Source organism: Anomaloglossus baeobatrachus, chromosome 2 (genome assembly GCF_048569485.1).
Source record: "Anomaloglossus baeobatrachus isolate aAnoBae1 chromosome 2, aAnoBae1.hap1, whole genome shotgun sequence".
Lineage (NCBI taxonomy): Eukaryota > Metazoa > Chordata > Amphibia > Anura > Aromobatidae > Anomaloglossus > Anomaloglossus baeobatrachus.
In genome coordinates this window covers 225,413,144-225,485,232 of record NC_134354.1, presented here as the reverse complement: position 1 = coordinate 225,485,232, position 72,089 = coordinate 225,413,144, and the positions used below count along the sequence as shown (strand labels likewise).

Sequence of the window (72,089 nt, the reverse complement as noted above, 5' to 3'; positions counted from 1 at the left end):
TACATACACTATCTACTATCTATCTATCTATCTATCTATCTATCTATCTATCTATCTATGTATCTAAAGCGGGCTTTACACGAGACGACTGATTGTGCGATGCATCGTCGGGGTCACAATTTTCGTGACGCACATCCGGCATCGTACACGACGTCGTCTCGTGTAACACCTCCTAGCGACGCAGTATCACTCACAAATCGTGAGTCGTGTACTCGTTGCTAGGTTTCATAAAATTGTTTAATTAAAATAGCGGCGGTTGTTCATCGTTTCCGTGGCATCCCACGTTGCTCCGTGTGACACCACGGGAACGATGAACAGCAGCTTTACCTGCCTTCCGCGGCACCCGACGGCTTAATGGAAGGAAGGAGGTGAGCGGGATGTTTATATCCTGCTCATCTCCGCCCCTCCGCTTCTATTGGCCGGCTGCCGTGTGACGACGCTGTGACGCCGAACGTCCCTCCCACTCCAGGAAGTGGACGTTCGTCGCCCACAGCGAGGTCGTCCGGAAGGTAAGTACGTGTGACGGGGGTTAAACGAGTTTGTGCACCACGGGCAACTAATTGCCCGTGATGCAAAAACGACGGGGGCGGGTACGATCGATCGTGCTATCGCACAATCGGTCGTCGCATGTAAAGCAGGCATAACTATCTATCCATTATCTATCTGACAAAGTTTTGATTCTAACAGAACCTTTTCCAAGCCATTCTGTTTGGACCAAAAAGCTGTCAGTTACATCATGGGCCAATAAAGGTTTGGTTTTTGCTAATTTTGGATTGCTGCCTTCCTTATCTTTTATATTTAAACAATTTTATTGATTTTAACAACAACCAAGTTCAGCACAATCATAAAGAATAATTCTTAGAACACAGCATTATATCTCAAGTGCCACAACATGAGTAGAAGTGATATAAAGTCCAATCAATAAAAAAATTCTCTTGCAGCCCATTGTAGCAATTGTCAAGTATAACCAACATAAGAAAGAAAAATATCAAGAATCTTAAGAGAAAGAAGAAAACAGAAATTGAGAAAAGAAAAAGGGAATCAGAGAAAGGAAGCCATGGTAACCACAGAAAAGTGATCAAGTCCATAGGAGAGCAGAGATACAATGAAGGTAGTCCACGGAGCAGACCTCCCCAAGTGGTGAGGGTCATGCCATAGAGTTATAATGGGGCCAGCCAAGAAAGATTCCCAGTAAAACCATTTCATAGCCGTGGCTGATACATCATCACTAGATTGGGTCAGAATCCTCTCCATCCGATAGATCACGTCTACCTCGCCAATCCACTCCTCCAAGGTTGGAGTAATCGGCGATTTCCAATGGCGAGGGATAGTGCTCTTGGCGCCTGAAGTAGGTGTCTCGGCAGAGATTTTTTTATACGCTTTTTTGGGCAACAGGAACATGTAAAACAAGACAGCCTCGGGTTGTCTAGGTACTACAATCCCCGAGACCTCTTGGACAGCCCCCAAAACCCCATCGCAGAAGGCCGCCAGGGCCGCACACGACCACCACACATGTGTCATTGTTCTCCCTGTCTTCCACATCGCCAACATACATCCGGGACCCCCGGGTACAATCTGTGAAGAGAGGAGGGGACCCTGTACCACCTCGAGACTATTTTATAACTAGTCTTCTGAGATTTAGTGGCAGTTGCCAACTTATGGGACAGGTGGAAGCAGCGCTCCCACTGTTCCTTGGGGAATGCCTGGTTGAGTTAAGAGTACAAAGGTCTACAAAAGGAAGGAAGAGTGTCCAAGCCTCTGGAGGTCAGTAGTTTATGTATAGCTGAGATGGTGTGTTTGGGGACCAAACTAGAGGTGCACAAGGTTTTGAAAGGGGACACAGGATATGAGAGCTCGTTCGCCTGACTGAGACATGAAATGAAGTGTTGGAAATGTGCATATTAAAAATTGTGGCGCATTTTTGGCGGGCTCTCCCCTAAGATCATAGAAAGTGGGAGGATAGTTCCCTGGGGAGCCACATGCAGCATTTTTGCTCTTTTATAGCCATCCAGGAAGATGGTGGCAGAGGTTCCCGGAGGAAACTTCAGATTATCAGTCACTGGCAATATCGGACCCCATGTTTGAATCAGGTCACTTCTCCCCCCAGGAGCGCGTATTGTTCGCAGGGTCTGACTAAAGGCCCCGATGCACTAAATTTTCATCGCTAACGAGGCATCGCTGGGGTCACGGAATTCGTGACGCACATCCGGTGTTGTTAGCGACGTCGTTGCGTGTGACACCTATGAGCGACCGCTAACGATCCCAAAAACGGCAAAAATCGTTGATTGCTGACACATCGTTCCTTTCCCAAATATCGTTGCTCTTTTTGGATGCAGGTTGTTTGTCATTCCTGAGGCAGCACACATCGCTACGTGTGACACCCCGGGAACAACGAACAACAGCGTTCATGCGTCCTCTGGCAACGAGGTGGGAGTGACGTTAATGCGGCTGCTCTCTGCCCCTTCGCTTCTATTGGTGGCTGTGTGACGTCGCTGTAACGCCGCACGAACCTCCCCCTTAAAAAAGAATTTGTTCGCCGGCCACAGCGTCGTCGTTAGGAAGGTATTTGCGTGTGACGCGTACTAGCGATATTGTTAGCTACGGGCAGCGATTTGCCCGCAACACACGCACGACGGGGATGGGTGCGATCACTAGCGACATTGCTAGCGATGTCGCAGTGTGTAACGTAGCCTTAACACTATAGCCTACCGCAAGCTTACGATGGTTGAGTAGGGGCCAGGTCCAGGGAAGGATTGATACTGACAAGAAACAAACGTCATGGGTAATACGCAGCCAAAATTTAGACCTCCCGCCATGCACCAGGTCAAGAACCCGTGCGTGGGCCGCTGCTAAGGGATACCTCCGGCAGTCAGCAACCCCGAACCGCCCACGTCGTTCGGTCGAGCCAAAACTTTGCCCCGCACCCTTGGACCAAGCAAATGTAAACAAGTAAACAATTGATGGATTTTGCGCCAGTATGACGCGGGGTTGTGGATGGGCACTGTCTGCAGGTGGTATGGTAGTCTGGGTAGAGCTAACATCTTGAGGGCGCCAACCCTTCCAAACCAGGTTATGACCCCTTGGTGTCATGTGGCTAGATCCATCTCCAGTTTAGTAAGAAATTGTTGGAAGTTGAGGAGAAATTATCTGGACAGCTCAGATGGTATAGTAATGCCTAGGTAGCCAATTCTATTGTTTTAGGACCATTTAAAGGGGAAGTTAGGTTGTAATGAGGATATCAGGCTTTGAGGTAGGGAAATGTTCAGAGCCTTGGACTTACCAAGGTTCATCCTGAAGTTGGACCACCTACCAAAGCGGTCTAACTCGGACATCAGAGACGGGAGGGCAACAAGTTGCTTTGTGAGGTAGATTAAAAAGTCGTCAGCAAGGCCGAACATTTATATTCCTGATTTGCTATCCTAATCCCTTGGATGTCCGAGGTGGTCCACAGAGCAGCCATGAGGTGCTCCATTACCAAAATGTAGAGCAAGGAGGACAGGGGGAAACCCTGTCTTGTCCCATTATGCATGGTGAAGGGGCAGATAGAGTTCCATTGATCTTTATGCGAGCCGACGGGGAGTGATACAGGGCAAGTATTTTAGCAGTCAGGTTGGGATCCAATTCAAGGTGGCTTAGTGTTTGTGAGAGAGATTCTCAGGATATCCTGTAAAAGGCCTTTTAGACATCCAATGAAAGGATCAAGAGAGGGACCCCCGGATATGGGCATAGTGAATGATGTCCAGTGTTTTTAGGGTGTTGTCCCTGGCCTCTCTTCCAGGGACGATCTCAACCTGATCCGGGTGAATCAGGTCTTATAGGAGAGGATTTAATCTATTGGCGATGAGTTTAGCATAGCATTTAATATCAACACTAAGCAGGGAAATCGGCCTATAGCTACCACAAGTGCGTGGGTCCTTTCCCGCTTTTGGCATGGCGGTAATGTGCGCAGCTGTAGAGTCAGCCAGGAAAGAGGTGGTCTCTGAGATTGAATTGAAGGACTCAAGCATCAAGGGAGCAAGGAGTTCCGAAAAGGATTTATAAAATTTTGCTGTTTGACCGTCCGGGCTGAGGCTCTTATTTCCGGGCGTGTTCTGGATGACCTGCAAAAGTTCTTCCAGTGTCAATGGGGCCTCCAATACCTCAATTATGGCTTTATTCAGTTTTCTGAATGAGGAGGAGGGGAAATTAATTGCATTGTTAGGGGGTGCCGGAGGGGAAGGTAGGTTGTACAGTTTAGAATAATATAAATGAAAGGCATCTGAAATTTCGGGGGTAGTATGCACCAATTTATCTAATTAATTTTTGATGCAGGGGACAAGGGCTGTTGCCCTTTTGACTCGTAGTGCATTAGCTAGCATTCTGTCCAGGTTGTCACCAAACTCGTAGAACCTGCTCCTGCTTAATTGGATAATGTGCCTATATAAGGAATCCAATAATTTTTTAACCTCCAGCCTAGCCCTCAGGAGTGACCCAAGTATTGAGCCTGCCAATGCATGCTTATGAAGAAGCTCCAGGGTTGTGACCTTCTGCAGGGCTTCTCTGATGGCCTGAGCCCTGTATTCTTTGATCCGTGAGCCATGTTTGATGAGTGTCCCTCAGAGGACACACTTAAGGGCTTCCTATTTGAATACAGGCACCATGGCATCTGATGCGTGGTCCTCACCAAAGTTTGAAATAGAGACGCAAATGTCTGAGACACAATTCTGATCTAAGAGCAAAGACTTGTTAAGCTGCCAGGATTCCACTGTCTTCATCATTTATAGTACATGGATGGAGCAGAACACCGGGGAGTGGTCCGAACAAATGATATTGCCAATCCCCATGTAGGTGAGCCAACAAAAAGCACTATGCTGTACCTGGATATCATATCCAGGTGGCTTGTATACGCCACGTGTTGTATAGCTGGAGTTGTAGTAGTGATTTTTTAATTTGTTTAATTAGTGTATAGGAAAGACTTGACTGGTCCTTGGAATTATCCAGAGCTGGGTCCAGTGTCACGTTCAAATCCCCACATAAGATCACTGAACCTTTTACCAAAGGGAGGGCGGTATCCACGAGTCTAGTGACAAAGCGGTCTTGATTTTGATTGGGTGCATACGCATTGATGATTGTGAAATCGTGGTTACCCATAATGTAGAGAGCTTCTTCATCTATTTTGAGGGCTAGTATTTCGTGAGGGAGTGATCTGTCTAAAGAGATCACCACACCCCTCAAGCGTGACTCTGGGTTGTGGCAAAAAAACACGTGCAATAGTATTTGTTTTTAATCTTCGGGGAGTGGTTTGTTTTAAAATGTATCTCCTGGAGACAGATCAGGTGTACCTTGTGTTTATGGAGATGATAAAGGATCTGTGCCCGTTTTTATGGAGTGCTGAAGCCCTTCACATTGAAGGAAGTGATGTTCAAGTCCGCCATCCATTATGTAACCGGCATTCTGCAGTGTAGGGTAGACTGGACTGTGCTTTCAGTGCGTTGTCCCTATGGTGAAGCCGGGAATGGAGATAGGGGACAGGAAAAGAGTAAAAAAACAGAGATATCAAACAAAAGCAGAGGGATCGCCTCCGCACGTGACATCAAGTGCTCCAATTCGCGCAAAGGGAGCATGCCCACCTCAGACCAGCAGGTCAGGGGTTCCCAACCTATGTGGGGGAAGAAGTGGTTAGGCATAACTGAAGGACAGCTCCTAATCAAATGAGCAATAATAAAAAAAAATGAATAATGTTATACGAAAACACCTGCATCCTAGTATGCAATTAACAGCTAACATTAGAGATGGGTATGACAGGGACTTTGGGCAGGCTCCAGGAGACAGACAGCGTCCTCAGGTGGAGTCAATACCTCAAGACCTAGGACCTCAAGAGCAGAGCATAGTGTTAGGCCAGTGGGGGAGAGACACAGTCGGCAAGTCCAATCCCGACAGAAATAATGGTAGGTCTTCAGGAGATAAGAGGACGTAGTATATCGAACCCTGGTGGACCGATAGGACAAGGGGAATCCCCAGCAGAACTGGATGCCTCTATCCTTTAAGGAGTCAAGCAGAGGTTTAAGTTGTGCTCTTTGGGCCAAGGTATGCTGGGATAGGTTTGGCAGGATCCGGATAGGGGCTCCATTATAGGAAAGGTTGGATTTCCTCTTTGCAGCCTGCAGGACCACTTCCTGAATAGCATAGAAATGGATGCGGCAGATAATGTCCCTTTGATGAGGGTCCTCTGCGTCAAGAGGGCGGAGCGCTCTATGGGCTCTATCAAGTTCAATTACAGTCCCTGGTGGCTGTTTGAGGAGCTTGTTAAAGATGGAGATCAGCACTGAAGGGATATCCACTGAAGCAATAGATTCAGGCAGTCCCCTGTTATGGAGGTTGTTCTTACTGTTGTGGCTCTCCGAGTCATCCATATTTTTTTGTAGGGAGAACAGTTGCTTGACGTGTTCTCGTACTGTGGCTTGCAAGGCATGATTGGAGGCAGTACAGGTTTCTTGAACCGTGGAGATACCATCCACTCTGGAGGTGAGGGAGGAGAGATCTGATCTGAATGGGGCGAATTCTTGATTGCACTCTTGCACTCTACTAGAGCCGCTATGTCACTTTTGGTAGGTATCATCTGGAAAAGGGTGCAAAAATCCGCCAGGGAGGCTGGTCTATCCTCCCAATAAGCAATATTTGGTCTATCCTCCCCCCTGAAACAGCAGGGAGAGGCAGGGAGGTTGCATGGTAAGTTGACTACGATCTATAAGGCATGAGCACCCCCTCTCCTAAGGAGACGACCGCATTCGGCATGGGAGGGATCAACTGAATGTCAGACCCCGGCTGATGAAAAGGCTGCAGCATCCCTGTTGAGGCAGGGAGTCTAAGGGATGGGCTGTCTGCCCAAGAGGAACCTGTGGACTATCTGGAAGGGGGGCTTTGTGTTGGGGCCCCCCTGGGTACCACCCAAGATGCTGCCTCCTCATCTTCATGGGGGAGAGGTCCCACATCCCTTCCTACTACTAGTGGGGGCTGGATATACGCCCCATTCTGCATTGCGGGACCTTTCAGGCCACAAGACTGGCCAGATGCAGGAGTTGGGGAAGGCCAAGGGAGTCCCCAGTCATCCTCCCTCTGCGGCTCCAGTGTCAGTCCCGGGGATAGTTGTGTCTGCTGCTCTCCAGGCAGGCCTCCACCCACCCTGTGTGGAGCCACCCCAGTGCTAGGGAGCAGCAGGGGTGAGACCTTGATCGGGCTACACCGCGGCCTCTCAGCATCCTCACAGGTCCCTGCCGGCGACATGTTCAGGTGGCCATCTTGGAATAGTGCCGCCACCACGCTAGTCTTTTCCATACCCGGGCCTAGACTGCTCAGTGCGTCGAGCATGCACTCACCCCTCTGAGCCCGCAGCAGCATGACACCTGCTCCATTCGACGGATGATCACCTCCTTCCATCCCTGCCATGCCCTCTGTCTCCTGTGCAGGGTGCATGGAGGCCTTGGGTGGCATCTTCCGAGGGCCGGAGAGGTAAGCATCTAGGCTTTTCTGTGGGGATGCAGGACGGGTGGATCAGTGGGCCCTAGTCTTTTTGGCAGTGCTCCGACCCATTTTGAAGCAAGGATGCCGGTGGATTCTTCGGTGGTGCTGCGGTGCTCAGGAGCTGTGCGTCCTCACCCGCCCATGTCCAGACATGCCCCCCCACCTTCCTTATTTTTTTTCTATTTAATGGGCATTTGAAAGACTGCCTGGTAGGCTCTAGACCCATATGTAATTTTGTATGTGCTGCTCTTGTCTCTTGTCTCTGTGTCTCTTTTCTCTGTCTATCTATCATCTCTCCACATCTTTAGCTCATAAAAATCAGTAATTTCTTGAATACATTTTATTCTGGTATGTGACACATGGATGACACATGAACAGCACACATGCACACGGATGGTCAAAATGGACTTTGCCAAACGTGTTGAGGGAGTCTTCTACTGTGTATGTAGTCTAATGCAACACTACCTATTATTGTCTTAATTTTGTCCAGTAAGTTGCCCTGTGTTGAGGTTCAATTGTTTGTCACAGAATTCCAAAAAAAAAGCCACTTCTTTTCTCCACCTGCTTTGTAGTATCTGACTCTACCCTGTTGTGGTGAAAAAGTCTTTAAAACATAGAGTTTCCGATCCATCAAACACTAAACATCAGTTACCTGTCATAAAACTACATGAAATGTTTCATCTTTTGAAAATCGTGTTGTGCTTCATGGGACTGGGGTCTGTTTGAGCACAGACAGCAAATTCATCATAATTTACCACACAAAAGTAATGTAAATTATGACAGAAATGTGCAATAGCTGAATAAAAAGACATGGCCGCACATCCAAAATTATCAGTTGATCTAGTGCCGCTAGGCAAAAATTTATATAACTGACATTGAGGTTCTTAGTTTAACATTCTGATCAGACTGTATGAAGGACATCTCTGTGTTTTTTGCACATGGTCCTTGACAAAAACACAGACATGTGAATATCACCATAGATTATAATGGGTATATGTTGAATCTGTGAAAAAAAAAACAGATACAACATATATGTGCCACACGGATGTGTGTTTGAGACCTAAGACAGAATTCTGGTAAATGTCGTTTAGTAAAATGGTCTCAGTGCATGTGTCTTTGTAAAAATTTGAATGTTGTTCCTATGGCCCATAGCTCAGATTTTGAGCAAATTAGTTGCTATATCTTCCAGTGGCTCCATAGTTAGCTGAATCGGAATATTGAATTATAAGTTGTTTCCTGACACTGTCTTGTATTATTTTTTGCCATGAAAACATGTGCTAGGGCTTATATTTGGGGAAGCACTGATTGAGGTTAAGTTTACCCCCCTATATTTACCTTTCATTTTTTACAACACATGGGGTGAATACTTAAGCATATAGTATTTTTAATTTTTTTAATTTATTTTTAGATAAATAAATATGATTTATTTAAAAAAACAACCCTGCTTTTTAGAGAGTTAGATACTTGCATTGCCATGTATGTTGTTGTGCAGTTTAACTATTTCTGCAATGTATGGTGGATATATAATTGTAAACAACTTGCTTTGTCCAATTATGAATGAGTTTCTAAAACTTGTAATCTGCAGTAAATTAAATTAAATGTTGTCCCATCTGTCAACATCAGCCAGTGCCATTGCCTAGAAAATAGATATCAGCAACATGAGTTTAGATTTATAAGGATTAGACTTTATTAGAATCTGGGTATTTAGACATAGGTGGATCTGTCTGCAGACTACAGGCTGCTGACTTTAGTAGTATACAGTCTATAGGCTACTTTGATAAAAAAGAAGAGTGAAGTCAACAGGGAAGCTAAAGTAATCATGATTACCTGTAACACATAATAATAAATGCTCTGAATTGTAGAATGGGACAGCTTCTAGTAATACTATATTAGTATTATAATTCTGAAAACGATTATTTTTTCCAAGTTCCATCATTTTCCTTTGTCAGTCATCAGATGCTAATCTACTTTATTCATCTTCCAAACTTAACTTCACCTCTGCGAGAGCTGTAATCCAATAGCAGTGGATTTCTCTTGATCGGATTTCTTAACTGCCCAAATTAGAATCCCAAAGCGGAAGCAGCAGCGTAAAAGGGCAAAGCCAGTAACAAAGTTCAGGCAAAACTTCATACATTTTGCTTAATCTTGGCATAGGAACTAAAAGATAAATCTCATAAGTGGCTGGAATGAGTGGACTGTTTAACTAGACAAAATGATGCCCCAAATGGAAAGAAATTGATGCTTGGGTGGCAGCAAATCAGGGGTCTGAAAATGTGTCGTTATATGCAGAAGGTATGGGCAATATAATTTGAGATTGAAAATTAGGAACAGGTATGTTAACTCTTTGGTGACAAGTGCTATACATTTAAAGCGCTAGAAAATATGTCTTGAGCAATAAGCTTTGTAAATGTAAGGGTTGGAGTTGGACATGTCTGAGAAACTATCCACACTGTGTGGCATCAAAGATAGCTTCAAAACTAGCGGGGTGACTTAAGGGAGCCTCCAGGTCTGATATCTGTGTGTAAACCTATTAGGATCTGCTAAAGGTTTTACATTGACACGTATATTAAAGTGCAGTAGCGTTGTAGTTCAATATCATACCACTCGAGCCATCTCAAGCGCAAGTTGCTTGGATGTGTTCATAGTGGAGCTAAAAAATTGAGTTAAATAAAATCCTCTGAATACAGCTGCTTTGACAGAACAGTTGTGCTTTAAGGTTGCAGTGATGGAAAAAAAATGCTGTATGATGAATACCTATAACATTTATATTGGGTAAAAGCAGGAGAGAACAGCTTACACCCTCAGACTATGTATCAGTAATAATCGGATGTTATATGGTTGATCGATATGAGATCCATAGATTAAAATAGGTGTGTCTTCTCCAAAATACAGAAAGGACTAATATAAGCTGTGATTTTTATTCACGTGGACATTCAGGCCATGTGAATAAAGTATCTGTACGGTCTAATACAATTATATAGTCCTAGTGAGGTCAGTGTTTTTCATGGAGAGCACTTGGCCAAATATATGCCGTGTGGACAGATCCTCATGGCTATGACATTGAACCTGCAAAATACACTGACTGACTTGTGAGGTAAGATATGACCCACAATTAATGACCACTCTGCTTTACAAGCTTCAAATATAGTTTTCAGCATAATAAAATCTGTATATTGACCATATAAATGGCCTTTTTTAAACTATGGAATTAAAGTACCATTTCATCACATGCACTAACGTGTCTTATTATGACCATTGATGTTGTTATATAATTGTTACCTTTTTTAAAAGATTATTTCTGCCCATAAATTTGTTCCTTTTCATTCTGTTGGGTTATGTAACTCTGTGGTGATCCCTTATATTTAAAGGAAATCTGTCAACATGAATCAGCACTCTAAATTATTTATATGTACATTTAGGTCTTTCAAAGACAAATCCAGCAATACATTTACATGACCAGTTCTTTGCTTAATTACTAGAAATCAGTGTTTAAATTGATATGCAACTGAAACGGAAGAGCTATTGTAGAGCTGAAGCCTATGTCACTCCAGCTCTATTAACCACCTAGAGCTACCACTTCCTGCTTCACTCAGGATATTGAAGCTGTGGAGAAGTAGTGCAATAGGGTCTTACCAGATAACACCAAAAAAATCTAATTAAGATAAACTCACCTATAGGGGTTGTGTCAGTCACAACTCCTATAATCGCATATTATCAAGGTGAAGCAGCTACAGCCCCGAACAGTTCAAGCAGATATATATATGGGAAACCGGGTGTCACACCGCACTTATCACCATCCAGACTGAATAGGGTATAAATTATTCCATGTCTTTATTGAACTTGCCAAGTACAGGTCTACGCATTTCAGAGGTTACAGCCCCCTTCCTCAGGACATACAGCAATAACAAGGATAACTTCCTGCTTCACTGACCGCTCCTTTGTTTGAAGCCACACAGAAAGAGGCTGTCCAGCGGCACTGGGCGGAGAATAGAGATGGAGTGACAGAGACTTCAGAGCTACAATAGCCCTTCAGCTTCATTTGCATATCAATTCAAACATCGAATTCTCACGAATGGAGGATATGTAAAGGTAAAGCTGGACTTGTCTTTGAAAGAGACACATGCACATATACGTATATAGTTTGGGAGTGAAACCCTGCTGACAGATTCCCCTCAGTGGGGTTTCTGTATCAGCCGATGACCGACTTCCAGAAGCATACAAACATGCATCCGCCATACCTCCTTATCTGTGCTGATAACCGTAGAAGGTGTAGTTTTATCAGGATAACTTGGAAGGAAACCCATCCGGTATACAGAAGCTGTTGACCAAGAAGGTTCAAACATGTCTGGAGCTGGTTGTATTCATGAATAAGGACTGCACCAATGATTGAAAAAATACAGTTGCTTAAAATAATTAATCTACCAGTGTTGGAATTATAAAACTATAACACAAAAAAAATGTGTTTGCGTAAAGGTCCTTCTACTTTGAGAAGACGCCTTTTATGGCCATATGACAGGCCTGTAATCAGAAGGCAAAAATCTGGCTTACCTGTTTCAGTGAGTTTAGTAGTTTATAAGAATAAAAGCATAGAAACTTGTTTTTCCTACATCAGAAGACTATATACAAGCTCTACACAAACATTAATCCAGCAAGGAAAGCTGGGAGATTTCAGCTCCGAAGACTGAAGAATTATGAATGAATTTAATAATGGGATACAGACTGTAAACTTGCCTAACTGCTAAACTCTCTATGTAGATTATCTTGATGTCATTTAGTTTAAGGGTTATTGATAGATCATATCTTTGGTGCTACGATTAGAGCTACGATTGCGTTACAATGAAAAGGAGCAATTTTTTAATTATTTGCCATCTAAACAATATATATATATATATATATATATATATATATATATATATATATATATATATATATATATGTATATATATATATATATATACACACACACACAAATACTAAATGACACTGATCACCAGTCTCACTTATATTATTCTTCTTGTTTATTTTCAATCTTTAGTCAATGTTAATCATTACCCATTGTTGTAATGATGACGTTTTATTAGTTTTATTATAGGGGTGAAGAGACTTTTTATATATGACGGTAATCATTAAGTTAAAGAATCAAGAAAAGGAAACTGAAACATATGAGACAATGGTAGTTTTATTGTTTGTATATGACAAGAGCAGACAATACAACCCAACTGTCGGCAATACACAACATGAAATGGTCAGTCACAAAACTGTGAAATGCTGGTAACTAGACACATGAACCTATATTCTTGCTGTGAATATCCACAGGTACAGGGCATCTGTAATGTGTATATTCATACCGAGGCTTTTTTGTTAAATAGGGGTTTCATAGGTTTTTAATAACACTTTTAAGTATACTAAAATAAAATAAAAGAAAGCTACTAAATAAAAAGTTAAAAAAGTTGCAAAATAACTAAATACATAAATTTAGTAGAAAACAACTAGTATAGGCCTTAGATGTTATCACTGTCCTACTAGAAGAGCTCTAACCATCACATATTTTTATGAAATTACAATTCCACAGCATCTTTTCTTACAAATTTTAATGAATGGCTCCTCTGATATTCCTAGACTTTTATAAACACATTGACAACTGGGTATAACCTGGTATGGAGTAAATCTTTACACTGTAAAATCTCCCTTTGACTAGGGGGAATGGTAACACCCAGCTGGCAATTTACTCTGAAATATTTAGGTGAAATAACAGAGGAAAGGCACAACACAAAGTTATGAGAGAAGATGGTCCAGAATTGTTAATTAGTGGGGAATTCCATTATATATTAAGAGATGTATCGGAAAAACATTCAAGTTCTCTTAAAGGAATTGTCCAATTACAACAAGTTATCACCTATCCATAGGAGTGGTCTTAAGTAGTGATAACTGAGCCCTACCATGCTCGGATACTCGTTACTTGTTACAAGAAGTTGGATGCACGGAAGGGCGCAACAACACCCCTCGAGTATAATGGAAGGCAATGGAAGACTTGAGCATTTGTCCTGAAGATATCCTGAAAATGCTGAAGTCCCCTATTGACTTTTATTATACTTGGGTGCTCGAGTCACGCTTATTCAAGCATCAAACTGCACTCAACGAGCACAGAGCATCGGACATGGTAGTGCTCGCTCATCACTAGTCTTAAGTGGTGGGGGACCTGATCACTAGAGATGAGCGGTTCCGTCGAGGGTGGCAGCAAACGAGCCTAGCCCCACAGGCTCAAGCTTGACCTGAACCTCTGATCAAGTCATTGATTGGCAATTTGAGTCTCCGTCCACATACAGCCAGCCATAAACTGAACACTTCCGGGGGAGGGTGTTCTTTTTCAAACTTTTTTTGTTGCATACTGCATCTGATCACGCTGTTGTTACCTCAGTGTGCACTGTTCAAACCCTGAAAGCGACTCGCACAGGGCTGAACACTAAGCATACTGGAGCACAATGTTGCTTTCTTGAGTTTTGCTTGTACATACAGCATCCAATCCACAAGCCCGAACCTTGATTTTCAAGTTAGGTGTTTGGTTCAAAAACTGAATCTCAGGTTCGTTAATTTCTACTTACCACTAGCACTCACACCGATTGGCAGAATGGTACACTTTTATCCATGTTCAAATGGGGTGACAATTGACCTGTGCTCATTCATTCCCTATGGGGCTCCACTGCACTTAGCTTTTTCTAAAAACCTCATAGGGAACTGAATAGAGATGTGCTTGGGCGTCCAACCTTCTCCATTATCTTGTAATAGGGATAAAAGTTCCCTGATATGCACATTGGCGCAGGTTTTAGCAGTGGGGCACCCGCCAATCAGCAAGTCATCACTTATCCTGTGGACAGGTGAAGATTTGTTCTAACTGGGAAAAACCCTTTACGACTCTCATCTTTTCATCTGAGGCTGAATGAGAGCCATTGCTCAAAATATGTTCATTGACCCCATCCAATTCCATATTCTCAAATATATAAAGCATTCTAGTAAATGAAAACCCCTCCAAGGTGCACAGACAACAGAAAAAAATGAAGAAAGATGAATATAATACTACATTTGAGTAGACTAGGAGTAGTGAGATCGCTTAACAACATAGTTCCCAGTCTTATCCGACATGACACTGACATATCGCTTACATCAGTGCATGTATTTTACATTGCACTTACCGATACCTACAAGGTATATAGCATACTATGTTGTTCCATCCACTCTAGTTTCATCAACAAGTCCTTTCAGCCAATCTGCCCTAACCGCCCTGAGAAAGACACTAAACCCATTTTTTTACACCAGTATGTATCAGATGGGCAGAAGCACACAACACCATATCCAGGTTGCATACAGTCATGTATAATACAATATGTTAACCCCTTAATGTTCAGGCCTGAAATGCTCTTAATGACCAGTCTTTTTTGTTGTTGTTGCTTTTGTCTTTCTGCTTTTTGAGCAGCCACATCTTTTTTATTTTTTTTCACTAACATGGCTGTTTGAGGCTTTTTTTTTTTAGCATGAGACAAATTGTGTTATTTAAATCTCTATTATTGAGTGCATACAAATTTTTGGTTTAGTTTCTTTTGTTTAGATTTTTTACTGTTCACATTTCACTCCAAATAACCTGGTGAATGAAATATTCAGGTTATTATGCTTGTTTTAATATGTAATATGTGGGTATTTTTGGTCTATGTTATAAAATAGGTTTTATATGAAAATAATATTTTTTTGTATTTTTTTGTAATGGGGACTTTTTATTACTTTTTTTTGTATTTTTTGCATATGTTTTATATTAATATATTGCATAATTTGAAAATTTGTTCTAGGGAGGATATTTTTTTCTTCTAATATTGTTCATTTTTTTACACTATATCTGGAACATCCATAGGAGCACCAGTTACAGGGGAAATCGGCCGACTACAGTGCCAGAAGTCACTGGCAGAGCTGATCTCGATTTGCTAGGACTCAGCAGCTCTGCTGTGCTGGAACAGACACTGTAATCATGTGATTTCCAGGTCCTACAGAAGCATCGACCATGCTGATATTTCTATTTAGTGCATAGTGCTTGTTGAGCACTTTATAGCTGGCAAAAGAGAAGACAGAAGTTGTGATAAACCGCTTCTGTCCAAACCCTAATGTCCTCGGCTGTAATTCCCAGCCAGAGACCAGACCTGTTCCTGCTAGAATTGCAAGAGAAGGAGCTTTAACCTTGCACTGTAAACCTATAATGGCTCAGGATTTAAGCTCAGGTCCAAACGCGTGCACATTTACGGCAGTGCATTATTATCAGGCTAAAGCAGTTACCCAGGATCTCGTTTTTTTCTTTCTAAAAGGCAACAATTATTACTCATTCCCACCGAACTCTCTAGCTCTGTTGCTCCAGTGGGCCCTCTATTGGTGATGACTGGAATTACCAGTCTGTATTTTGTATAAAGATAAACCTTTCAATGCTTCTAACCTGTCTGATTTAGTAAATGCATGCATTCCCCATGAAATAAACAATTTAGAGCATCTATTCTAATGATTCTGCATTATTCCTCATAAATTATATAAATATATTGACAACTTGGTCTCATTTATTTATATACTATTCTTTTTGTCCCCTCATCAGCACTGATTGTCCATAATCAGAATATGTGTGGACTCCCAACTGCTGCAACCCAATGGAGATTTTTCTCGTAGAGTTTCAATAAAAGATGCTCCAGAATTCTTTTTCCATAGGGAATATAAATATTTCATGAAAATGACAATTTAGGAGTGGTGATAGGTCCACTTTAGATGAATTCTAAACTCTCTAGAAACGTTGTGAAGGTGGTCACCCATTCCTTGGTGCCAGGCCATTTAATAATGGCACTTGTGCCCTGCTGTAGGTCGTTATAAATCAGTCCTGGGCATGTCATAGGCAAAGTCCGCAGGAAAAAGGGATGAAAAGTGATGGAAACACAGACATTACTTCTTCCAACTCGCGTAATCTAGTCTACTGTTGTGATTTCTTTACGAGGTCGTTCTGGCATGTCCATCCGTTTACCATCATTCTGAATCATGTAGACAATGTGTTTCAGGTCCAAACTGCGGGTCAGCACGTCCATGAGCATCTCGTCCTTCTGTACACCTCCTATGAATTCCTCCAGTGATAATTCACCTAAAAACAATATAGACACAGATGAAATATAATATTTTGGCCTCCATTTTATCTGCTTTCCATAGGTTTTTTTTCCTAAACTTTGCCTGCCACAATAAGACGGTAAATTACTTTTATTGAGTCTTGCAAAAAAGACAAACAGTGGCGAAAAGTAGTCCAAATGCAGTCCTAATTTTAATCTCTTGGATTTACTGCATTAAAGTGAATGGATATGATTAACAATTTGGGTATTCAGCTGTAATCCCCAGGGGGGATGCCTAGCATAGCGCAGTAATAATATTTATTCACTTATATAGTGCTATTGATTCCACAGCACTTACATTGGCAACATTGTCCCAATTGGGGCTCACAAACTAAATTCCCTATCAGTATGTCTATGGAGTATGGGTGGAAAGCCGAGAACCCGAAGGAAACCCACACAAACATGGGGAGAACTTATAAAGTCCTTGAAGATGTTGGTCCTTGGTGGGATTTGAACCCAGGACCCCAGCGCTGCAAGACTGCAGTGGTAATCACTGAGCCATCGTGTCACCCATAGTAACATGCGTTAATGCTTCTATGTACAGTGCCTACAAGTAGTATTCAACCCCCTGCAGATTTAGCAGGTTTACACATTCGGAATTAACTTGCCATTGTGACATTTGGACTGTAGATCAGCCTGGAAGTGTGAAATGCACTGCAGCAAAAAAGAATGTTATTTCTTTTTTTATTTTTTTTTTTAAATTGTGAAAAGTTTATTCAGAGGGTCATTTATTATTCAACCCCTCAAACCACAAGAATTCTGTTTGGTTCCCCTAAAGTATTAAGAAGTATTTCAGGCACAAAGAACAATGAGCTTCACATGTTTGGATTAATTATCTCTTTTTCCAGCCTTTTCTGACTAATTAAGACCCTCCCCAAACTTGTGAACAGCACTCATACTTGGTCAACATGGGAAAGACAAAGGAGCATTCCAAGGCCATCAGAGACAAGATCGTGGAGGGTCACAAGGCTGGCAAAGGGTACAAAACCCTTTCCAAGAAGTTGGGCCTACCTGTCTCCACTGTTGGGAGCATCATCCGGAAGTGGAAGGCTTATGGAACTACTGTTAGCCTTCCACGGCCTGGACAGCCTTTGAAAGTTTCCACCCGTGCCGAGGCCAGGCTTGTCCGAAGTGTCAAGGCTAACCCAAGGACAACAAGGGAGGAGCTCCGGGAAGATCTCATGGCAGTGGGGACATTGGTTTCAGTTAATACCATAAGTAACGTACTCCACCGCAATGGTCTCCTTTCCAGACGAGCCCGTAAGGTACCTTTACTTTCAAAGCGTCATGTCAAGGCTCGTCTACAGTTTGCTCATGATCACTTGGAGGACTCTGAGACAGACTGGTTCAAGGTTCTCTGGTCTGATGAGACCAAGATCGAGATCTTTGGTGCCAACCACATGTGACGTTTGGAGACTGGATGGCACTGCATACGACCCCAAGAATACCATCCCTACAGTCAAGCATGGTGGTGGCAGCATCATGCTGTGGGGCTGTTTCTCAGCCAAGGGGCCTGGCCATCTGGTCCGCATCCATGGGAAGATGGATAGAACGGCCTACCTGGAGATTTTGGCCAAGAACCTCCGCTCCTCCATCAAGGATCTTAAGATGGGTCGTCATTTCATCTTCCAACAAGACAATGACCCAAAGCACACAGCCAAGAAAACCAAGGCCTGGTTCAAGAGGGAAAAAATCAAGGTGTTGCAGTGGCCTAGTTAGTCTCCTGACCGTAACCCAATTGAAAACTTGTGGAAGGAGCTCAAGATTAAAGTCCACATGAGACACCCAAATAACCTAGATAACTTGGAGAAGATCTGCATGGAGGAGTGGGCCAAGATAACTCCAGAGACCTGTGCCGGCTTGATCAGGTCTTATAAAAGACAATTATTAGCTGTAATTGCAAACAAGGGTTATTCCACAAAATATTAAACCTAGGGGTTGAATAATAATTGACCCACACTTTTATGTTGAAAATTTATTAAAATTTAACTGAGCAACATAACTTGTTGGTTTGTAAGATTTATGCATCTGTTAATAAATCCTGCTCTTGTTTGAAGTTTGCAGGCTCTAACTTATTTGCATCTTATCAAACCTGCTAAATCTGCAGGGGGTTGAAGTCTACTTGTAGGCACTGTATTTTTTGGAGGGATTATAAGTATTATCTGCAAGATTTATTCTTTTTTTTTCAGAATTTTTGCTTCTCGATACATTTTTTCCATATGCATTTTTCCATCCTTCATTGTAATGCGCTTCAGGACATGTCGGTGTTATATAACTGATGCCTCTTCTCATTACTATTCCTCTAGTAATCGTTATCAGGGTGACCTCTGGTGGAAATCCCTGGTCGGTACAAGAAGTGACATAAAGCTGCTCAGCTAGTCCTATTAGGCCACAATTGTATTAGAAGATAAATCTAAGCACCTTACGTAAAGGCAGCCTAATAATAAGAAAAAAGCATGGATTACTCACCATCGCCATTAATGTCAATTTTGTCAAAAACCATATTCGTGAATTCCTCTGCGGTCATCTCATCATTACATCTGTTAATAGCCCTGATAGCCTGAAAGACAACAGCGAGTTTGGTTTGTTTGAGAAACTTGAAATATGATGTATGGAATTTACAGACCTGATCTGCTAGAAATCACCTCACCTTTATTATATTGAGAAGTTCTCCTCTGTCAATGCAGCCGTTCCCATCCACATCGTAGAGCTTAAAGTACCACCGCAACTTCTGCTCCACTTTGCCTTTCAGGACTAAGCTCAAAGCAGCTACGTACTCCATAAAATCCATATAACCATCCTGAAAAACACGAGTTCACAACTCTATTAGCGTATACAGTAGTGTCCAAAGTGTGTAGAATCTATCTATCTATCATCTATCTATCTATCTATCTATCCTATCTATCCTATCCTATCCATCTCTCTATTTATCTATCTATTATCTATCTATCTATCCTATCTATCCTATCCTATCTATCTATCTATCTATCTATCTATCTATCTATCTATCTATCTATCTATCTATCTATCGCTGCGCTGGTCTTTGTTAATTGGCTGCAGCAGTGACATCATGTTTACACTGCTTGTAACCACTGCAGCCAGTTACTGGACTCAATTTCGTGTGCTGTCTACAACCTAACATATAACTTTTAAAAGCGATAAACATTTTAAGACTTTTGAATTAAAGGGTTGTATCAAGTTTTCAAGTAAATCCCAATCCCTACCCATAGGATAGGGCAGGGGTCTCAGACTCAGCTGGGTGTATGGGCCGCACATAGAAAAAAAAGTAATTTGGAGGGCCTCATTGATTGCAGGACAAAGTAACAATTTTATTGATACTATATTTTTTTTCCATACACTTTTGGATCACTGTTTTGGAAATTTTTTTGCTTGTTTATTATAACAAATGTGCACTTTTTTTGTTTAAATATATATATAGAAAAACATTTTCGATGGTAAAAATAATGTCATGCTTTATTTATTTTTGTTTACATTTTATCCATTTCTTGTAAGTTATATAGTTTTAGAATTAGCACCATATAGTAATTTTGGCCAACATCTTTTAGTAATGTCCCTCATCCTAATCCCCTACTTGAAGTAATGTTCCCAACCTGGTCCTCATTCTGTAGTAATGTACCCATCCTGTAGTAATGTGCCCCATCCATGTCCCCATCCTGTAGTAATGTGCCCATCCTTGTTCTCTTTTACAAATGTGCCCCATCTTTGTCCCCATCTTGTTGTAATGTGCACATCCTGTAGTAATGTGCCCCCTCCTTGACCCCATCCTGAGTAATGTGCCCCATCCTGCATTAATGTGCCCCATCCTGCAGTAATGTGCTTCGTCCTTGCCCCCTTTTGCTAATGTACCCCATCCTTGTCTCGATCCTGTAGTAATGTGCCCCTTTCTGTAGTAATGTGCCTATTCTCATCCCCTTTTACTAATGTATTGTCCCCTTCACTGATCATCTTTTTGTAGCAATGTCCCATCCTGGATCCCTATTGTGCCATTCTACACACGCACACACACGCACACACACACACACACACACACACACTAGCAATGTCTCATCCTGGTCCCCTACTGTGCCATTCTACATACACACACACACACACACACACACACACTAGTAATATCCCATCCCGGTCCACTATTGTGCCAATCTACACACACACACACACACGCTAGCAATGTCCCAACCTGGTTCCCTATTGTGCCATTCTACATACACACACACACACACACACACACACTAGTAATATCCCATCCCGGTCCCCTATTGTGCCAATCTACACACACACACACATGCTAGCAATGTCCCATCCTGGTTCCCTATTGTGCCATTCTATACACACACACACACACACACACACATTCTTCTCACCTGTCCTTCATTCCCTCAGCGTCCTCTTTCCTGTTTCTTGTGGCCCGCAGGCATGAGCCCCCCTTGAAGATCGCAGCCACTGTGAGCGCTTCATCTAAAATTCAGATGAAAGTTTTGTTGCCGCTGCGCAAAGTAAAGCGCTCTCTGCACTATCCAAATGGCGGCCGCTGGCCAATCAGATTCAAGCAGGTGACATCATATGCATCAGCTGCTTGCCTCTGATTGGCCAGCGGCTGCCATTGGAATAGTGCAGAGAGAGAGCTTAACTCTGCACAGCACCGATAAAACATTTATCTGAAATAAAGCAATGATGGCTGCTCCCCCTGCAGCGGCCATGGTCGTCAAGGGGGGTACGTGCCTGTGGGTCACAAGAAGCAGCCTAAGGGCCACATGAGGCCCGCGAGTCTGAGACCTCTGGGATAGGGGATTAATTTCTGATCACTGGATGTCCGACCACTGGGACCCCAACCAATCCCAAGAATCAGGGCTCTGAAAAGACCTGTGCAAATGGAGCAGAGGTTGAGCATGTATACATCCACCCCATTCATTTTCTATAGGACCGCAGAAGATAGACGTCTGCAGAGTTAGGCTGGTCGTCAGCAATCCCATAACAAAGAATGAAGTGGATGTGGGATATGTTCAACCACTGCTCCATTTACAAAGAGCTCTTCAGAGCACTGGTTCTTGGAACCAGTGGGGGTCATAGTGGTTGGACCTCCTGCAATAGGGAAGTTACTCCCTGCCCAGTGTATAGGAGATAGCTTCCAAACTTGGCACAAGCCCATTTAAATAATCATTTTGCGGCAAGTGTTTAAAATGTTTCAGGATGTATGAGTTTCAGAGCTCCTTAACAAGCAGTGGGTATGGAAAGTATTCAGACCCCTTCAAATTTTTCACTCTTTGTTTCATTGCAGCCATTTGGTAAATTCAAAAAAGTTCATTTTTTTTCTCTTTAATGTACACTCTGTACCCCATCTTGACAGAAAAAAACAAAAATGTAGACATTTTTGCAAAGAAAAACTGAAATATTACATGTTCATAAGTATTCCGACCCTTTGCTCAGTATTGAGTAGAAGCACCCTTTTGCGCTAGTACAGCTATGAGTCTTCTTGGGAATGATGCAACAAGTTTTTCTTACTTGGATTTGGGGATCTTCTGCCATTCTTCCTTGCAGGTCCTCTCTAGTTCTGTCAGGTTGGATGGTGAACGTTGGTGGACAGCCATTTTCAGGTCTCTCCAGAGATGCTCAATTGGGTTTAGGACAGGGCTCTGGTTGGGCCAGTCAACAATGGTCACAGAGTTGTTTTGAAGTGACTCCTTTGTTATTTTAGCTGTGTGCTTAGGGTCATTGTCTTGTTGGAAGGTGAACCTTCGACCACGTCTGAGGTCCAGAGCACTCTGGAAGAGGTTTTCTTCCAGGATATCCCTGTACTTGGCCGTATTCATCTTTCCTTCAATTGCAACCAGTCGTCCTGTCCCTACAGCTTAAAAACACCCCCATAGCATGATGCTGCCACCACCAAGTTTCACTGTTGGGATTGTATTGGGCAGGTGATGAACAGTGCCTGGTTTTCTCCACACATACCCCTTAGAATTATCACCAAAAAGTTCTATCTTTGTCTCCAGAGAATCTTATTTCTCATAGTCTGGGAGTCCTTCATGTGTTTTTTTGCAATCTATATGTGGGCCTTGATATGTCTTGCACTGAGGAGAGGCTTCCGTCGGACCACTCTGCCATAAAGGCCCGACTGGTGGAGGGCTGCAGTGATAGTTGACTTTGTGGAACTTTCTTCCATCTCCCTACTGCATCTCTGGAGCTCAGCCACAGTGATCTTTGGGTTCTTCTTTACCTCTCTGACCAAGGCTCTTCCCCCACGATTGCTCAGTTTGGTTGGATGGCCAGGTCCAGGAAGAGTTCTGGTGGTCCCAAACTTCTTCCATTTAAGGATTAGGGAGGCTACTGTGCTCTTAGGAACCTTGAGTACAGTAGAAATTCTTTTGGAACTTTGGCCAGATCTGTGTCTTGCCACCATTCTGTCTCTGAGCCCCTTGGGCAGTTCCTTTGACCTCATGATTCTCATTTGGTCTGATATGCACTGTGAGCTGTGAGGTCTTATATAGACAGGTGTGTGCCTTTCCAAATCAAGTCCTATCCGTTTAATTAAACACAGCTGGACTCCAATGAAGGAGTAGAACCATCTCAAGGAGCATCACAAGGAAATGGACAGCAGGTGACTTAACTAGAAGTGTCTGAGCAAAGGGTCTGAATACTTATGACCATGTGATATCTTAGTTTTTCTTGTTTAAAAAATTTGCAAAAATGTCTACATTTCTGTTTTTTACTGTCAAGATGGACTACATTCCCACGATCAGTGTTTGTTAAGTTTTTAAAGCTGCAGAATTTCTGAACCTTAGTTTACTTGCGTTTTTTTATTTCGTTTTTGACTGCGTTTTTAACATTGTGTTTTTGTCTCTGGTGTGTCATGCTTTAAATAAAGTTGCTTTGTTTATGAAACTTCTTGGTATTGACATTTTAGGTGTGGATTATATGCATGTTTGATACATTTATGCTGTATAAACACACTGAAAATACACTTAAAACGCAAGCAGGTTTTTTTTTACCGCATCTAATGCAAGTCTATGGTGAAATTCCACACTGAAAACTCGGCGTACCCGTAAGAAAAATTGACATGCTGAATTGACATGCTGCGGATTGGAAAAATGCACCGCAGGTCAATTTACGCAGCACAAAAAAGAAGCAGTGGACAGGATAATTGTAGAAATCCACTTTCCTGGCACTGTGAAATGCTGCGTTTTTGCTGAAGCAAAAATATGCAGCGTCAAAAACATTATTAAAGTTCATCGTGGGCACATAGCCTTACTGGAAAACCTCTTTAAATTTTATCGATCCAGTGGGGGTCTCAATGCTCAGACCCCCACCATTCTAGACTTTATTATCAAGGCTTTGGGTAGGTGATAACTAGTGATGAGCGAGCTCTACTATGCTCGAGTGCTCGGTACTCGTTAAGAGAAGTTGGATGCTCGGATAGGCGCGAATTGTGTACTGAGTATAGTGGAAGTCAAAGGAAGGCTTGAGCATTTTTCCAGGAAATCTTCCAGATCTCTCCATTATACTCGGGTGCTTGAGTCGCGCCCATCCAAGCATCCAACTGCTCTTAACAAGTACCAAGCATGGCAGTGCTTGCTTATCACTTCCAGTTACCACACTGCTCTTTTATGATTGGATAAGGTAATGAAAATATGAGCCAGGCACTGTATGTAGCATGTGTGTATGCTTCTGCATAGGAATAATAGCATGTCAGCTATTCAGATGTGTGACAACCTTTCCTCCTTCTCACTCTGCTTTATTATCACATCTAACTTCCCTGTTTCTGGAGAACTGCTGAACAAGGGGCAGAAAGAAGCAGGGAATATCTATAGGTATGTTTGATGGCCCTCTTGGAAGTGATGATCCATGCACTTAAATGACTGCTGATAGGCTATATGCAAGTCAATTTTCCAACGCTCACTGGTCCATTTAGACAGATTGATGGGCGTTCTATGAACACAGAACGATTGGTAATATGATTGTTCTGTGAGCATAGAACATCATGTTATCAGATAATGACTACCGATAATGACTATAAATATCGTTCCTTAACAACTAAAATTTGGTTATTTGTCAGATGATTGCTGGCTTGTATAGATGCCACGATACTTCGGTATTAACACTCCGACAAATACTTGACTTCTCTAAACTGGTCATTACTCTTTAGAGAGATTATAAGATTATGTTCACATGTAGCGTTCACGCAGCAACTCTGTGACACTGCTACTTTATTACTGTTCCCTTACACAATCACTTAATCTTATAGAAAAACAGCTGTTTCACCTGAAAAACCTCCTGGGCATAACGATCAGCCACCTTAGTGGTGAAACAGCTATTTTCTCATAAGATTAAGTGACTCTGCAGGGAAACAGTAGGACGGTGTGCACATGTTCAGTATATTGTGAGTTTTTTCCCTCAGGATAACCAGGAGTAGATCAGAGGAAAACTATAATAGAAACACGGGCACCACTTCTGCATTTTTTGCCCACTGTTGCTTTTAGCATAGACATACCAAGGTAAAAAAATTAATCAACATGTGCACGTGACCTAAAAAGACCAAAGGAGCAGAGAACTGTTGCGGCTAAAAGTCGTAGTACGATAAATATGTGTGAATGCAGCCTAAAGGAACAAGAGTCAAGTGGGTGGCTCTCTGCTCATATCAGCATGATTGACAGGACCCTAACTATGTGTGTATAAAGATATTTATATTTATCAAGCCTTTCCCCTATTTTTGACTCATTCTTGAACTATGTTTTCTCAAAAAGGCTGTAAAGTGTGCCTCTCTATAACGAGGGAGCCTGACTCTTTGTAATGAGGAATCCTGACTTTGTAATGAGGGAGCCTGACTCGTTATATTAAGGGAACCTGGCTCTTTGTAACGAAGAAGCCTGGCTCTTTGTAATGAGGGAGCCTAACTCATTATATCGAGAGAACCTGGCTCTTTGTAACGAAGAAGCCTGGTTCTTTGTAATGAGCGAGCCTGACTCTTTGTAACGAGGAAGCCTGGCTCTTTGTCACGAGGGAGCCTGACTCTTTGTAATGAGGGAGCCTAGCTCTTTGTAACAAGGGAGTCTGTCTCTTTGTAAGGAAGGAACCTGGCTTTTTGTAACAAGGGAGCCTGGCGCTTTGTAACAAGGGACCTTGACTTTTTGTAACAAGGGAGCATGGCTCTTTATAATGAGGGAGTGTGGCTCTTTGTAAAGTGTGAGCCTGTCTCTTTGTAACGAGGGAGCCTGGCACTTTATAATGAGGTAGCCTGGCTCTTTGTAATGAGGGAGCCTGACTCTGTAATGAGGAATCCTGGCTCTTTGTAACAAGGGAGCCTGAATCTTTGTAACGACGGAGCCTGGCTCTTTGTAATGAGGGAGCCTGACTCCTTGTAATGAGGGAGCCTGACTCCTTGAAATGAGGGAGCCTGGCTCTTCGTAATGAGGGAGCCTGCTTCTTTGTCACGAGGGAGTTTAACTCTTTGCAACGAGTGAGCCTGGCTCTTTGTAATGAGGGAGCCTTGCTCTTTGAAACAAGGGAGCCTGACTTTTTGTAACAAGGGAGCCTGACACTTTGTAATGAGGGAGCTTAGCTCTTTGTAACAAGGGAGCCTGGCTTTTTGTAATGAGCGAGCTTGGCCATTTATAAGAGCCAGGCTCCCTCATTACAAAGAGCCAGGCTCTTTGTAACAAGGGAGCCTGACTCTTTGTAATGAGGGAGCCTGGCTCTTTGTAATGAGCAAGCCTGGCACTTTATAACGAGGGTGCCTGGCTCTTTGTAATGAGGGAGCCTGATTCTGTAATGCGGAATCCTGGATCTTTGTAACCAAGGAGCCTGACTCTTTGTAACGAGGGAGCCTGGCTTTTTGTAATGAGGGAGCCTGGCGCTTTGTAAGAAGGGAGCTTAAACACTTTGTACTGAGGGAGCCTGGCTCTTTGTAACAAGGGAGCCTGACTCTTTGTAACGAGCGAGCCTAGCACTTTATAACGAGGGAGCTTGGTTCTTTGTAATGAGGGAGCCTTATTCTTTGTAACGAGCGAGCCTAGCACTTTATAACATGAGAGTCTGGCTTTTTGTAATGAGGGAGCCTGACACTTTGTAATGAGGGAGCCTGGCTCTTTGTAACAAGGCAGCCTGACTCTTTGTAATGAAGGAGCCTACTTCTTTGTAACGAGGGAGTCTGAATCTTTATAATGAGCGAGCCTGGCTCTTTGTAATGAATGAGCCTGACTCTTTATAATGAGCGAGCCTGGCTCTTTGCAATGAGTGAGCCTTGCTGTTTGTAATGAGGGATCCTGGATCTTTGTAACGAGGGAGTCTGTTTCATGCTGAATAAAAAACAGGAAAGCCAGCACAAAATGTTCACTGCACTATAAATTTCAAACTGTGCTTTCTATTAAAATTTGAGATTTTTGGCAAAAAAATTGCAATTTCTTGAGCTACCCTGCCACGTCACGGTAAATCTGCTTGGGGCAGTCCTACTTTAAAATATTTTTATTTAAAATGTGCCATACGGCCTCACATATGAAAAAGTAGAACTATTTATAGCAGCACCTACCTGGTGATTTTCAATCCCGTACCCATGACTGAATCATGGCTGTGGGCGGGATAGGCACCAGCAAATGCTGCTTGAAGTAAATAGCCTGATTGCCAAAAATCTCAAATTTTAATTAAAAGCACAGTTTAGAAATTTTAGTGTAGTTCACATTTTGTACTGGCTTTCCTGTTTTTCTGTTTCATGCTGCCTGTGGTTTGGGTAGGATTTATATTTCCCTTATTTCCTTTTCTTTTTTTTTTCCATTTGGCAGCATAAGTAAAATAACTTAAGTCAGAAAGAGACAAATTATTTTAGAGTTGATACCAGTTTTTTCCCTTTAATTTCATGGAGCATTCGAATATGTATTTATATACTGGCAGATGTGCACTGCTTGGGTTTTGTAGCAGTAAGAGGGTTGCCAACTTGACTTTTTATTTTTTCTGGATGTCTTATGAAAAAAAAAATCATTGTCGAATAATATTTTTTAAGGACACAAGAGCATTATAAATCATTCTGATTCTAAGTGATCCATGTCTTCAGCCCATAATTCTGATACAAGGACATCTGCTGCATTCACCGTAAACTGTAATATGATAATAATGACTGTCAAAATAATCTATAGAAATTTCTTCATCCTTAAAAAAATCATGAACGCCTTAAGTCTTTTGTTACAGACAGGGCAAAAAGTGTCCTTTTTTATACGGACTGTCCTGGAATGGATGGTTCCTGGATGATTGGCAACCCGGAGTAGTAAAAAGGTTGGTGACCAGTGTAAATTACAATAACAATCTGGTCCTTAGGCATTCATAAAGGGATGGTCCCATAAAGAATATTTATGTGGGACTCTGGCAGCTGAGACCCCCACCCATCTACAGAACGGAGGTCCCATGTATGAATGAAGCAGTATTCTGCTTGTGTGACCACAGAACGTTAATGGGATCCCTTTTTGTGGATCGGTCAGGGTCTCAGCAGCCATCAACACTGCATTTATCATTTATCCTCTGGATATTTCTACATTCTGTTCAGGGGACAAAATCTTTCACTTTTCCTAACCTGATGTTTTACCACATGTAGGCTAAGTTTGTAAGAATTTATAGAAAATCATCCTGTTTTGATGCAGAAAAAAAGGACTATTTTCCATTTGTGCTGTCTTCTGTATGGCATTCATTTTTATACAACAGTAGATATTAAGATTTACAAGACCAAATACAATTTCCTATGTTACTAATTGCAATTTATTTGTAAAAATCAGATATTTCATGGTTGATCCGCTTCTTTTTTTGCACCGATAGACTTTAATAGTCAAGTCTCATCTGACACACAGAATAAACTAGTGCATGCTGCAATGTTTTTTATGCACAGAATCGATCTGTGAAAACCAATGCTCATCTGAACTACCCAATTGAAAAACATTGGTCCTAGTGCTGTCCGTGTGCTGTCCGTTTTTTCACGGACAGCACTCAGAGCAAAAATACGTTTGTGTGAACTAATAATGGGTGCACATCGAGTACATGTAACTAGTGTACTGTAAATGGTGACATATAGTAAAATTGGAGAACACAAAGTCTAATAAATCCATGTATATGGGTCAATGTATGTGAATACCTATTAATTTTATACCTATCACTTCTCTGGCGGGTGTTATGTAATTGCATTGGGTTTGTGTGAACAGGAACATCACTTATATAATTGTCTGTAAGAGAACAATTCTGAACTAAGGACAGTCTCATGCTTAAACCTATTCATTGTTTTGGCGGTTCTGTGTGACTTAGTGCTGCATACTTTCTTAAGACCACAAGATGGCACCCTTTTGTGAGTAATGACTACATGTTCTTTGTAACTGGCGGTAAACAGGAACATACAGTAGAATAGGCAAAATGATTTCTCAACGAGAACTTATATCGCATGACTCTAAATAAGGGTCCAATGCATGTGGTTTAAGATTTTTTTGCAGCTGAGTGACTGTCTTGAGTTAGTTAGGGCATTTTAACACTAGAAGTCCCAGAAATTTCGAGCTCCCCCCTGAAGTCCCAAAAGAGGGGCAAATGACCCTAAAGGTACCGTCACACTAAGCAACATCGCTAGCAACATCGCTGCTGATGCACAACTTGCTAGCGATGTTGCTTAGTGTGACATCCAGCAACAACCTGGCCCCTGCTGTGAGGTCGTTGGTTGTTGCTGAATGTCCTGGGCCATTTTTTAGCTGTTGCTCTCCCGCTGTGAAGCACACATCGCTGTGTGTGACAGCGACAGAGCAACAACTGAATGTGCAGGCAGCAGGAGCCGGCTTCTGCGGACGCTGGTAACCACGGTAAACATCGGGTAACCAAGAAGCCCTTCCCTTGGTTACCCGATATTTACCTTCGTTACCAGCGTCCGCCGCTCTCAGCTGTCAGCGCCGGCTCCTGCTCAGTGCACATGTAGCTGCAGTACACATCGGGTAATTAACCCGATGTGTACTGTAGCTAGGAGAGCAGGGAGCCAGCGCTAAGTGGTGTGCCGGCTCCTGCTCTCTGCACATGTAGCTGCAGTACACATCGGGTAATTAACCCGATGTGTGCTGTAACTAGGAGAGCAGGGAGCCAGCGCTAAGCAGTGTGCGTGGCTCCCTGCTCTGTGCACATGTAGCTGCAGTACACATCGGGTTAATTAACCCGATGTGTACTGTAGCTAGGAGAGCAGGGAGCCAGCGCTAAGCGGTGTGCACGGCTCCCTGCTCTCTGCACATGTAGCTGCAGTACACATCGGGGTAATTAACCCAATGTGTACTGTAGCTAGGAGAGCAGGGAGCCAGCGCTAAGCAGTGTGCGCTGGTAACCAAGGTAAATATCGGGTTGGTTACCCGATATTTACCTTAGTTACCAAGCGCAGCATGCTTCCACATGTAGCGACGCCCCAGCGATCCCTGCCAGGTCAGGTTGCTGGTGGGATCGCTGGAGCGTCGCTTAGTGTGACATCTCACCAGCGACCTCCTAGCAACTTACCAGCGATCCCTATCAGGTTGTATTGTTGTTGGGATCGCTGGTAAGTTGTTTAGTGTGACTGGGCCTTTAGGGGTACTTCACACACAGCGAGATCGCTACTGAGATCGCTGCTGAGTCACGTTTTTTGTGACCTCATTAGCGATCTCGCTGTGTGTGACACTGAGCAGCGATCTGGCCCCTGCTGTGAGATCGCTGCTCGTTACACACAGCCCTGGTTCGTTTTTTTATTGTTGCTCTCCCGCTGATAAGCACACATTGCTGTGTGTGACAGCGAGAGAGCAACAATCCTGAATGTGCAGGGAGCAGGAGCCGGCGTCTGACAGCCTGCAGTAAGCTGTAACCAAGGTAAACATCGGGTAACCAAGGTGGTTACCCGATATTTACCTTCGTTAACAGCCTCCGCAGCTCTCACGCTGCCAGTGCCAGCTCCTGCTCCCTGCACACGCTAAGTTAAGCGGTGTGCGCTGGTAACTAAGGTAAACATTGGGTAACCATACCCGATGTTTACCTTAGTTACCAGTGTCCGCAGCTTCCAGACGCCGGCTCCGTGCAAGAGCAGCGTCGCTTGCACGTCGCTGCTGGCTGGGGGCTGGTCACTGGTCGCTGGTGAGATCTGCCTGTTTGACAGCTCACCAGCGACCATGTAGTGATGCAGCAGCGATCCTGACCAGGTCAGATCGCTGGTCGGATCGCTGCTGCATCGCTAAAGTGTGAAGGTACCCTTAGTCCAAACTGAATAGAACTAACTAGAAACTAAATGGCTAAACTCAATGGAAAGCAACAACCTTCTGTGGTGCGCCAGTAATGGCCTTAATTACAGAACAAAAGACGGTGATTATAAGATGTTAGCTAAAATCCTTCAGGTTATTCGACCCGTCTCTGGGTTCCTAAGTTAGAAATGTTAAATGACCCCTCTCTGGGACTTCTAGTGTTAAAGCATTTTTCAGGATAAATCACTGTAACTAAGAACAATTCTGCTCGTAAAGGGGTATTCTCATCTTCAAGATCCTATCCCAATATGTAGTAGGTATAATAATAATAATATTAGCAAATATCTCCAATTAGAAATGTAGTATAGTTCTCCTGATATAGCCATGTTTCTTACCTCATGTGCAGGGCATTGCAGCTTAGAAATGTATGGTTATGACCAATTATATTCTGACAGTTAGTTAGTTGTTAGTGGTTGCAACATGGATACCTAAGCTGTAATGCCCTGCACATGAGTTAAGATACATGACTAATAAGGAGAGCTATACTACATTTCTAATTGCAGGGATTTGCTAGTATTATTATTAATATTATTATTACTACACCTACTACATATTGGGCTATGATCTTGGAGATGGGAATACCTCTTTACCTTAAAATGTTATTGAACATTCTGGTACTTGGAGACATTTAGTTTTTACACTTTACTAAATCATTTCTCCTCATCTGTGAAAATGTGAATATGGGGGATTTCCTATTTTATTAATTGATTGTTATAACTAACACCTACATGGTCTACAATGCTGTACAGAGAATGTCATCATTCACATAAGGCGCTGCCCTTTGTAAGGCACTTCTGTAGAATAATACTATGGAATTAAAAAATTTCATCAGGTCATAGAATGAAATAGTGCAGTATATGAGGCAAAGGTATAGACAAGTTACCTTGTTAAAGTCAAATGTGTCGAACATTTGTTCAATATATTCGTTGGATGCTGGACTAAGATTCTTGAGTCCAAAGAACTGCTTGAATTCATGTTGCGTCAACTGGCCAGATGGACACTCCGTCATGAACTTTTTATACCATCGGTGAATTTCTGTGGCACTTAGTTCTTCTACCGCTTTTCCATCCATATTCCCCATTTTTTACTTAATGTCTTGTTGTATTTATCCGTATATAAAATGTGAATCCCAAAAATACAAAAAGAAAGTCTTCAGTAAAAATCACATTTACTACTTCGTTCCAGAAATCAGGTTAAATTGTCTTGATCCTTTAAAAAGTCTTCTAGATATAAAGTCCCAAAGCTTGAAGGAGTCCACTGTGTGTTCATCAAACGTCCAAATGAAAAGACAGTAAAAAATGGCAAAACTTCACTTAAGCAACCACGCAATTTCACAGCTGGCCAATCACAGGGCTCCTCTGAAAGGGAACCCCTCGTGTCTATGCAGGTGAAAGGAAATACAACCCCCCATTGAATAAGCTATCTGTAGTGATTAAAGTGAAACAAGATTACAGAAGGAGGTGGTTTAGGATGCCCCTGAAAGGATTTGTAATCTTTTAATCGCAGATCTAGCTCTGACATTGTTAATGACCTATGAGTGCACTAACTATAGTATCAAAAATAAAATTAGCATTGTTGCTTTTCTTTGCATGTCAACTGTTATCACAACATTAGCAATTGTAATGGCTATTAATGAGTTAAGGTCATATATAAAGAGGTCATTACAAGATATTTGTAGAGTTTTGTTTCCAATAAAATTGCATTAATAAAAAGGTAAAATGGTTGAGTATTCATTAGGGTGTAGAAGGGGGTATCCCCAAAAACGAGAATTATTCTCTATAAGAAAGGAGGTTGACAGTGCTTCCCTCTCTTCATTGGTATGCTAACTAGACACTCTACCTACTCAGTTGGCCGAGTAGCATTCACGAGAAACCATCACTGTAGACAGAGGGATTGTTTTCTTAACCTTTCCCAAGGCTCTTGGCTATTTTGCAGTGGGAAACGTTTAGGAACAACGTGCCAACATCACATTCTGCTTCCTGGTAACAAAAACACTGGCAAAGGGAGAGTCATCTAAGAGTGTGTCAGGAATTGAAAGAACGTGCACAGACTGACTTTGATTTTTGGTCAAAACTCATCCCAGTGGATCAATCTTGATGTTAAGGATAGGAACGTGAAACAAAGCAGCAGTTCAGCCAGTGGAAGACATCTTTATCGCCCAGACCAAATAAAACCCAAGGCGAGTGAAATCAAATTTGAAGTCAATTATGGTTTGTTTTTCTATATCAAAGGAGTCGTTCACGTTGAATTTGTTCCTCAAGGCACCATAGCGAACCAACGTTACTATCTGCCCGTGCTGAAGTGATTGTGTGAGGTAGTGAGAAAAAAAACAACCTGAATTATGGTGATCAGGGGACTGGCAGCTTCATCATGCCAATGCGCCTGCCCACATAGCATTGACAATCAACCAGTTTTTGATAAAAAACAGCATGACAACAGTTTCTCACCCCCTTACTTGCCCGACCTAGCTCCCTGAGACTTCTTATTCCCAAGAATGAAGAATAACCTAAAGGGAAAGCGTTTTCAGGACATAGAGGAGGTTAAGAAAAAATAGTTGGAGGTACTTAGCAGCAGTTCAGAAGAATATAAAAAAATAAAAAAAATGCCTTGAACAGTGGAAAAACTGTTGTGACAAGTGTATATCATCCAATGGACAGTATTTTGAGGGGGATTAATGTTTTAAAGATGTTGTCTTAAATAAAAAAATGTAAATAAGTAATTTTTTTGGGGTACACCCTCTTACTATACATTCATAGGGAGGCCTGTGTGAGACCCTCATCTATTAGCCAGGGCAGCTCCTACTCTGGAAGATCTTCTATGTCTATTACATAGAATGCTCATTGGTTTTGTTCAGAAATATATAATGATTCATTTATCATGTTGGGGAACTGTTGGGAAATTGAATACTGGGTTGGCTATTGGGTCCCCAAAAATGATATATAATTGCTACATTTTCCATCAGATGCAAAGCACTTCATCTGTTCATTGTTTGTGGACCAATCTACCTGAAAAGGTAACGGCCTCTATCATGTACTGAGCTATTTGAGCAAAGAAGAAATACAAAGTTATGTGTATTTCGATCAGCAGAATCTAGTAGTAGAATTTAGTAGTCTGTTTACACAGGAGACCTGACCTCACTGAACAATCTGTACTAGATGTTTTAGTGCATATGAGCTGTTATTACTCTCGTGAGGACAGGGCCTGTTTACACAGGACAATGTGCTGCCGAGAATGATGATGTTTTGTGCAAACCAAAATATCCTTTAACCTGATGAAGGAGTATTTATCGAGTGATCGGCAGCCTGTTTAGACTACAGGAGTATTGCGAAATCAACACTTATTCATGATAAGCTTGCAGTGTAGATAGACCTCATGTGAAAGCACATGGCAACTTCAGACTTTCACCTATGCAGATTTAAAAGATTACATATATAGTAGTTTTGTGAACCAATCATTAAAATTTTACATCATTCATGTATTCATATGAGATTTTAACTTCTTTACACATTGTTCTGGTTCACAATGTATGATTAAAGAATGACACCCTTGTGCTGTTCATAGTCATATAATTATATGGCCTCGTATAATATGACGTCTTCCAACAGTCTACACACTACAGGATCATGCAAGTATCATTTTTCGCATTGGATATAGTAAAGAACAGTCATTTACTGATCTGACAACTGTTATGCATAAAACCATAGATAGGGAAAACAAGTTATATAAGAATACACTTCTGATCCTAGGTATATTTTCACTTGGAAAGAGGTATTATTAAGAAATGTTCCAGAGAAACACAGTATAAAATTACTATGTGAGCCTATTATCTGCTGGTCAAGAAAATGCACCTGTGATGGTGTCATGGGGTTAATTATTTGTATTTTTTGAGGAACCAGAGACAGAACAATGGGGCTATCTTCTATAGTAGTAACATAAAGTGTCAAAATGTCATCATACCACAGGCTATTAAAGCTCATAAAACAGACTATAAGGACATGTTTTAAGGTTTTCAAATCTGTGATCAACCCTAACTTATCCTTAGATTTTTTCAGTAGATTATAATGACCACAATATTACGCTTGAAGCATTAAAAGAGACATGTGTAAAGTCATATGGTCAACAGTATGAACTTGAAATATATAACAAAAGAAGTACAGTCGGTCTAGGCATTTTGAGTGTGGTTCTCTTTCTTGAAGTCAAGAATAAGAGCTAAACTCTAAACACGTAGATTGTCTACTTCTTTTGTTATATATTTTAACTTTTTTCTATTATTTTAATCATGGAATAATAGTGAAGTTTTACCATATCCTTTTTGCGGATGCTGGAATTGTTTCTTTGTTTTGCTGTTCTTTATTATCCAGACGCCTTTCTGGAGCTCCGCACACCGCACTCCAATTATGGACATTTTCCTGATATTGGTGAGCTGATAAAATCTCTTTCTTCTTTTACACAGTTGCCTGGAGTACCAGAGAGTGGAGAATAATATTTAAGGATATATTTTTCTCTTTTTTATTCATTTCAACATTCTGCCTTTATATGTTTTAGCAACTAATTTTCTATGTATTAATAAGATTTGTAAGGATTAGGGGGGGAAGGTGCAACAAGCGACAATGAAATGTTTGATTTTTGATTGTGTTGAACTTCAGGAACAGAAGGCGGAAACATATGGACCATAAATTATGGCTGCATTGCAACAATGTGAAACTGGCTTCTGCTGTGGGCAATATTACTTAAAGGAGTTCTCAATGACTTTAAAACTGGTAACCTATCCTTAGCCTGGGTAATCAATGTATGATGATGAGTGAAGATGTGACACCTGGAACCCCTATGGTCAGCCGTTCCCAGTGCCACCGCTGGACGGAACTATTCAGTTGTGGAACCTCACAGCACTCTGATGATGGAATAGTGAGCACTGCTGGATACTGCACATCTGCCCCTATTGATTTGGATAGGGGGCGGATATGCAGTACCCAGCCATAGACACTATACAGTTGATGGAGCTGTGTAGTTCCTCGAGCAAGCAATTTCGGCTGACGGCATCGGGAACGGTTGATCAGAGGGGGTACCGGGTGTTACTCTCTCACGGATCAGACATTAATGACCTATTTTAAAGATTGGTCATCAATGTTAAAGACCTGGACAACATCTATAATAATAAAAAAGACAAAAAAGTACCATAAAAAGACTATTTGAATATAGTGCAGAATTGTACAAATAAAATAACGTATACAGTATACAGTGTAAACAGGATTTTTAATGAAAAACAGTTCCATAAAAGATCTTTAAATAGTAAGGTATATGTCTTATTAATATAGTTCAATTTGGCAATAACATGGACATGGTTACAAATGTTTATGTTAGTGATCCTTTATGTATTCCTGTGCTAACAGTGTTTGTGATGTTTGATTTTAGGTTGATGCACTTTATTCACATGCAAGGCCGTTGTATTCAATGTGCCATTGCTTAGAATGCTAGCACTAACATAGCGTCATAAAAAGCAGTTTACATGAAAGAGGATTAATCTCCTTAACGGTGTGATCCAAAGGTCAGCAACCTCGTCACCAGATTGCATAGGTATTTTAATCCGGTTGAACCTTGATTCCCTTGACTGATCATTTATACGTTAAGTGGACTTTTCATCTATATATAAATCTGATTCAAAAAAGATTTTTATCTGTCATCTTTGTCTTATCTGGGCATCTACTTTAAAAAATGAACAAAAAAAACTTGTATGGCCATGTGAAGGAATCGAGAGAAATGCTGATTTAACGTTTTCTCTTATTTTTTAACATGTGGACACATCAATATGTGACCCTCATTCAACAGTGTAACAAAATACAGTAAAAAATTTGACTAGTCGATGACAATAAAGTCCAAGCTATGGCTGCCTTTGTGAGGAAGAACCACAGATTTTCTTGTGCATTCATTCCTTGGTTGAATTAAAAGTGTGTTTAGGGTCAGTGACATGTTACAAGATGTTCTTTCAGATGAGTGTAATCTTCTGGCAGAAAGTGATGTCACAATAGACTTTATGCCAAGTTACTAAACATCGTAATTAAAGGGGTATTCTCAAGATTGTGACATCTTCAATATGGAAGTCTACCAAGGAATAAAGATATACACAATTATGACATTGACACAACAAGATTGTACCTCAGAATAAAGCAAACTCTTAAAGCTGTATTCTTAAATTTAAAAGTTATCTCCTATCTATTTGATAGAGGATAAATTCCCAATCACTGGGAGTCCGAAAGATGAAACGCCCAGCATTTCTGAGTTCTGAAGACCAGCCAAACACAACACTTGGCTATCTCTGGTAGTCCTGCTAAGAATGGAGTATCAGTTCTCATGATTGACCACCCCTCTATTCACATGAGGCTTGACAGAGTCCTAATTCTTGGGTTTAGGGAGTCTCAGCAGTTTCACCCCCAGCAATCGGAAAGTTCTACCCAATCTCATGGATAGGGGATAGCTTTCTAACTTGACAATAGCCCTTTAAGTTTGCCTTCATTCCTTGGTAGAATTCCATACTGATGATGTCACTATAATATTCACAGTTAGATACCCATTCTGATGATACCATGGAGCCATTTCTCTTAATTTCTAGGTAGAATTAATGAAGTCATCATAATAGCTTTTCCATTATTCTTAGGTAGAGTTTTATTGTGGTAACATCACAATAGAAATTGCCTTCATTCTATTATTCTCAATTATAATTTTACAATATCACACTAAAGTCTATCTTAATTTACAGATTAAATTTAATTTTGATGTTATTATAGAAAATATTTTTATTCCCTATCAAAATCAATTGTCGTGATATAACAATAGCAGTGATCTTTATTTCTAGAAAGAACTTAATTTTTGTGATAGCAATAACATTGACTTTTTTTTTGCAAAAATATATATATATTTTTACTCATTCCTAGGCAGAATTCCACTGAGACTATTGCAGAAAGAGCTTTGACTATATTCCTTTAAAAAAAATTCACAATGATTTCACCAACTTCCAGAATGGTGTGTCTGGTATACTATGGACAAAAGGTGCTAGGTTACTACTTCAGATGTGATTCCGTGATAATTTACAGAAGAGTCTTATCAGATAAAAATTCGAAAAACTTTATCAGCAAAACTTCACTTTTAAGGAGAGAAAGACAAACTGAACAAAAAATATACAAAAATCCCCCCAAAACAAAATATGTTTCTTGAAAACCATTAACGGCAAAGTATTCAATATTAATTAATATAGTGTAATAGTTGTCAAGTGGTTATAAACAAGACAATTCACAGAAAAAACTGTGATAGAAGGACAGCAATATAGATGAAATCAATATGGATTGTCCCATAATTATATAATCGGGTGGCAATTACCATCAATACATTAGCTAATATTGTAGACTTAATGATTTCTGGGTTTTGAGAAGCACATTTTGAGTTTTTGTATATTTTTGTAGATTTTAGATTTATTTTTTTAAGTTTTAATGATAGTTTTTCTATATCACACATTTTAAAATTGAATTTGCGGCACCAAAAAGAAAAGTCATGGAGTTATGGAAATCACACGATGGCTAGACTTGTTAATGATAGGCAAATAAAAAAAAAAGAATAACATTTGCTTAAACCATTTCGAGTTACACAGTATTGAGTAAGAGCACCATGACCAGAAATACACACACTTACATACAGTACACTGGATGGCCTATCAGTGAAGTTATTAATGGTAGGCCACTGACAGAATCACACTGCTCCTGGGACACTTTTCAGAAATGGCCATACAACTTGTTCCACGACCAAATCAATGTAAGTCCGAGCTGTTAGTGTTCCTGGAATGAAGACTAGGGGTCATGGCATTGTCCATGTGGTTTCCAGACCAATCTATGGCTATCACTGTGTCCAAGAGAATATTGGGACTCACCGTTGAAAAGGTGTTCATTCCAAATCCCTTTGTCACCTTGCTCTACACAATGATAGTTTTTAAGAGTGATGGCATGAGGTCAATGGGACACCTGTAGCTGGATGTGAGCCTCATAGCCCAATGTCTTGCAAACGCTATTCTGATGGTTTGTATAGAAATTGTTTTAGACCTTAGGTGCTTGGTACTTGATGTTTACTTTCACTTGCAGTACAGGTTTATCAATCGTGGAAGCAGTGGTCTGGCTAAATGTCTCACTTGCTATATTTGACATTTCAACGCTAGATGTCATGCTAATAAGTTGGGGATAGGGGGGTTAACCTCACTGTGCCCTGAACCAGGTTTCCCCAGAGGGGCATAACTAAGTGCCTACCTAGGCATCATCCGAGCCTCTGGTGATGAGGTTGGACTTTGCTGACGATAGGCACCAACTACCACTTCAGGGCAGTCTCTGGTTTTCATGCTCCACCAAGAGGCTAAATGGTACATGGCGAGAAGGAGGAGGTGGGAACTACTCTGTCTAGGGAACCACAAGAAGGGTAACTTCTGACACTTACCATGAGCAAGCCTGGTCTACCGATGTCCGTCGATGGGTTCTCTCACCTCATACAGCAATTAAGGGCCTATCCCTGTCTTACCCTAATTATGACCCTGTCTTGTGAGCAAGGCACAGGAAAACTAGAACACAAAGGGAGAACTACAGACAAGGGAAAAAAAACTGTATTCACTTAACATGCATCCCAAACAACAGGTGGATAAATAACTGGAAGGAAAGGGAAATAAATCAGAAGGGAGATAATGAATAGGAAGACAACAAACAAACTTCCAAGCAGCAATCTCCAGGATCAAGTCCAAAATGATTTCTCTTTCCATGACTCACACCTGCACACCAGGACCACAGAATAGCAAGCTATTGTGGCGCCCCTGCGGCCTCAGGTGCCACAGGGTACTGCACCTCACCCAAGGTGCAGTATTCATTGCGGATACGGAGGAGGATGTCAGCGGTAACAACCACAACCACACTTCAAACCACACATAACACGAGGGTTTTGTCACTGGGACCAGGCTAGGGTAGGTGCTGTGGTGGCCATCACGAGGTATGGGACCTCATGCCCACTAGTTCAGGGACCCGGGAGGCGGGGCTCCTACACAGGGGAATTCAGAAGCCATCTTATACACTTAGAGCAGTTAGCACCGGACAGCGTCCAAGTCAGGTTGGACTCCGGAACGGACAAGGAAGAAAAGACACAGAAAGTTCGGGGCTCGTGGTCTGGAACTAGAGGCTCGACCTGGGTTCTTAGGAAAGAAGGGGTATCCCAGGGTTCGTGAGGAGTGCAGAAGGCACCCGTGACCCGTTCCACAGCCCAAGAGCGGCGTTATCATCCGCCCCAGCAGAGAAGTCCCGCATTGGCGGCTAATAGTGGCTGCACACCATAGGTGGTGTCACGAACAACTACACCCATCGTCCCCATCCCCAGCCTTTATTGACACCCAGGGTCACGGAACTGGGCAAGGCCACAGCAGCATCCCAGGAGAAGCACCGCAGCCCTCTAACAAGTCACCCCCAACCCGGTGGGTGCGTCACTACCACTGGCAACTACTAAGGCAAAGTGGTGAGTACTTATACCAGAAGGGACTGGGGAAATCAGAACAGCTGAGAAAACTCAGGACAGCAAGCCAAGAAAGACAAAAGAAATTGCTTAATCCTAGCAGCGCCAGTACAAGGAATGTCTGCTCAGTTACCTGGAAGGCAATGCCGATCCAATCTGTGCAGGTGTGGGTGCAGCCACAACTGCAACCTTCTAACCCCTGGAATTGGAGAGATCTCTCTCTGTCTTGATACCCCCTTGACACTAGGCCACATGTTACTCATGCTACTGTGAGCAGCTTGCGTGGCCTACACATTCTATTATGGCCTGTGGCATATTTTTCCTTGTCTCCCCTAGAGTACATCTGGATCATCATTGTTCTGGAATTGCAAAGGGAGCAGCCAGCAGTGGATCTTGATGATATGATGGCCCAAGTGCAATTAGTGTGGCAGAACAGTCCTCAGACAACCATAATAATCTCACTGATAGCGGCCAAGGTGTGTAAGTGCATGTATTTCTGCATATGACGCTTATACTCGATACTGAATAAATTGAGATGTTTTGAAAATATTTTGCCCATATTTTCATCATTTGCATATTATTAACACATCTATCCATCTTGTGATATCCATAACTCCATGACTTTTTCTTCTTGGTGCTGCAATTTCACTGTTGAGGAGTGTACAGTATATATCTGATAATACTATTATGTACATTTTCAGAGACTCCTTCGCAATGATGTCATAATAGTATTTGTCCATATTGTTTACTAGACTTCTCTTTTGATCATGTCACAATAACATTCATCTTTCTTCCAATAAAAAAAATCCATCATGATGATATCATAGTGGTGCATGACTGAATTCCTAGGTAAAGCTCTTTTTAGATGATGTCACAATGGTGCCTGTCTTTCTTCATAGAAATAATTTCAATGTGGTCATGTCATTAAAAGAGATTATCTTTATTCCATTATGTAATGCTAATGTGAGGTTGTGATCTATTGTGATTACCTCACTAAATGTTTTTTTCTTTATTTCCAATGTGCTTTGCATTGTAATTGTGATGTCCCAACATTTACAGTACCTGTTGAGAAAAACCCATTGTGATGATATTACAGTCATCTTTTTTTCCGATTTGAAATGTATTGTTATCATGTCACAATGCCTTATGTTTATTCATACTAAAGGATTCTATTGTGATGATGATACAACAGTGTTTCTCTTTTTTTGTCATAGAAAGAATTCTCTTGTCTTGATATCATAATGCCTTTGTTTTATTACAATATCGAATTTGATTGTTATGATGCCACAAAGCAATTTGCATTCATAGGTAGAATATCTTTATCAGGAGGAAGTTACAACATTGATTACATCTCAAAGGGAAGAATCCATCGTTATAATGTCATAAAATTGTTTGTGTTTGTTCCTAGTAAGGATTCCATTGTGTTGATGTCACGAGGTGTTTGTCATTATCGTAGAGTAGAAGTCATTTATGACTTCATTTGTCATTTGTCTTTACAACTAGGTTTGTGATAACTTTACAATAACATTTGACTTTCATCCAAGTGATATAATGTTTTGATGCCATAAAGGTGTTTTACTTTGTTCCTAAATTAAAAATGATCACACAGCACTTGCTGGTACAAAGAAAATTATGAAGATGTGATGGTGAATTTTATAGTGAATTCTATGATTGTGCATTGTTCGGAAAGAAGCTCAAATTAATGTCTACCAACATGCTTTACACTTGAGATCTTTGTTTTGTCTGTCTGGAGAAAGCTATTTGAGGATCCTTGTATCATGAAAAACTATATAACACTTGTATTGAGTGAGGTTGAGGACATTTAGCCGGCATTTCCATACTTGCCATCATGAGACCTCCTGCTGGCAACACTGACAATCCTGACAGTTGCTCTGCGCACGCTGTAAGGATTCAGACGTCTTCAGTCAATAAAACAGTTAACTCTTCTAAAGGGGTTGTCCATTACTAGGACTGTACGCGGGGCTTGCTTGACGTCACAACCCCACTTGTGCCCCAGCACCACGAGCTTGGACATTGCTGGAAGAGCACAGGTACGGGAGGTGAGTATAGTCTTTATTATTTTACTTGGGTGAAACCTGTGGAATAAGAAGGGGTTGTTCTAGTAGTGGACAACCCCTTTAAAAGGTGCCATTTATAATACTGGTGTGGAGTCTTCTTTTGCAGCCTCCTCAGATTTAAGAACCAAAGTGTGACTATGACTTCTGCACTTCCTATAGCTACTCTCCTTGCCAATGATATCTGGACTGTAAACTCTGCACAACAATTGATTATGATGCTCTAAAGTGGATAAAGATAAAATAGGAATATGAATAAACTCCTGTGAGTCATTGGAAGTAATAGTTTTTTTTCCCATTGTTGCATCTGAACCGTGTTGTACAGAATTCTATCGTATAGTCTTTAGGCTATGTTCACACAGAGCGTTTTTGCTGTGTTTTTTTAGCATGGTTTTTGCCTTGGTTTTATGCAAATCCATGCTAATAAAACGCTGCCTTCACAAAGTGAAGCAAACTGCCAGCAAAGTCTATGAGATTCTAGAGATCTCATGCACACACACAAAACACCTGCCTTTTTTTACTGACTGATTTGGCAACCTCCTTGTTTTTTGCTACATTTCAGAAAGAATTTTCACTCTACAAGTAGTGATGTGTGGACTCCGGTACTTAAAAATGGTGGTAGAAAAGATAGGGGGAATGGAAACTATACTTACTAGTCTCTGGCACTGCTGTAACTCCTGGCCACTCATTCTACTTCCGGGGCCGCTCATTAGCCTCATGCATATGCACTACTTTCCCCGCCTACCAGCCTCTGTGATTGGTTGCAGTCAGATGTGTCCCCATCCTGAGTGGCAGCGTGTCTGACTGCTTCCAGTCACAGGCGCTATGTGCGTCAATAGGTGGTGTAAAAATAAATAAATATTTTTTTTTTCTTAGGGTCCCCCCATATTATGATACCCAGCAAAGATAAAGCATACGGCTACAGGCTGCAGCCCCCTTGTCGTGTTTTTATCTTGGCTATGTATCAAAATAAGAGGAACCGCATGTGGTTTTAAAATAAAATAATTTAAGTAAACATTTTAAAAAAGGCTGGGCGTTCCCCCCCAATTTTGATGCCCAGCCATGATAAAGCCCGACAGCTGGGGGCTGGTATTCTCAGGCTGAGGAAACCCTACTTATTGCCCCCCCAGCCTAAAAAATAGCAGCCTGCAGCCACATCCACTTTACCCTGCTCCTCCTGATTGCCCTGTTGTGGTGGCAACTGAGGTAATAAGGAATTAATGTCAGCTCACAGCTGCCACTAAGCCCTAGAATAGTAATAGGGAGGATCTTTGAGACCCCCACCTTTACTAATCTGTAAGTAAAAAGAAATAAAATACAAATACCGAAAAAATCCTTTATTTAAAATAAAAGATAAAATAGCCACCCTTTTTCAACCATTTATTAACCCACAAAATGCCCCTGAAGGTCCGAAGTAATCCACATGAAGGCCCACAACGATCCCGGCTCTGCTACATCTCAAGTGACAGCAAGCTGCCTTAGAACATGACCACCTGCTTTAACTTCAGTCAGAGACTTAGCCGCAGTGATCAGCAGTAATGTCATTCAGTTTAGTTGTGTTCACAGCTGGAAGTTCCCATGGTCTTCCACCTGTGACCACAGGTAACTTGACTTCAGGTCTATTTAGTCATCCATTATTCTTGCATTTGTAACGAATCCATTTTTTTCTTACAGGATCCGTTACAAATGGAAGATAAATAGCAATCAGTTAATAGATCCGTTCTCCATAGACTCCAATGTTAAAAGCAGATATCATTTTGCCAATGGATCTCTGCAGGATTCGTTCTAACGGATAATTATGGGACATGTGAACTCACGCTAAGAGGCACACACCACTTAATGAATTTGGTGCCTCTTTACGCAAGAAATACTACTTCAGTAAGAGACTAGAGTAGCATTTCTGGACTAAAAAGCACCAACAGATTTGATGAATTAGATGGTTGGGAGATAGCCAGGCCCACGCGCCACCCTGGCTCTTCCCCATCTTTATTTAAGTGGAGTTTATGCAAGTGGCGTGAAAATGCCAAAGGTTGCTCAGTTTCTGAGCAACTTAATGTTGTACAAAAAAATTGTGACTTTTCAAAGCTTTTACGACACTTTTGTGACTTGAAAACTTTGATGAATCGATCCCAATGAGTTTATTTAGTGAGCGCTGTCATTAATTGGGCATATTAAGTGAGCACTATATGTACAACCCCTGTTAAAAATTATGGACTCTGAGGATGTTCATTCAGTTATTTACTTTTGTTTAAAAAAATCATGGTTCAAAACTAAAGTCTTTTCAAATATCAATTTTCTGGCTTTAATTATGGAATCACCCTGTAAATTTTCATTCCCAAAACTAACACCTGCATCATATAAAGATCTGCTTGTTAGTCTGCATCTAAAAAGGAGTGATCACACCTTGGAGAGCTGTTGCACCAAGTGGACTGACATGAATCATGGCTTCAATACGAGAGATGTCAATTGAAACAAAGGGGAGGATTACAGTATCAGACTCTTAAAAGAGGGTAAATCATCACGCAATGTTGCAAGAGATGTTGGCTGTTAACAGTCAGCTGTGTGTAAAATCTGAACCAAATACAAACAACATGGGAAGGTTGTTAAAGGCAAACATACTGGTAGACCAAGGAAGACATCAAAGCATCAAGACAGGAAACTTAATGCAATATGTCTCTAAAACAGGAAATGCACAGCAAAACAAATGAGAAACAAATGGGAGGAAACTGGAGTCAATGTCTGTGACCGAACTCTAAGAAACCACTTAAAGTAAATGGGATTTGCATACAGAAAAGCTATAAAGATGACTGCCTAAAGAAAACATGTAAATTTCCACAGTCATTGATGATATGGGGCTGCATGTCAGGTAAAGGCACTGGGGAGATGTTTGTCATTACTCCTTCAATAAATGCCCAAGTTTACATTGAAATTTTGGACACTTTTCTTATTCCATCAATTGAAAGGATGTTTGGGGATGATTAAGTAATTTATCAAGATGATAATGCATCCTGCCATAGAGCAAAAACTGTGAAAACATTCCTTGAAAGAAGACACATAAGGTCAATGTTATGACCTGCAATTAGTCCGGATCTCAATCCAATTGAAAATCTTTGGTGGAAGTTGAAGAAAATGGTCCATGACAAGGCTCCCTCAAGCCAATTGAAAATCTTTGGTGGAAGTTGAAGAAAATGGTCCATGACAAGGCTCCAACCTTCAAAGCTGATCTGGCAATAGCATTCAGAGAAAGTTGGAGCCAAATTGATGAAGAGTACTGTTTATTACTCATTTAGTCCATGCCTCATAGACTGCAAGGTGTTATAAAAGCCAGAGGTGGTGCAACAAAATACTATTGATGTATTGGAGTGTTTTTTTGTTTGTTGGTTTTTCATGATTCCATATTTTTTACCTCATAATTGAGTGGTTCCATAATTTTTTCCCCGTTTGGTCTTGAAAATTAACCATTACTGGCTGGCCCATTATGTTTTCATGGTTTTAGTGTTTCTTAAAGCCAGAAAGTTGACATTTGAAATGATTTTAGTTTTGTGCCATGTCTGTGATCTGCTTTTTTTTAAACAAAAGTAAACAACTGAATGAACATCCTCAGAGTCAGGTGAATCGATAATTTTTGCCAGGGGTTGTACATAATAACTGAGCTTTGGAGACACTGTATTTTTATGTCCAGGATGGGTGCATGGGGTACTGGGCATTGAAGTATTAAAAATCAATGCATTACTGGGGAGAAACTCTTGAAAATACAGTGTATAGGATTTTTTTTGTTGTTTCAAAACATGAGATAATTCAGGCTACCATGCATTGGATTGATAATAAATTGCTGCGGAGTGCTTAGTTCCGGATAGAGAATAGTAGCATTCATTTGATGCTAAATGTTAATATTATTGGTACAGGAAGGTATTATAGCAAATGAGGTAACGTTAAGAAGGGTTTGCCCTTTCTACCAGGGCCGTCATCAGCACATGGTGCACCCGGGCAAGCATCAGGGCCCTGGACAGCTGGGGTGGCTCAATCGTGATCAGCAGGAGAAAGTTGGTCACTTTCTTTCCTGCGGCCCCTAGGCAGATTTCCGGGGACCGCAGGAAGTGCTCTGCCCGGCAGTCTCACTTAGCTGCATGCTGGCAGTTTAAACCAGCTGAGCACATTTCCGCAGCGTTCACTGCTGCTTCTGTGGCGCCCCTGAGGCTTCAGTCGCCATAGGGTACTGCATCTTATTTAAGGTGCAGCATTTATCTCTGGTGAGGAGGAGGTTAATCACTGGTGTTTCCATATTTCACCTTACATACAGCTTAGGTGCCTTCTCACTGGGACTGGACTAGGGTAGGCTGGGGGTGACCATCACGAGGCATGGGACTTTTCCGGTCACTAAGACAACCACCTGGGGGGCGAGTACCACTTTGAGTAGAAGTAGGATCAATCTTGACACAATAGTCAGTCAAGTCGGGACTACAGTTCTGGCAACACAACACCATATTCTTCAACGTCTTTATTCTCAGAGCCTGAGGCTTGAAGAAGGAAGCTTCGCCCGGGTTCTTCACTTCATCAAGGGGTAACCCTTGTGAAAGGACACACTCTGACACCGGTATTGACTTTCGACTTACCCGGGATCAGCTGGGGCCCATCACGGCAAAAACTGGCACTCCGAGGGTGGCTATCATACAGTGAGTAAAGACCTTGAACCGCAACCACGGAGTCAGCCTGTTCTTGCCGGTGCTGTCGCCCTGCGCTTCGGCGCCAACGGCGACTACCACCACCATCATCCTCCCTGGGGCCTAGCTCCACCTGTGGGGAGCTGAACCATCTGAACTGCGTTACCATCCGCCCCAGAGGACATCACCCGCAGCGGTGGCTAATGCTGGCCGCACACCACAGGTGGCGTCACAAGGCAACTATTCCCAACATCATCAACCCCTTCATCCTCATCATCCCCATCTTTTGTCCCTTTTATTGACACCAACGGGGTCACAAAACCGGGCAGGGCCACCTGTGACATCCTCTGACCCTCTCCGGCCAAGTATTCCCAATTCTGTCACGTGCACGAGCATTCATTGTAGGCCAGGGTTCACCTGTGAGTGGAGCTAGCATGCAATGCGCTCCAGCCCCACAGATGAAGATGAGCGGCTGCCAGCTCCCAGCATCCTTCGGTGCTGCCGCCTGCCTGCATATTCCCAAGCGTCCCCAGGGCCAGTATGTGAATGCTCACATGCCCCTAGTGTCCTTCAGTGCTGCCACCTGCGTCCCCAGAGCCTGTATGTAAATGCGATACAGCCATATGTGAATGCCCCACAGGCCCCCAGGGCCAGTATGTGCAGGCCCTCAGGGCCATATGTGACTACCCCACAGGCTCCCAGGGCTACTATGTGAATGTCCCCCAGCACCCTCCAGTAATATGTGTGTGCCCCCCAGCATCCTCAGGGCCACTTTGTGTATGCCCCTTAGGGATGTGTATGCCCCCAGCATCACCCAGTAATGTGTATGCCCCCAAGATCCCAGTAATGTGTATACTTCCAGGGTCTCAAAGTAGTATATATGCCCAAAACACATGAGAGACTAGGAGTATTAGTGCAAAAAGACCAAGAAACAAAAACAAACTCCTAAAAGCAATATTTATTATTATATAGTATTAAAAATGCTCTAAAATACAGAGCATAATAACTCTTATATTATCAAAAATAGTAAACTGGTCACGTGAGGTGGGTGGGAGGACAAAAGAGGTAAAAGCCAACTAGTGAGAAAAGGAGCGCTGATTTTCTCAACACTCAAAGCAGAGCTCTAGGTAGCATGACTCCAATCATTTTAATTTTTCAAATCGAATAGCCTATTGTCCTAAGGGATATATAGAAGGGGATAATCTATCCCTCCCTTTTACCTACCTACCAGCGGAGGTGCACCATAAAGTATTGGGTACCCACCGCTCCTCGTCGGCTCTCCCTATTCTGTCCCTTCGACCCGCAAGTCGCAAGAAAACCCACCACCAAGAATGGAAAGTGCACAATAGTCATCAGGTCATTATCATAATATGGTTACCTAAATGAATTGGTAACCCTGATGCAACTTATCCTTTAAGATTAAAAAGGAAAGCAAGAAGATGATGCTTATTAATGTATTTTGCATCAGATTTGGAAATCCATACACAATTTTTTCTAAAGGTTGGTCCTCATAAATGTGATAGCCAATAATAACTGTACATATGTATATTCCTGCACAGTTAAACAGATGATATTTGGTACCAATATACCGGTGATGTTTAATAATAACATATAATCCCAGCAGGGAACTTATCTGCTAGGATCACTGATAGCAAATCCCAATCCCGACGCGTTTCCCCCCTATTTGTATCTTAGGGGTTCATCAGGGGAAGAGCCAAGGATTTCATCATATCCAAACACATCAGTTTCATCATTTTTTATCTTAGTTGTTTTGGCTTTCCTAATGGTAACAGACCGACATCAGTGGCCTTTAGTGGTGGGCAAGTCGTCTGGCAAGTATTACCCGCTCGTGCTCCAGGTATAATAACCGTGGTGCACCGGGCAGCAAAGCTGGATATAAGTTTGGATATGATGAAATCCTTGGTTCTTCCCCTGATGAACCCCTAAGATACAAATAGGGGGGAAATGCGTCGGGATTGGGATTTGCTATCAGTGATCCTAGCAGATAAGTTCCCTGCTGGGATTATATGTTATTATTAAACATCACCGGTATATTGGTACCAAATATCATCTGTTTAACTGTGCAGGAATATACATATGTACAGTTATTATTGGCTATCACATTTATGAGGACCAACCTTTAGAAAAAATTGTGTATGGATTTCCAAATCTGATGCAAAATACATTAATAAGCATCATCTTCTTGCTTTCCTTTTTTATCTTAAAGGATAAGTTGCATCAGGGTTACCAATTCATTTAGGTAACCATATTATGATAATGACCTGATGACTATTGTGCAGTTTCCATTCTTGGTGGTGGGTTTTCTTGCGACTTGCGGGTCGAAGGGACAGAATAGGGAGAGCCGACGAGGAGCGGTGGGTACCCAATACTTTATGGTGCACCTCCGCTGGTAGGTAGGTAAAAGGGAGGGATAGATTATCCCCTTCTATATATCCCCTAGGACAATAGGCTATTCGATTTGAAAAATTAAAATGATTGGAATCATGCTACCTAGAGCTCTGCTTTGAGTGTTGAGAAAATCAGCGCTCCTTTTCTCACTAGTTGGCTTTTACCTCTTTTGTCCTCCCACCCACCTCACGTGACCAGTTTACTATTTTTGATAATATAAGAGTTATTACGCTCTGTATTTTAGAGCATTTTTAATACTATATAATAATAAATATTGCTTTTAGGAGTTTGTTTTTGTTTCTTGGTCTTTTTAGTATATATGCCCCTCAGCATTCCCCAGTAATGTGTATGCCCCCCAGGGTCCCCCAGTAATGTGTATGCCTCCCAGCATCCACCAGTAAAGTGTATGCCCCCCAGGCTCCCAGTGTTCCCCAGTAATGTGTATTTCCCACAGGCCCCCAACATCCCACAGTAATGTGTATGCCCCCAAGGTCCCCAGCATCCCCCAGTAATGAGTATGCCTCACAACGTCACCCAGTAATGTGGATGCCCCCCAGGCCCCCAATGTCTCCTAGTAATGTGTATGCACCCCAGGCTCCCAGTGTCACCCAGTAATTTGCATGCCCCTCAGGCCCCCAGTAATGTGTATGACCCCCAAGCCCCCAGTGTCCTCCAGTAATGTATATGGGCCCCCAGTAATGTGTATGCCCCACAGTGACCCCAGTAACCTCCTAGGCTGTCTTTGCCCCCAGGGATGTATTTGTCCTCAGTCCCTTCTGTGATATATATACAGCAGTGTTAAGGTCCAGTCACACTAAGCAACTTACCAGCGATCCCAACAACGATAGGGATCGCTGGTAAGTTGCTAGGAGGTTGCTGGTGAGATGTCACACTGCGACGCTCCAGCGATCCCACCAGCAACCTGACCTGGCAGGGATCGCTGGAGCGTCGCTACATGAGTTGCTGGTGAGCTCACCAGCAACCAGTGACCAGCCCCCAGCGCCGCGTGGAAGATGCTGCGCTTCGTAACTAAGGTAAATATCGGGTAACCAACCCGATATTTACCTTGGTTACCAGCGCACGCAGCTACACGTGCAGAGAGCAGGAAGCAGCGCACACTGAGCGCTGGCTCCTTGCTCTCCTAGTTACAGCACATATCGGGTTAATTACCCGATGTGTGCTGCAGCTAAATGTGCACAGAGCAGGGAGCAGCGCACACCGGGTGCAGCTGCACAGGGTACATATATAGGGTATAGAGTACAGGGTGCAGCTGCACAGAGCAGGGAGCAGCGCACACCGCTTAGCGCTGGCTCCTTGCTCTCCTAGTTACAGCACACATCGGGTTAATTACCCGATGTGTACTGCAGCTAAATGTGCACAGAGCAGGGAGCAGCGCACACTGCTTAGCGCTGGCTCCCTGCTCTCCTAGCTACAGCACACATCGGGTTAATTAACCCGATGTGTCCTGCAGCTACATGTGCACAGAGCAGGAGCCGGCACTGACAGTGAGAGCGGCAGAGGCTGGTAACAAAGGTAAATATCGGGTAACCAAGGACAGGGCTTCTTGGTTACCCGATGTTTACTGTGGTTACCAGCCTCCGCAGAAGCCGGCTCATGCTGCCTGCACATTTAGTTGTTGCTGTCTCGCTGTCACACACAGCGATGTGTGCTTCACAGCGGGACAGCAACAACTAAAAAATGGCCCAGGACATTCAGCAACAACCAACGACCTCACAGCAGGGGCCAGGTTGTTGCTGGATGTCACACACAGCAACATCACTAGCAACATCGCTGCTACGTCACAAAAGTTGTTCGTTAGCAGCGATGTTGCTAGCGATGTTGCTTAGTGTGACGGGGCCTCTAGTGTGAACTGTGCGGCCATAAAAGTTAGTGACGGCAATCACGCAGCTCGCCCTGGACAACCACATGCACGGGAGAAGCTGGACGGGAGAGGGGGAGGTGAGTGAGGCTGCTGCCGGCTTCCCCATATTAATACCTGTAATGTGTCTGTGTGTGTATTGTGTGTATCTATTTTCAGTGTATATGATTGTGGATAGATTTATGTCTATTTATATGTATTTTTGTGAATTTGCCTTCAAATATGTATATGTTTGTATGCCTGTATGTGTCTGTATCTGTTTAGGTGCCTGTCTGTGTGTGCATGGGGCCTACTGAGACTTTTTTCGTTCAGGGCCCACGAAAACCTGGAGCTGGCCCTGCTCTCTACACTATACCATCGTGACAAAGCATTCTGTAAGATAGACATATCAACTCTATATACTCTCTCAAATGGAAAAAGGCCAGACAAGGCGGGCCATGAAATTTTAGGTCAGGCTGTTTTGTTTGCATGGATTATGATGCTTTTTTAAGCAAACTGAAAAGACACATCTAAATACTATTCATATTTGTGGAGATTTGACACAGTCACTGTCTGTAACCTTCAAAATGCAGGGAAGGAAAATCGTCACTCGTCAGACTGCACCGTAGCTTTTTACTTTCCTGTACAAAAACAGAAGACGTATGCAATAGAATGATGTATTCTGCCTTGTGCAGATGACAGTGAATAGCACAAGCTTCCTTATAGTCAATAACTGTTCAGATCTGCTTGGCGTACACTTTTCTATGGTTGTAATCTTCCAGGACTGAGATGATAAGTCACATTTTTCTTTGTATCCTTGTTAAAAGTTCACTGTTACAGACTATTCTAATACAATGGAAGGGACCCGTCTCATCTATTATTTTAAAAGACATTGCTTGAAGAGTTCAGTATAATTTCCCTACCAGTTTTGATATGTTATTCCATTTTGAGAAAAAGAAAAAGTATTTTTCACTGACAAAACAATAAATGTACAGCATTATGATAAAATACTGTTGTATTCAGCTCAAGATATTTTGGTGCCCATGGTAAATTAGGCAAACTACAGAGCAAGAAGAAAAAAAATATTGTTAAAGTAAATTTAATAATAAAAAAAATCAATAAACCAAACCATTATTAAAAAATTAATATAATTGTTAGTATCCAAAGGAAAAGTAAACAGTCATATTTATGTTTATTTTAGCAGATTTCTAAGTGTTTTACTTGTATTAATAAAAAGTGTTCCCTGAGAATGTGAAAAATGGCTGCTGTCACATATTTCAAACTGCAACCCTTTATAGTCATGTGTCAAGATGAATTGCAGCCAGAAGAAACACTGCTCAACTATCAGAGGAGGAGCGTTGTGAACAAATATACCCGATCTGCTCACTCAGTCGTGGAGCAGGGCTGTAACGGTATAAAAAAAACAAACAAACTTTTCCTCGGTTGACTAAGCACAACAATTTTTTTTTTTTCCAACTTGATTCTGCTGTGTACTGATTTGTAAACTTCTTCTGGTGAGTCTGTCTAATAGTTTTGCAAGATGGCATAGAGCCTAGCTGAGCATGAAGCAGGACTCAAGGTGGAAAAGAAAACCCTGTTGTGCACAATCAGTCAATAAGTTTTTTTCTCCTATTATTGCCCTGATATGTGGGAAGATCAGGTATGTTTGTTCATTAGTGATGAGCGAGTACTAAAAAGCTCGGGTGCTCGAAGCTCGGGCCGAGCCTCCCAAGATACTCGTGTACTCGGGCCGAGCAACGAGCCCAATGTTATCCTATGGGAGACCCGAGTATTTTTGTGAAATGACCCCCCGGCAGCATGGAGAAACCCTAAAAATGGCACAAAAGTCTCAGAAGAGTGCTCACATGACATGGCAACAGCATGGGGAAGACCCCTTGAAGCATTTATCACTCAAAAGTCACAGCTGTGAACAATTTTGTCCGCGTTTCACGCCATTTTTACGGACTCACCAGAAAATCTTCCAAAATGACCCCAAAATGATTTTTCATGGCAGAAATGTTAAGGGCACATACCCAATAGTGAGATAGAGCTGGTGTATGTTACTTTTTGAGATTAATACATGAAAGATTTTACGTGAAAACATTGTGTGGCACTCCGATGTCCCTGAGAAGAGACGTACATGAAGGCCTCTTGAGTCTAATGTGCCCATTTTGAGGAAGTGAGTCTTTGTAGTATTTTCCTTTGCCAGGGCAGTCCAAAATTGTGAGGTTCACCAATGCCCCTGCATAGAGACGTGCATGAGGGCCTGTAAACCTGAAGTGCCCATTGTAAGGAAGTGGGTGTATTATAGTATAGCCCTTTGGCAGGGCAGCCAAAAATTGGGAGGCTCCACGTTGTCCCTGGATAGAGACGTGCATGAGGGCCTCAAAACATTAAGTGTCCATTGTCAGGAAGTGGGTGTATTATAGTATAGCCCTTAGGCAGGGCAGCCAAAAATTGGGAGGCTCCACGTTGTCCCTGGATAGAGACGTGCATGAGGGCCTGTAAACTTGAAGTGCCCATTGTAAGGAAGTGGGTGTATTATAGTATAGCCCCTTGGCAGGGCAGCCAAAAATTGGGAGGCTCCACGTTGTCCCTGGGTAGAGACGTGCATGAGGGCCTGTGAACTTGAAGTGCCCATTGTAAGGAAGTGGGTCTATTGTAGTATAGCCCTTTGGCAGGGTAGCCAAAAATTGAGAGGCTCCACATTGACCCTGGATAGAGACGTGCATGAAGGCCTCTTGAGTCTAATGTGCCCATTTTGAGGAAGTGAGTCTTTGTAGTATTTTCCTTTGCCAGGGCAGTCCAAAATTGTGAGGTTCACCAATGCCCCTGCATAGAGACGTGCATGAGGGCCTGTAAACCTGAAGTGCCCATTGTAAGGAAGTGGGTGTATTATAGTATAGCCCTTTGGCAGGGCAGCCAAAAATTGAGAGGCTCCACATTGTCCCTGGATAGAGACGTGCATGAGGGCCTGTAAACTTGAAGTGCCCATTGTAAGGAAGTGGGTGTATTATAGTATAGCCCTTTGGCAGGGCAGCCAAAAATTGGGAGGCTCCACGTTGTCCCTGGGTAGAGACGTGCATGAGGGCCTGTAAACTTGAAGTGCCCATTGTAAGGAAGTGGGTGTATCATAGTATAGCCCTTTGGCAGGGCAGCCAAAAATTGGGAGGCTCCACGTTGTCCCTGGGTAGAGACGTGCATGAGGGCCTGTGAACTTGAAGTGCCCATTGTAAGGAAGTGGGTCTATTGTAGTATAGCCCTTTGGCAGGGCAGCCAAAAATTGAGAGGCTCCACATTGTCCCTGGATAGAGACGTGCATGAGGGCCTGTAAACTTGAAGTGCCCATTGTAAGGAAGTGGGTGTATTATAGTATAGCCCTTTGGCAGGGCAGCCAAAAATTGGGAGGCTCCACGTTGTCCCTGGGTAGAGACGTGCATGAGGGCCTGTGAACTTGAAGTGCCCATTGTAAGGAAGTGGGTCTATTGTAGTATAGCCCTTTGGCAGGGCAGCCAAAAATTGAGAGGCTCCACATTGTCCCTGGATAGAGACGTGCATGAGGGCCTGTAAACTTGAAGTGCCCATTGTAAGGAAGTGGGTGTATTATAGTATAGCCCTTTGGCAGGGCAGCAAAAAATTGGGAGGCTCCACGTTGTCCCTGGGTAGAGACGTGCATGAGGGCCTGTAAACTTGAAGTGCCCATTGTAAGGAAGTGGGTGTATTATAGTATAGCCCCTTGGCAGGGCAGCCAAAAATTGGGAGGCTCCACGTTGTCCCTGGGTAGAGACGTGCATGAGGGCCTGTGAACTTGAAGTGCCCATTGTAAGGAAGTGGGTCTATTGTAGTATAGCCCTTTGGCAGGGCAGCCAAAAATTGAGAGGCTCCACATTGTCCCTGGATAGAGACGTGCATGAAGGCCTCTTGAGTCTAATGTGCCCATTTTGAGGAAGTGAGTCTTTGTAGTATTTTCCTTTGCCAGGGCAGTCCAAAATTGTGAGGTTCACCAATGCCCCTGCATAGAGACGTGCATGAGGGCCTGTAAACCTGAAGTGCCCATTGTAAGGAAGTGGGTGTATTATAGTATAGCCCTTTGGCAGGGCAGCCAAAAATTGAGAGGCTCCACATTGTCCCTGGATAGAGACGTGCATGAGGGCCTGTAAACTTGAAGTGCCCATTGTAAGGAAGTGGGTGTATTATAGTATAGCCCTTTGGCAGGGCAGCCAAAAATTGGGAGGCTCCACGTTGTCCCTGGGTAGAGACGTGCATGAGGGCCTGTAAACTTGAAGTGCCCATTGTAAGGAAGTGGGTGTATCATAGTATAGCCCTTTGGCAGGGCAGCCAAAAATTGGGAGGCTCCACGTTGTCCCTGGGTAGAGACGTGCATGAGGGCCTGTGAACTTGAAGTGCCCATTGTAAGGAAGTGGGTCTATTGTAGTATAGCCCTTTGGCAGGGCAGCCAAAAATTGAGAGGCTCCACATTGTCCCTGGATAGAGACGTGCATGAGGGCCTGTAAACTTGAAGTGCCCATTGTAAGGAAGTGGGTGTATTATAGTATAGCCCTTTGGCAGGGCAGCCAAAAATTGGGAGGCTCCACGTTGTCCCTGGGTAGAGACGTGCATGAGGGCCTGTGAACTTGAAGTGCCCATTGTAAGGAAGTGGGTCTATTGTAGTATAGCCCTTTGGCAGGGCAGCCAAAAATTGAGAGGCTCCACATTGTCCCTGGATAGAGACGTGCATGAGGGCCTGTAAACTTGAAGTGCCCATTGTAAGGAAGTGGGTGTATTATAGTATAGCCCTTTGGCAGGGCAGCAAAAAATTGGGAGGCTCCACGTTGTCCCTGGGTAGAGACGTGCATGAGGGCCTGTAAACTTGAAGTGCCCATTGTAAGGAAGTGGGTGTATTATAGTATAGCCCCTTGGCAGGGCAGCCAAAAATTGGGAGGCTCCACGTTGTCCCTGGGTAGAGACGTGCATGAGGGCCTGTGAACTTGAAGTGCCCATTGTAAGGAAGTGGGTCTATTGTAGTATAGCCCTTTGGCAGGGCAGCCAAAAATTGAGAGGCTCCACATTGTCCCTGGATAGAGACGTGCATGAAGGCCTCTTGAGTCTAATGTGCCCATTTTGAGGAAGTGAGTCTTTGTAGTATTTTCCTTTGCCAGGGCAGTCCAAAATTGTGAGGTTCACCAATGCCCCTGCATAGAGACGTGCATGAGGGCCTGTAAACCTGAAGTGCCCATTGTAAGGAAGTGGGTGTATTATAGTATAGCCCTTTGGCAGGGCAGCCAAAAATTGAGAGGCTCCACATTGTCCCTGGATAGAGACGTGCATGAGGGCCTGTGAACTTGAAGTGCCCATTGTAAGGAAGTGGGTCTATTGTAGTATAGCCCTTTGGCAGGGCAGCCAAAAATTGAGAGGCTCCACATTGTCCCTGGATAGAGACGTGCATGAGGGCCTGTAAACTTGAAGTGCCCATTGTAAGGAAGTGGGTCTATTGTAGTATAGCCCTTTGGCAGGGCAGCCAAAAATTGAGAGGCTCCACATTGTCCCTGGATAGAGATGTGCATGAGGGCCTGTAAACTTGAAGTGCCCATTGTAAGGAAGTGGGTGTATTATAGTATAGCCCTTTGGCAGGGCAGCCAAAAAATGGGAGGCTCCACGTTGTCCCTGGATAGAGACGTGCATGAGGGCCTCAAAACATTAAGTGTCCATTGTCAGGAAGTGGGTGTATTATAGTATAGCCCTTAGGCAGGGCAGCCAAAAATTGGGAGGCTCCACGTTGTCCCTGGGTAGAGACGTGCATGAGGGCCTGTAAACTTGAAGTGCCCATTGTAAGGAAGTGGGTGTATTATAGTATAGCCCTTTGGCAGGGCAGCCAAAAATTGGGAGGCTCCACGTTGTCCCTGGATAGAGACGTGCATGAGGGCCTCAAAACATTAAGTGTCCATTGTCAGGAAGTGGGTGTATTATAGTATAGCCCTTAGGCAGGGCAGCCAAAAATTGGGAGGCTCCACGTTCCCTGGGTAGAGACGTGCATGAGGGCCTGTAAACTTGAAGTGCCCATTGTAAGGAAGTGGGTGTATTATAGTATAGCCCTTTGGCAGGGCAGCCAAAAATTGGGAGGCTCCACGTTGTCCCTGGATAGAGACGTGCATGAGGGCCTCAAAACATTAAGTGTCCATTGTCAGGAAGTGGGTGTATTATAGTATAGCCCTTAGGCAGGGCAGCCAAAAATTGGGAGGCTCCACGTTGTCGCTGGGTAGAGACGTGCATGAGGGCCTGTAAACTTGAAGTGCCCATTGTAAGGAAGTGGGTGTATTATAGTATAGCCCTTTGGCAGCGCAGCCAAAAATTGGGAGGCTCCACGTTGTCCCTGGGTAGAGACGTGCATGAGGGCCTGTGAACTTGAAGTGCCCATTGTAAGGAAGTGGGTCTATTGTAGTATAGCCCTTTGGCAGGGCAGCCAAAAATTGAGAGGCTCCACATTGTCCCTGGATAGAGACGTGCATGAGGGCCTGTAAACTTGAAGTGCCCATTGTAAGGAAGTGGGTGTATTATAGTATAGCCCTTTGGCAGGGCAGCCAAAAATTGGGAGGCTCCACGTTGTCCCTGGGTAGAGACGTGCATGAGGGCCTGTGAACTTGAAGTGCCCATTGTAAGGAAGTGGGTCTATTGTAGTATAGCCCTTTGGCAGGGCAGCCAAAAATTGAGAGGCTCCACATTGTCCCTGGATAGAGACGTGCATGAGGGCCTGTAAACTTGAAGTGCCCATTGTAAGGAAGTGGGTCTATTGTAGTATAGCCCTTTGGCAGGGCAGCCAAAAATTGGGAGGCTCCACGTTGTCCCTGGATAGAGACGTGCATGAGGGCCTCAAAACATTAAGTGTCCATTGTCAGGAAGTGGGTGTATTATAGTATAGCCCTTAGGCAGGGCAGCCAAAAATTGGGAGGCTCCACGTTGTCCCTGGGTAGAGACGTGCATGAGGGCCTCAAAACATTGTTCCCATTGCAAAGGAGCGGGTCTCCTGTCGTTGTAATGTCCATTCTGCAAAGAATGGGCGAAAAAATTTACCACTGGGGGTATACCTGAAACAAAGGCCTAAGTATTGCAATTTGTAACGGTCATCATGGTGGCGCATGAGGAGAAGGAGGAGCAGTCCAGCGATTATCCAAAGTCCAGAAGTGTGTACCCATGGGTGAGTGGAGGTACATGGCAAACTTTAAATTCCGCTCTCATTTGCTGGTGGTGTGGTGAAGTCTGGCCCAATCCAACCCTTGTTCATCTTGATCAGAGTCAGCCTGTCAGCATTTTCAGTTGACAGGCGGGTGCGTTTATCTGTAATGATTCCACCTGCGGCACTAAAAACACGCTCTGACAAAACGCTAGCGGCAGGGCAGGCCAGGACTTCCAAGGCGTAGAGAGCCAATTCATGCCACGTGTCCAGCTTGGATACCCAATAATTGTAAGGCACAGAGGAATGTCGGAGTACAGTTGTTCGATCTGCAAGGTACTCCTTCAGCATCTGGGCAAACTTAGGATTTCTTGTGGCACTACCCCGCACCTCAGGGGCTGTGGTACGTGAGGGGCTGAGAAAACTGTCCCACATCTTAAAGACTGTTCCCCTACCTCTGGCGGATTGGACATGTGCCTCTCTCGGCTGTACGCCTCGGTTGTCCACTGATTCCTGACCTATGCCGCTAGCGTTTTGTGAGAGGAATGCTTTGCCTACTTCCGTGACTATGGCCTTTCGGAACTGCTGCATTTTGGTTGACCTCTCCTCCACGGGAATAAGAGACAAAAAGTTCTCCTTGTAGCGTGGGTCTAACAGTGTTACCAACCAGTAATGATTGTCGGCCAAGATGTTCTTAACGCGAGGGTCACGAGACAGGCAGCTTACCATAAAGTCAGCCATGTGCGCCAGACTCTTAACAGCCAGGACTTCAGTAGCCTGACCAACAAGATGACTGAACATGCTGTCCTCCTCCTCCTCCTCCTCCTCCTCCTCCTCATCTACCCTGTCCTCTGGCCAGCCACGCTGAACCGAGGATATGACTGGTGTGCATGTCATATCCTCAATTTGGCCGGAGAGTTGCTCCATGTCTTCATCCTCCTCCTCGTCATAGTCCTCCACTGCACGTTGTGATGAGACGAGGCTGGGCTGTGTGTTATCTCCCACACTCACTACTGTTTCTTGCTGCAACTCATCGCGCTCCGCCTGCAATGCATCATGTTTGTTTTTCAGCAGAGACCGTTTGAGAAGGCAGAGTAGCGGTATGGTGACGCTAATAATGGCGTCATCACCACTCACCATCTTGGTGGAGTCCTCAAAGTTTTGGAGGATGGTACATAGGTCTGACATCCATCTCCACTCCTCAGGTGTTATGTGTGGAGTTTGACCCATTTCCCGACGGCTTAGGTGATGCAGGTACTCAACAACTGCCCTCTTCTGCTCACATATCCTGACCAACATGTGCAGAGTTGAATTCCAACGCGTGGGGACATCACACACCAGTCTGTGAGCCGGGAGATGCAAACGGCGCTGAAAGCCGGCAAGGCCGGCTGAAGCAGTAGGTGACTTTCGAAAATGTGCAGACAGGCGGCGAACTTTTACCAGCAGATCAGACAGCTCTGGGTATGACTTTATAAACCGCTGAACCACGAGGTTGAGCACATGGGCCACGCATGGAACATGTGTCAGCTGGCCTCGCCTCAAAGCCGCCACCAGGTTACGGCCATTGTCACACACGACCTTTCCTGGCTTTAGGTTCAGAGGTGTGAGCCAGTGATCTGCCTGCTGTTTCAGAGCTGTCCACACCTCTTCTGCATTGTGGGGTTTGTCACCGATGCAGATTAGCTTCAGCACAGCCTGTTGCCGCTTCGCCGAGGCAGTGCTGCAGTGCTTCCAGCTTGGGACTGGTGTGGAGGGTACAGTGGATGAGGATGCGCAGGAGGAGGAGGAGGCTGAAGAGCATGACATTCCTGAGCTGTAGAGTGTGGGTGAAACACTGACTGAGGTAGGGCCTGCAAACCTTGGTGTGGGAAGGACGTGTTCCGTCCCTTGCTCAGACTGGGTCCCAGCTTCCACAATATTAACCCAGTGTGCCGTCAACGAGATGTAGCGGCCTTGCCCACAAGCACTTGTCCACGTGTCTGTGGTTAGGTGGACCTTGGGTGAAACAGCGTTGTTCAGGGCACGTGTGATGTTTTGTGACACGTGGTTATGCAACGCGGGGACGGCACACCGGGAGAAATAGTGGCGGCTGGGGACCGAGTAACGTGGGACAGCTGCCGCCATCAGGTCGCGGAATGCTTCTGTCTCCACCAGCCTAAAAGGCAACATTTCCAGCGCAAGCAGTCGCGAAATGTTAGCATTTAGAACTGTGGCATGTGGGGTGTTGGCAGTGTATTTGCGCCTGCGTTCAAAGGTTTGCTGAATGGATAACTGAACGCTGCGCTGGGACAAGGACGTGCTTGATGATGGTGTTCTTTCTGCGTAGGCAACTGCAGGTGCAGGAGTGGAGGAGGCTTGTTCGCAGGCAGCATGGACAGGGGATTGGCTCGCATGCACAACCAGCGAAGACGTAGCAGTGACATCAGCAAGCACTGCTCCTCGACTCTGTTGTACTTCCCACAAAGTCGGGTGCTTGGCTGACATGTGCCTGATCATGCTGGTGGTGGTCAGGCTGCTAGTTTTGGTACCCCTGCTGATGCTGGCACGGCAGGTGTTGCAAATGGCCTTTTTAGAATCATCTGGAGCCAACTTAAAAAACTGCCAGACTCGGGAAGACCTAACATTTGTACAGGCACCTTGTGTCATCGTGTTGTTCCGGGGAACGGTTGCCTGACTTCTGCCTGGGGCCACCACCCTGCTTCTTACTGCCTGTTGTGATGCTACGCCTCCCTCCCCCTGTGCACTGCTGTCCTCGCTCTGCATATCCTCCTGCCAGGTTGGGTCAGTTACTGGATCATCCACCACGTCGTCTTCCTCTTCCGCACCCTGCTCCTCCTCCTGACTTCCTGACAATTGTGTCTCATCATCGTCCACCACTTGTTGAGACACGTTGCCAACTTCGTGAGAACGTGGCTGCTCAAATATTTGGCCATCTGTACAGACGATCTCCTCATGACCCACTTCAATATGAGCTGGCGAGAGGCCAGAATGTGTGAATGGAAACGTGAACAGCTCTTCCGAGTGTCCAAGTGTGGGATCATTAATGTCCGAGGAGGACGTGTACTCAGCCTGGTGGTAGGAAGGAGGATCAGGTTCAGAAATGTGCGGTGCAGTATCACGGCTACTGACACTTGACCGTGTGGAAGACAGAGTGTTTGTGGTGGTGCCAATCTGACTGGAAGCATTATCTGCTATCCAACTAACAACCTGTTGACACTGGTCTTGGTTCAAGAGCGGTGTACTGCTGCGGTCCCCAAGAATTTGGGACAGGACGTGCGAGCGACTAGATGTGGCCCTTTGTTGTGGCGAAATTAGAGCTTGCCCACGACCTCGGCCTCTGCCTGCACCACCATCACGTCCACTTCCTTGTTCCTTGCCAATGCCCTTGCGCATTTTGCAATGCTGTGCTGACGTGTATTCACTACTTGTGCGTTATATCAAAGTTTGTGGAACTTGCACACAAGTGCACCTGTACGCTGCCACCGACAGGCACACACGTGCGGTTTTAAAAACCAAGCACGGACGCACTAAGAACCTAACAGGTTTTTTTGGGGAGCGACAATTACAGACAAGTCAGACACTATCTGGACTGTTTTAGACTGTATACACCAGCCCCAGATATGATGAAGGCTGGTATACGGTCACCACTAGGAATGGCTATATATACCCTGCCTGCCTGCCTGCCTGCCTGTATACTGGTACAATAGTCCTGACAAGGACTCTTCTGGTCACTACCCTGTATTCAGACCTGGCTATACCCTGCCTGTATATAGCAACAATAGTCCTGAGAAGGACTCTGCTACTGTACTCCGACCTGGCTATACCCTGCCTGCCTGTATACAACTAGAATAGTCCTGAGAAGGACTTTTGGTCACACTGTTTGCAGCCCTGCAACTGAAAAAGCTATAAAGGGCCGCAAAGCTTTCCCTGAATCAGCGACACTCTCCCTGCACTGACTGTCTGGATAGCTGTGAGCAGAGCACAGCGCGCCGGCCGGTATAAAGGCTCGGTCACGCTGTGCAGGCCGGCCAATCACTGCAATTCCACAACTAACAGGGCTGTGGCATTGCAGTGGTCTGCCAGCCAATCCCTGCATGAGGGCTGGCTCTCAAAAGAGCGCCAACATGCAGAAATGAAGACCACGAGTACAGCACGAGTATCGCGAGATTACTCGGTCCCCGCCGAGTAGACCGAGTACAGTGATACTCGTGCGAGTACCGAGTAGTAACAAGCATGCTCGCTCATCACTATTGTTCATATGTTATATATTTGTTCATGATGCTTCTCCTCTGACAGTTGAGATGCATGTCTTGAGCAGTGTTTCTTCAGGCTGAAAAAGGAGGGATTCAGCTTGAGATATAAAATGGCACCAATTAACATATTCTTGAAGAACCCTTTTAATAAGAGAATACCAAGTTTATTGAGCAATTTTTTTAGTTCTTGATTTAAGCCCTTATTGACATCCTATGTACATGTACGGTACAAGTCAGTAGCGGATTTGTGGAGTGGATTCACGGGGGGAGCTTGTCCATAACAGGCAGGTATTGGATGTATGTTACAGCCATGACCTGCCTCTAAGGGGTACTTTGCACGCTGCAACATTGCTAGCCGATGATAGCGATGCCGAGCGCAATAGTACCCGCCCCCGTCGCACATGCGATATCTTGTGAAATCTGCCGTAGCGAACATTATCGCTACAGCAGCTTCACACGCACTTACCTGCCCTGGGACGTCGCTCTGGCCGGCGACCCGCCTCCTTCCTAAGGGGGCGGGTCGTGCGGCGTCACAGCGACGTGACACGGCAGGCGGCCAATGGAAGCGGAGGGGCGGAGATGAGCGGAGCGTAAACATCCCGCCCACCTCCTTCCTTCCGCATAGCCGTTAGAGGCAGGTAAGGAGATGTTCCTCCCTCCTGCGGCTTCACACACAGCGATGTGTGCTGCCGCAGGAACGAGGAACATCGTATCTCCTATTGGTGCGACATTATGGAAATGACTGACGCTACACAGATCACCGAATTTCGACGCTTTTGCGATCGTTTATCGGTGCATCTAGGCTTTACACATTGCGATGTTGTTACTGGCGCCGTATGTGCGTCACTTTCATATTTGACCCCGACGATATCGCAGTAGCGATGATGCAACGTGCAAAGTACCCCTAACAATTACAGGTAGAGCGAAGCGCCCCCTACGACTGTTAATCTGCTAAATACTGTTGTCAAACTCTGACAGCAGCATTAACAGCGCACCGACATAAGGGTGCATCATTCTATGCACCCATGGGCACTTCTGAGATGCCATTGTGGGGTGCTAAAGAGTTTCTATTACAGCTGTATGTCTGTTGTTGCTTGTTGTTACCTAAGCTGACCTGACTGCCAGACTGTTGGACTGCTGGACATGGCCGTGACCCGCAATCCAACAGTCAGGTCACCTGAGGTCACAATGAGGGCTCCACCGCTACCCTCAATGAAAGTGTTGCTGGATTGTTGGACTGCTGGACCTCCAGTGTGACCTCAGGTGACCTAACTTCTAGACTGTGGGACTGCAGGTCACAGTCCAAGGTCACACACATCGTCGGAACCCAGATGGGACCTCGGATGAACTGAGTGACATCCCCCTCAGCTGTCAGTGATTCCTGTTAGCCTGCAGAGTGTTTTCGTTCTCTACAGCCTCTGGATGTTTCAGATCTGAGGATTGTCATGGGACTTAGTATGGATTATGTCGGATCTGCATGGGTGTTTTTGGGGTTAATAATGGGGTAAAAGAGGGTGTGTATTTTATTTTAAATAAAGGATTTCAGTAATTATGGTTTATTTCTCTTCAATTACAGGATTAGTAATGGGGGTGTCTCATAGATGCCTCACATTACTAATCCAGGTCTTGATGACAGCTGTTATTTTTGATAAATCCCAGCTGTAATTAACCCTTTATATTACCATGATTGCAACCGCACCAGGGTAAGTAAATCACAGCTGTAATTAACCCCTTATATAACCATGATTTAAACCACACCAGGGCAGTTGGATGAGTCTGGTAAAGCACCAGGATTGGCACATCTAATGTGATGTGTCAATTCTGTGCAGTGGCAAGCTGGTGTTTTTAGGCTGGGGGACCAATATTCATGTCTGGACCAAGCCTAGTAATAGCAGCCCCCACCTGTGCTCAGCTACGCTCGGTGTGCAGCCCAGTGTGAGCCGCTTGCAGTGTTTGATTGGCTAAAAGTTGGGGTAACAACAGCATAATGGGATGTAGTGTGCACAAATAAAAAGTAATAATAGAAAAATTCCAGCAACCTTCCCCCGGAAGTGATCTCTTTATGGCTGGCTGCATGTGGGCAGAGACCCGAACTGCCCAATCAGTGACTTCCATTGAGGTTCAGGTCAAGTCCGGGTCCCAAAACGAACTTTATCTAAAGTTTGACTGCACCCACCGAACTTCCAGGGGTTTGCTCATCTCTTTTATAAAATGTTTTTTGAAACTCTATATATTTCTTCATATATGTATATATGCACATATGAATATACATATATGCATATATACTTTTATCCAGTATTCCACTCCTTACTGGAGAGTACTGCAGACCCCTTTTAATTGCATTGAGAAAGAAAAATTTTCTTATTGTTAGATGAGGTTCTTATCCCCCATTTAGGACATACCAGCTGGGAGGTCTGTGGGTGGCACCTCGCCACACTTCTGTGTGTTACACCCACAACATATCCATATGCACATATAGGTTGTACATTTTGCCTGAATGATATACGTTTTTATTGTATATATCTGAAGAAGGCCTTATGGCCAAAACACGATGTATTTTAAATTTTATGTAAAGAAATTACTTTTACTTCTGGGAGTATTTACAATTCCTCGTCACTGAAGACAAAGTAATGCCATTACTGGGTACAGCAAGCAGATGCTGGTACGCTAAAGCACTCATGTGACAGAACAATGTTCTGAGATTGTGATGTACACAGTGCTAAGAGTTGAGTCCCCTCTGGTGTTATATATGCTTTTTTTACTAGACTCATTAGGAACATTGAAAATGGGTTTATCTAGGTCATCCAAGAGTGGACAGCACTTTTCAATTACATCAAAACGGACCACCCTTTTCCTTGCCTTCTGAGCCCACTACATGCCAGCCCTCACTGACCTTTTTTTTTGCCTTCTTACCCACTGCATAACAGCCCTCACTGACAAAGTTTGGTGCTTAGTAAATCAGAAGGCACGAAAAAGGTTCAGCGAGGGCCAGCATGTGGTGAATCAGGAAGCCCTACCAAGAGTAAATGTTAAGGTAGCAGTTCAAATGTTGTAATAAGAACTAATAAAGGCCAGGACCATAGGTTGGTGGGTCAGGAGGTCACTGGGCATTAAGGGGGGTGGGGGAAGTACCTAGCTGGTGGAAGGCACATGTACCGCCCCGGGCTCGGCTGCAACCGAGCCGCTCGGATTCGGGCTCGCTGGTGGGTGGCTCGAGCATCTCCGGACCCGGGGGCCCTGTGGTCACTCCGATCTGAAAGGGGGCTGGCGTTTTGGGGGACGTAGGTTCACGGCCGGAGCCATGGTTAAGTTCGTGACGCCACCCACGGGATGTGGTGAAGGTGGACACCCCCGCTGCAGTAATGGGGCACCCATGGGAGATGTTATGCAGCAAGTTGTTAACCCCTCCGTTGGCAGGGATGGTGGCCCCGGGACCCGTTGGGGGAAGCTTTGGTGGTGCAGGGAGATGGGCGGCTGGAGGACACTGGTGTACTCACTATTGGAATGAAACATTCGAGTCTCTGGTAAACCAAGATGATGGTGGTCGGTGCCCGCAGCCGGCTGCAGTCTGGTCCCCCACCCGGTTGGTGGTCTCTGCCTTTTTCCTGCACCGTGTTGTGTATCTGTGGACTGCCTGCACTTCAGCGATGGGAGTCCGCTCCCCGGCTTCGTGGATGTCGGGAGAGGCCTTTTGCCCAGTGACGCAGGCCCGTGGGATCTCTCTGCCTGTGCGGTGGCTTTCTATCCCCCTCGTTGGGCTGTTGTCTTCAGTCGAGACTTTGGGTGGGAAAGGACCTAAAGTCCAGACCGCAATCAGTTAATTAACTCAGTCCAGTGGCTTCTGGACCTCGTTTCAGGGTCTGAGTACCCCCCTTTGTGCTCCTGTTTCCGAGTCGGTTCCCCGGGTCGGTACCGGTGGTCCACTACCCTGTCCCGGTCCACCACGGTTCCACCGAGCAGTCTTCCCGGCTCCTGCAGGCTGAGGCCACCTCTTGCCTCCTAGCCAAAGGTGCCCGGGCTTCAACCTCGGCACCTGTCAGTCTGTCACAGGCCTGTCACACAGGCATGACTTCCTCTACTGCACTCTCAAACTGATCTGAACTCCAACTGTTTCCTGCCTGAGGCTCTCTGAACTCCTCGGTGGGCATGCCAACCGCCTGGCTCCGCCCCCCTGGTGTAACCATCAAGCACTGAAGAGGTGACTAGGGTTTAATAGTTGGCTGATGACACCTTTTTAGGTAACTGGTGTTGTGCGGGGCGCTATCTGTGACTACCTGGCTAGTCCAGGGCATCACACACACATATAATAGGTACTGCCTGGAGAGGGAGGCACATTATGAGAGGTGAAGAGACAGTAGTTACTGTACTAGTGGTAGCTATGTGACCAGAAACCCTACTAATAGAGTTCTGGCCTCAGAGGCTGTAAATTGGAAAAAAGGGTTCCTCCGTCCCACCCCTTTAACCGCTTAAGGTCCTTGGAATGTTCATTTTTTGGGTTTTCATATAGCCCTCCCTTTCTTCTAAAAGTAGTAGTTTTTTTTTATTTTCCCACTGACAAAGCTATGTGAGGGCTTATTTTTTGTGGGACTAGTTTTTCTTTTGAATGACACCATCCTTTTTATCATACGGTTTACTGTAGACTAGGAAACAAAAATCCAAGTAAAGTGAAATTGTAAAAAAAACACAATTTCACAATTATTTAGGAGTTTTGTTTTCTTGGTGTTCATTCAGCAGTTAAAATTGAACCATGAGTCTCCTGATTAGTACGATTACAATACCAAACTTACATATATAAAGTGGCTCGAGATGGTAGTTAAGGGTGAGGGGCTGACTCCAGACATCCCAGCACATTACGGGAATTACCTGGTCCTAGCTGGATGAACTTCTGCTGTGTGGGCTGGGAACCCCTGCAGACTGCATACTGCTGCTGGTGTCAGCTTGCCAGTACCAGATGATGTCTCACACACACAAGGAGACTAATTGTTCACTTTAAACCACAACTCTTTACTAAATGGTTTGTTGTCATTCACGACTTTACAGTCCAGATAGTGTGCACATATCTTCCAGAACATCACATCTTCACTTTGCATTAACAGACACAGTTCAATTTCCCGCTGGGGAAGAATTACAACGCACACCATGACAGTCACCATCCTTGTTTTGCACACCCATATAGGAAACCACTCAGCTGGTTGACTAACTCACACACCAGTAAAGGTTAATCTGGTACCTTGATATTTAGGTGGCCTCATCATTAGAGTCCGGCACCAGTAGAATCCCCAGTACCTTGACGGGTAAAGGGCCTGGCTGTAAACAATTCATCCTCTAGCTCCTATAGCCTGTAGCTACTCCGTCTGAGGATCGGCCTCTAGTTACAACGATTTTCACACCCTGTTTATCTGGCCTCTCTTGAAATCACACTATCTTCTCTCCTGTCTCCTTTGCTCCATTACCACAAAGTACCGACTTTATGTGACCTTCACAACTGACTGACTATCGTCTGTCACGTTCGCTCACTAGGCCTTCACTGACTCATTCTAGAATGAACCATCCTTTCCCTGTCAGCTGACCCCTCCCATGATGGGCTAGTCCCAAAACTTATCTGTTTCTGTCCCTGCAGTCTGTTGCTTGGCAGAATTAACCTTTTACATATATTATTATGCAAACATTGTCAACATTAAATTTCTATGTATTACCCCACATTATACCTTACATTTTACATTCTTAGAACAGTGCCATAAACTATGCTTATTATACAATAATAAATAACAAATCCCTCATTACGTCAGACCAAAATATTTAAAAAATGTATAAACAATTATAGTTGGATATATGAATGAGGGGCTAATGATGGGACTGGTAAAGGGAAGCAGCACCATGTGACCAACAGGAACAAAGAAGAAAGAAAAAAAATGTGGGTAAACCTCAAATATGACAATACGAAATATAATTTTTTATTAATTAACCCCTTCATGACCTATGACGTACCGATACATAATAGGTCATGTCTATCCATTTGATGCGGGCTCTCGTGGCTAGCCCACATGTTTCCTCGCACTCATCTGATTAGCAAACATGTGCAACTAACAGGCATGGGTGGATTGGAGTTCCACCTGCTCCTGTTAACTAATTAAATCCAACTATGAACCTCTGACAGCGGGATTTAAATACTTAGCTTGCTAATATCTCTGCAATGGAGAGGCATAATAAAACAATAAAATATTTTTTTTTTATTATGCTTTGCAACCACTATTACATTATATGTTCAGCTTAGCATGAAAAATTTGGTAAAAGGCCACTGACAGTGCTCCCTGACATGACAATATCTAAGGAGACTATGCCAGAGAAGAGGAAGGTTGAAGCAGATGTTGAGAAGCCAGAGTGGAAATAGCAGATGTTTGAGGCAGTGCATCCATACTGGCCGAGAAATCACAGCCTTGACAATCTCCTGTTTTCTCAAAGCAAGTTGCAAACTCACTCTGGATAAGTTCTCAATATCCAGCAGCAAAGTTGTTGATGCTGCTGCACATTTGGAATCCATTACGTGAGTATTCTGTTATGGGCTCACCTGGGAACGTCAATTTGCTAAGTTATAGGTCAGGGTGAGCAGACCTGAGGCACTGATGTGTGGCGCCCCTGAGGCTTCCGTCGCCACAGGACATTGCACCCCATCCAGCGGTGTGATGCCCCATTCTGGGTGAGGAAAGGAGTGAACACCGGTCCCCTGGTAAATCTACACAACACCCATTGTTAGATACATACTGGGACCAGGGACAGTGGCAGTTACCCTCCCATGCTGCATGCTGGGAGGGGCCGTAAGACCCATCCCTGCTCCTATAGGGTACAGCTTAGCAACTGCGGAGGTGGGAGGAGCCACCAGAGAGCAGTCAGAGAAAGGAAGGTCAAGTTAGTTTCAGTTTACCTCAGAGAGTGAGGAGACAGCATGTAGCTGTGAAAGAGAAAGGAGCTCTGTGAGCTCAGAGTGTCTGCACAGAGAAAGCAACAGAAGTCTGAGAGAGAGTGGGGAAGGAGGAGGAGGCCTGCAGGAGGCAGACAAGAAGGAGAGAAGGAAAGAGAGCTCCAAGTCAGTCAGGAGCTGAGAAGAAGAAAGAGACGCTTCCTGGTGAAGAACCTGGGACTCAGAGGGTCCAGGTGATACCAATCAGAGAACAGAAGGGATTCCAGGGCCACGGATAACTGTAGAGCTGTGGTGGCCTGCTCCACAGGAACATCGGTGGAGGGATTAAGCTGCAACAGGGGACGGTCCCTAGAAACCGGAGGAGTGCAAAATCATCTCCAAACAGTAAAAACCGAGGTCCAGGGAAAGTTGTAAACTCCCCGGGCCACAGCCCACAGCAGAACCTCTAGAAAAGGGGAGAATCATCCGACAGGTGACCCCCCAGCCTGGAGGCTGTAGTGGAGGCCGAGCAGGTTCATCCTAAAATAGCTAGGCTTAGGAAGACAGCTGACGATAGAGACACCTTAGAGAGAAGGGTACCGGTTTTCACTCCAAGAATCACCCAGAAACGGCGGAGGTCCCTGACAGTGGGTTCCAGTCGTCTGAGGGCACCAGTGTGCGCATACCAGGACGTGTGAGTAAAGAACTTGAAACTGCACCCTTGGAGTGGTCTCTGTTATTTTATCTGCTTAGCCTTCCATTACACCATAGACTCTCACGAGCACCAACAGTGTGCCCCGGGGCATTGCTCCACCTGTGGGGAGCAGTACCATCATTGCTGCCATACCATCACCCCGGAGGCCTTACACAGCAGCGGCGGCTTAATAGCCCCATACCACAGGTGGCGTCACGAACACAAACTTTATTCATCACCAAGTCATCAGCCATATTTTAACTGACACCCACCAGGGCCACGGAGCCGGGCCCCGCCACCACTGACGACCCCCGGTCTAGTCCGGCCCGGCACCGGGTGTCCCATAGCCCTGGGGTGGGCGAGTCAGATGTAGTAGAGCTGGGCTTGCCAGATGGCACATCAACAGCAATGTAAGTAAAGCTGGATATGCAAGAAGGCACGGGAATCAGTGGAACTGGACATACTAGAAGCAGCAGAGTTAAGTGTGTGGACAGCAGAAGAACAGTAGAGTTGAGTTGATAATCAGGTACTTTGTTGCAGGATAATGGTAGCACATAGAAAAAGCAGAGTTGTGTAGGCAGCTGGTACTTTGATACAGCAGGGTTGTGACAGCACCAGAAATAATTGCAGCTAATAATCATGTACCATCATAGTGGAGATGAGAATATGGAAAATACCAGGGATAGCACAGAGGATTTGCATATCTGATAGTTTGATAGCAGAGTTGTGGGTGAGGGCAGCAACAAAAATAAAACACTTGTCTAGAGCAAAGACAAGTAGTCCATGTGTCTTGACTCCAGGACAGCACATGGTAGCAAGGTGCACTACTACCGGCACAATCATACGGTTCCTGTTTTACAGGAGAGTATTTGTGATGAGGTAGCATACTGTAGTACTAAGTGCCATTTGTCATCTCTACTTTGATTTTTGAGAACATTCTTTTAGTCTTGTATGTATCACTAGATGTATCCTTCCTAAATGTAATTTTTTAGTATCTTCACAAAAAGAGAGCCTATTCTGATAAGATAACTTCTTCTGGTACCTAAGTACGGCCTGGACTGTACATTTCATATCAATTCAGCTTTAATTGTTAATACTATTGCAGACCTTTTAGGGTTATTCATGACATTGTATTCATGTACCAATTACGCCGATGGGGGTGCAAATATAAATTTAAAAAATAGTCATCTACTAGATCAGCACAGGTCCTCCATACTCCAAACGTTTCCCCTGCAGGCCTCTAGCAAGCAAAGTCAGGTGACCACTGCAGACAATCACTAATTGGCTGCAGTGGTCATGTTATGTCCAAGCTAGAAGAAACAGTATGGGTCAGGTGACTGCTGCAGATAGCCAGGTAATGCTGATCTATATATATATAATTGCCTTATTCTGTCTGTCTGTCTGTCTGCCTGTCTGTCTTGCTCCAAAATTGTGTCCTTACAGTGACAACCGTCGGATTGGCCGCTGGGCTCGGCCCCGCCCCCCGCATGGATTAACCGTTTGGCCAGGCCCGCCCCCGCACGCGATGCCCGCTAGGCCACGCCCCCCGCACGCGATGCCCGCTGGCCCCGCCACCCGCATGGATTAACCGTTTGGCCAGGCCCG

At 43.9% G+C, this 72,089-nt stretch overlaps 1 protein-coding gene across 1 annotated transcript; it reads right to left on the bottom strand.

Moving 5' to 3' along the window:
- Positions 1 to 16,377: 16,377 nt before the first annotated feature.
- Positions 16,378 to 32,027, bottom strand: GUCA1A (guanylate cyclase activator 1A). The gene is made up of 4 exons (XM_075333653.1): positions 31,830 to 32,027; positions 19,327 to 19,476; positions 19,146 to 19,236; positions 16,378 to 16,654 (listed from the first exon to the last, which is right to left on the bottom strand). The coding sequence occupies exons 1-4, from the start codon at positions 32,025 to 32,027 to the stop codon at positions 16,485 to 16,487; spliced, it is 609 nt and encodes a 202-aa protein (XP_075189768.1). The 3' UTR covers positions 16,378 to 16,484.
- Between the last annotated feature and the right edge of the window lie 40,062 nt (positions 32,028 to 72,089).

Coding starts and splice junctions, on each gene's coding strand:
- GUCA1A (XM_075333653.1), bottom strand. CDS start 32,027: ATGGGGAATATGGATGGAAAAGCGGTAGAAGAACTAAGTGCCACAGAA. Junction 19,477..31,829: donor ACACATTTGACTTTAACAAG/GTAACTTGTCTA, acceptor CGTGTTTTTCAG/GATGGTTATATGGATTTTAT. Junction 19,237..19,326: donor AACTTCTCAATATAATAAAG/GTGAGGTGATTT, acceptor GTTGTCTTTCAG/GCTATCAGGGCTATTAACAG.